Source organism: Megascapheus bottae, chromosome 33, assembly GCF_031878675.1.
Source record: "Megascapheus bottae isolate mThoBot1 chromosome 33, mThoBot2.hap1, whole genome shotgun sequence".
Taxonomy (NCBI): Eukaryota; Metazoa; Chordata; class Mammalia; order Rodentia; family Geomyidae; genus Megascapheus; species Megascapheus bottae.
This window is the reverse complement of record NC_143541.1, coordinates 3,663,011-3,735,099: the sequence shown is the minus strand read 5'-3', so window position 1 is coordinate 3,735,099 and position 72,089 is coordinate 3,663,011.

Genomic DNA, 72,089 nt, shown 5'->3' with positions numbered 1-72,089 from the left:
CTCAGTGAAACTAAATATTCATCCTAAGTCTGTGCATTAGCAGGCACACAGAATAATTAAGCCCAAATTAATTCTTTGGTTAATACATGCCACGGAATTAAATGAAACCTCAACAGAAAACAGGGCAGATTGTACCTATTAATCCTTCCTGTAAGGAACAATAATTATTATTTCATTTGAATATCATAATACTACATCACACACTTTCACATAGCACAGGGGATTCTCTCTGTTTGGCTAAACAGAAAATTAAGAGGTACAAGTCCAGATAGTGTGTCAGCAGAAATATCCACAGACCAAGTTCAGGAGCAAACTGTTAAACACTTGGGGCAGCCAGGTTCATTAAGTTCAATGCTGTAATTCACGACAGAATCCAATAATTACAAATGGATCTGTGGACTTCACAAGCAGTTTTAGAATGGAGCATACCAGCAAATTGCATATGAAATAGTTTAAAATTAATGTTTACAATTCTATGTGATTATTTTCTGATAAATCACAGTTTTCTATGTATAAAATAATGTTTATCAAATGCAGTGATTTTTTCCCAATAAATCCTTACCAGAGATATGCGCTTAGAACTATGCCAACTTCTGAAGCAACAGCATTCAAAAGCAAGGAACTGTGCCTTTCCTACTAAATCATATTTCCAGTGGAAGAATCATAGCTGCATCTATAAGTAATCTCAGGGAACAAAATAGAGCTCTGGGAAATTAACAGTTGGCTTTTCACTCACTGGGTTCTTAAATAATGGACAAATTCATTCAACCTCTAAATCTTAGTCTTCATCTGGGCAGACTAATGTGAAATCCAGATTAATTCCTGTAATCCTCAGTATTCTGGAGCCTAAGATTGAGGGATGGTAGTTCTAAATCAGGCCAGACAGAAACCCATCACCAAAATAATTAGCAAAAAGTGGGACTGGGGACATGGCTCAAGTTGTAGAGCACCAGATGAGTAAAATGGCCCTAGGTTTAAAAAAAAGTCAAACCCTGGCTCAGTGGCTCATGCCTGTAATCTGAGGATATACTGTTACCCTCTCCAGGTAAGTAACTAATTCAGAGTAGATGCCAGCACATCTCTCCCTCTGTATAATCAGCAATGAGAATCTTCAATGAGAAACTGAATTCTTGCTCTCAGCTAAACAAGTGATATTTCATGCTTTAAACTGGTGGTTCCACTATGACAGTAAATAAATAAAAAGTAAATAAATGAAGAGCATATCGAAGCTCTTAGCAACAAAAATGTTTTCTCTGGTGAGTGCAGTTCTACAGCTTTTATTCAAACATATGCTATTTCTAGGAGAAACATATGTGAACTCCAGCACAGAGCTGTTTATTGGCAACTGATTAATATTCCTTGGCTGTGAGTTTAATGGGAAGTTGAGAGTTCTTATAAATAGAAATTGAAAGATTGTCAACCTCACACCATCCAATTAACAACTTTTCTTAAGGCAATTGAAAAATCGTGTAAGTAAGTGGTTTAGGGCTAGAAATAATAGTAAATAAAAAATGTTCCATTTATAGGAAATTCTACCAAATATTATTTCTTTTTCAAGAAATGATGAAATAACTTCAATAAACAACCAAAACAATGGATACAGAAAAGGAATGTTTTAAACAAATTCCATTGATCTCTGCTGAAGAAGCTTGATACATCTAAGCTTCCAGGAAACATTTAGATCCTAACACACAAGTGGAAAATATAGCCATTAAACAGTGGGATTGATATGACATTATGGATTATTTGTAAATGCAATGGATCCATTTCTGTCTTGGCAAATGAAAAATAGTTAACCTTCTGGTGGTATGTATCCCATCTGCTTCTTTGGCAGATCTTTTTCTTATAAACCAGTTTGGGTCTTCCTGTAGCTGCTTCTCAGTCATCCATAACCTGGCTACCTTCTCAGTAGCTTCACCGAGCCGCAATCAACAAGGCTACAAGTAAGAAAATCCTTGTTCCTGCAGCAGACATAACACAGGGAAGATATGATTCCCATTCTACCGAACAGCAGTAGGTATTCTGTCAGGAATTTCCTTTCTTTTTTTTGTTTTTGGAGGACAGAGTCCTGCTACATAGGCTGGTCTGGTCTCGAACGAGCAGTCTTTCTGCCTCAGCCTCCTGTGCTGGAATTATGGTCATATAACTACCATTACGCTTGGCTTGGTTATCCTCATGGAGAAAACTGAAAGTAGATCCTTTTATTTTACCTTGCACCAGTGTCATTTCTAAAGAGATCAAAGACCTCAATGTAAGAGCAGGAACCATGTACATATTCCAGGAAGGAGTAAAGGAAACACTAGGCCTCATAAGCAAAGGTTGGAACCTTTTGATTTGTTGTTGTTGTTCTGATGGTTCAGAATCACAACAAATCATAGACTTTATAATTGGAATTGCATCCAACTTAAATGTTCCTGTATGACAAAGGACATGGCTAATAAGCTAAAAAGAAAGCTCACTGAATGGGAGAAGACTTTTCTCCACTACACACAGACAAGGGCCAAATATCCAAAACATAGTTAGAGCTCAAAAACTTAAGCCTCCCCAAAAATAAATCCTTAAAGAAATGACAACCCAACTAATAAATGGGCTCGTGACTTAAGGAGAGACTTCTCAGAAATAAAAACGGCCATGAAGTGACAGTAAATATCTCTGGCCATAAAGAAATGCAAATCTAAACAACACCGAAATTCAACCACAACCCATTTAGAATGGCCACTATCAAGAAAATGGTATTTTTTTTCCTTTGCTTCATAGTTCTATGAATACTGGCAGAAGGGAATTTTCATGCATGCTCATGTACAAAGAACGCAAGTGTTCCCAGGACCTACAGACAATTGTATAGGCATTCTTTTCTGTTCTTTTCTTTCTCCTCCACAACTAGGTTTCTGGTATGGATGGCACTTGGGCTCACTCCACTCAACATTCTTCGTACGCCGATTCCATTTGGTCCATGAGCTGTTTTGAATATACACTTGATTTTCAAAGAACAATATATAAAATATGCTTTATGAATATCCTTTCTGCCAACACACACTAACCACAGCAAACCGTTCTCTGAGTTGGAAAGGTGAAAGGGCTCACCAGAAAACTTGAGGCCATTTTGTCCGTGTTAGAAAAATGATAACTAGACACCTCAGAACAAGGGCACATCCACCTTGGCCTATGGCTCTTTCTTCTACTCTGGGGAGAAGCCTTCTTTCATAGGTTCCTTGGAAATATGAAGCTGAGCAGGTTCACACCATCTATCTCTATCCAATACTATTCCCTTAGCTACTTCTGTCCAAAAAGGGAGTTCCATGAGGGCAGGGGCTGAGCTTTTAACTCTAGGACCTTGACACTGGATAGAGTACTTGACAGGGGGTTGTAGAAATAGTTATATAATGAAGGCATGAAAGCATGGCTTTATTCCAGGACATGAACTTCATTCACTTGGCAGAAGAGAGAGAGAGCAAGAGCATGTCTCTTGTGGGGAAGAGAAACCCTGACACTAGCACATTTAGAAGTTCCAGAAAAGAGGAGGACTGGAGTTCTCCTTTGAAGGACAGCTATTATCACCTGGCCTTTAAGGGAGCTTTGAGTAGAACTATACAAGGCATGGCATATTTTCTTGGGGAAAGGGCCCAGGGTGGTGCTAGAGCAGTAATGTCAGTAAGGAAAGCAAATGTATGAGCTACTTGGACCTATTAAAGGTAAGTTATTTCAGGCTCATTCATATTAAGTATAGGAGGGGAAATGAATCTATCCCTTGGTGTAATTATTTCTGACTATGAGTCAGAGAACTAAGGATGGCTGGATTTCTCAGATAAGACCCCATAGGCATTTCAGCCACCAGTTGACAATGTTTGTACTAGAGGAGGAACTGACATTTCTATATACAAAATATGCTGTCTTTCCACTTTTCTGAATTATGTAAAAGCCTACACATCCTTAGCAAGGTCTGGTATCAGGTAGACATTCTATTAATCGGAGAGTCTATCAAACGCAGCCTCTATCTACTTGCCAGGAATAAAGGGACGAAGGGAAAGAGAGAAGGGAGAAGAAAGGAATGAGAGAATGATGGAAAGAAAAGGAAAAAAGTGAGGCAGGGAGGAGAAGACAAGAATAGGTTTGCTTTGAAGATTCAAGAAAAATATTTTGGAAGTTCTGCCAAAGGGAAAGTAAGAAGTGAAACCAACAAAATGGATTCTAAAAGCATTCAATAATTTGAGATGCTGTTATTAAATTAAAACTAATGAAACTGACACAGATTGAAGAGGGGAAGATAAATGGTGATGGGACTTAATCATTTTATTGTCCTACACCATGAATATTTTTGCTCCGATATTCAGATACTTGAAATGGTCTGAACTACAGCAAGAACAGAAGGAGGGAGCAGACAGTGGAGCAAAGCACCAGACTGGAAAGCCATTATACTAAAGGTAGCTCACTCAACACTCTTGTCTTCAGATCCAGGGAAATAAGGAATCAGAACAAGGTTATTCATGCCACAAAACAAGGATTTTCTCAGAGGGATGCTGTAAAAACCTTTGATCCAGGCTTCCCGCAGTCATATAAAAAACTACTATTTAACATCATGTTCTTTATTAACTATATATAGGAATTTTCCCTTTATTCTAAATCATGTTACATTGTTGATGGATGTATGATATAAATTCAATAGTTAATTTCCAGTGTAAACTGTATTTATTGTTGGCAAAAATAATCCCTCTTAAATGTGCTTCTTCAAGAGGGTTGATAGCACAGTCCCACTCTGATAAGTTCAAGTGTCTCATTTTTGTTCATTAGAAGACAGCAAAAGTGACACATGTCTTTTCTAGGCCAAAGCATTAAAGAAGGCTATAGGTATCATGTTTCTTTCCCACCAACACAGTTCAATGATGGCTACTTCATTAACTTATATCCTATGGTACACAGGACAGGAAACCTCATCTGACTCAAACAGCCTGGATTGTCTTTGTTTCAATCAGCTACTGTGTTGGTATGGAGGAATAACTTACCCTACTCTATGACAGAACACCCAAATGAATAAAACAATGCAAGGGCCAACTGTATGAGTGCATTCCTTTGTCTAACAAATGATGATTAAATGCATATTATGTTCTAGGATATAATTATGGAAAAAGAGTTTTCCCTCAAGGACAAATAGGAGAGGTACAGAAAATCACAAATAATATCAGCATAGGTCTGAGAATTCTGGAAGAAGGTCATATGAGGACCATATTAGACAGGTTAGTTTGGAGAAGATAGTTTTAATACAATGTGTAGACTCACAGGAGCAGAGGGATAACTAAAGACAAAAATCTACACAGGAAAAGAATAGAAAGTCACGATTGAGCTGTGGCAAAGAATTCTTACTAACAAAGAATGAACAGGAGAAAAATGGGAATTTAGAAAGTTATTGTGTAACTTTAATGAAGTCAAGTTTTTTTAACATGCTTTGAAAGAGATAAAAGACACAAATAACTATATTGGGGTTAATCACCATGAAACTGGAGCCAAGTCCAACATTTTGTTTCTTAATTGCCATGATTATATCAGAATTTCTGATGTCGCCTATTTAAAGTCCCAGTGTCATCTTGTTAACATGTTATACAGATGTCCCAGATTTTCATGCTCACATTCCATAACCACTATTAATTTGTGCTGTATGAAAAGCCACAAGCAGATCACAATGCCTGTCACAGACACACAGTGTATGCTCCCTGATAGCAAAAATAAAAAGAGCACACAGAAATTTAAAATGATCATCACTAGTGCTAAGACTTAGATAATTATAGTTTATTATGTTTTGAACTTAATCTTCTTAAAACTTAATTCTTTTATCGTGACCTTAAAGATAAAAGTTTTGGGTTGAATGCATGATTGGCTGGCTTGTATACAGAGCAGAATGAAAAGATAGTATTATTAAAAAGTCACTGAGGGCTGGGAGGGTAGTCTAGTGGTAGAGTGCTTTCTTAGCATGCATAAAGCCCAGGGTTCAATTCCTCAGTAACACATACACAAAAACAAGCCAGAAGTGGCCCTGTGGCTTAATCGCAGAGCACGAGGCTTGAGCAAAAAATAACCAAGGACAGTGCCCAGGCCCTGAATTCAAGCCCTGGGTTGGGTAAAAAAAAAAAAAAGATCAGTGACTGGAAGAGACATAACAAAGTACCAATTTCATTTTCCTTTTCCAAAGTCAATGGACCACTTCTCAGCCTCCATTGAAGTAGGTTGAGGTTATGTGACTGAGGCACATTCACAAAGAAAATGGCAATGTGGAATGTCTAATTCTCTTAGTTTACTTATTTGCTCATTTGATTTACTATACAGGAAACACCTATCCTTTTTTGTTTTTGTGATTTTTTAGTTAGTGTACATTAATTGAACAAAATGAATGATTTCATTGTGATATTTTAATACATATATGTAATATATTTAGATTATATTCCATAAGGCCAATATTTAGTACTCAGGAGATATTCTATTACTGAAAGAATATACTCCCTGAAATAGAAATCTCTTAGACCTACTACTCGGCAGCTCTAATTCTTAGAAAAAAACTACTGGCAATAGATAGAAAAGTATTGGAAATATTTGATACCCTGAAAGTAACTAAAGGAAAGGCAAAGCAAAGGAAAAGCCATTTTGAACAGCAATATAATCAATTATCAACCTAAACAACACACTTATTTCAATTATGCTGTCTAAGCATATGGCCTAATTCAAAAAATATTATTTCATGCTCATAAAATAAACACAAGTAAGCTAATTTTCAGTAAATACATTTCTAAACTGTAATGAAATCTTTTAATTAATAAAAATGTTTGCAGATTCCTGAATCTCCAGAAGTACCAAGTACTTCTAAAATGTAAATATCAAGTACTACCTAAAATGTACTAATGGTTCCCTTCTTATCGTCATAATAATCTTAGCTGACAGGATGGCATACTGGCATTTCAATTTTATTAAAAAGGGAGTTTTTTAGAGAGGTAGAGTAACTGTCAAGGTGAGTATTTGTAACCTGAAAATCTCAAATCTAAAATATACAGACTGAAATACTTCTGGTCACAAACATTTCCCAAAGTCCAGGCAACTGGGAAAAACGTAGTGAATGGATTGCAACTCAGCTCATTTGATTCCAAAATGGACACACTACCGTCTGCAGTGCCAAGCTGCATTTCAAGGTTAGCTAACTCCAACAATCTATTTTATTTAAAAAGAAAGTCATTACTTCTCAAGTTATTTTTTTGTATAGGGTAAGTTTTCAATATACTATGATAAATGGGATTTATAGCCTCTAATTCCATAAGTATAATTTTCTGACTATTTAGAACTTTCCATCTCATTACTTTACTACAAGGAATGTATCACAGAGTCACTCAGGGACATTAAACATGTTTGTGTGTAAAATATATTGGTGGTAATTATATATACACATATATATCTATCTATATATATGTGTGTATATATATAGATATATACACATATATGTGCAGGCCCAGGAACCAGGTAAACACAAAGAAGCAACAAAAGCAGTAGACATCAGATAGTTCTAGAGAGGGGAACAAAAAGGAGAAAATTTTTTAGTGTCTTGTAAATATACTATTCCCACAATCCCTATTTAGGATTAAAGAGGAAAACATGGGAACCATAAATTAGTGGACTATCAAAAATTTTCAAGTAGCCATAACCTAAATTGAGATGAATCCTTGTAAAAGAGCAGGTAGTTTATATACAATCTTTTTTCTGAGTTCATTTTCAGTAGTATCAGAATACTATTCAAACCCCTGGTGGCCAGAGTCCCAGGACTTACTTTATGAAGAACTAGCAGAAAAAGAAGCCTGTATTTTGAGTTGCTTGCTTCTGCTGGTGACGCTATACCTTTAATTGTGCTGAATCTGATCCCAACATCATGCCTTGTTAAAGGTAAGACTTTTTTGTGACAAACACTCTGTGGAACTTTAAAGTTCTAACACTCATGCATAACAGTATCAACACTGGAATTTTAGAGCAATACAAAGCATAAATTATGAGTAGCTTCCTCTGAAAGCAAAGGTTTTTTTTCCTAGATCAAAATATATAATGGCTCAAAGAATCACTTCACAGAAACTCACATTTTAATGAGCATTTAGGCTAGTAATAAACTGTCTTTTAATCTCATCCATTCTCTAAGGATAACCGAATTTTCCTTTTATGGATTCAGGAATGAAGAAGGCATTGGATTCTTTAAAATAATCTCAATGGACCATCAATTCATGAAGTGATAGACCAAATATTAAACATACACAGTGAGTCCCGTAATTATTTCTAGGGCTTATCCAGTAGAATTTGTAACAAGCAAAGGCAGGATTTCTGTGAAATATGAGAACAGAGTGACATGGTGGCTGAACAGATCAGCAAGGACACACCTGATCAGAATCAGTATGTGTTCACACGTGATAGCATACAAGCCTGGCAATATCTCACAGCTTGATTCAATGGAATGCCCAGAAGTCACTTTTAGTGGGGAAAAAGTACACCAAAGCAACGTTTTATTGAATGCAAGATATTCTGTTGTGTCTGATTTGTTATGATTTAGAAAATCAGAATAAAATTGGGAGTACTTCTGTAGCAACATCCTGGATGTAGCTTAAATAGATGACATCACCCACTGGCTCACAGGATGCCAGCCCTGGTTGTATTCTCATGATGCCAGTTTAGGAGGTGCTAAAAAACTTCCAGTGGTGGAACCTAGAGGAGAGAAGTAGGCCACATGGGTGGCTATATCATCCCTTGGCCTCTTCCTCCTGTCCTTCCTCTTTCTTCCTTTGCCCCTTGCCTCTCTGCCACCTGGTCACAGAGGCCAGCAACTCTTCATTCTGCCACATGCTTCTACCATAATAACTTTCTTCATTAAAGTTCTAAAGCTACAGAATCAAGCATCAACTGCCAACTCTGAAAGCATGAATGCAAATCAATCTTCTTCCTTTCTAGTGTTTTCTTTAAATATTTGTCACAGTGACAAAATGTTAACTTTTTTATTGTACTTAAGATTTTTTTGAATGGAGGGGGAAAAAAGAAGAACCATTCTAACTTGGTATGCCCACAAGAATAATATCCTTTACATATCCAGTTGTGAAAACTACATACTTAACATCATCAGGTAAAATGCTTAAGAATTATCAGAGGGAAGACACAAGTGATAAAAATCATGGCCTGTAAGTTTCTGAATCTGAGGAGCAGTGGTATTTTTCCTCACAGCCATGCCCAGTGTGATCTTATCAACATCCTTTATCAAACTAGTTATTTGGATTATGATTAGCAAACTGTGTCCAAAAGGCAATCCAAGACAATTGCTTGTTTTTACAAATATCATCTATCTCACTGGGAGATAGCCACACAGGAATTCATTTACAAATGTTCTATGGATACTTTAGAGCCATAATGGCAGAGTAGAGTAACTGCAACAGAGACCTAACTGGACCACGAATCCTAAAATACCTGCTATAGAGCCCTTGGCAAGAGAAAATAATCTGCTGACCCTGGGTTAGACTATGACATTCATCAGAGGCTAATCAGGTATCAAATATCCACATTTCTTCTCACATTATCCAAAAATCATTCTGGATGATCTTTGTATTTTCTTATTTACTTTGTGTTTTATTTATCACTGAATGAAAAAAAAAAACATACAACAGCAAGTTCTGTGTTGGCTTCAGTAAGACCACAGTTATTACTACAGATGACTTGTTAAATTTACCCTGAAAAGAAAGAAAATTAGGAAACAGAATGTAAACAATTCCTCCCAGCCACACATTCATAAGTCCTATCCCATTTTAAATGCTTAAAGGGCATGAATTCTCCAGTAATAATAGCAAAGCAGTTTGTAGCAAAAAGGTGGGGGGGGTAGGGGGGTTGGAAACTTCAGAGACAATTTAGCAAATGTGATAGAACTGAAAAGCTATAGTACACTGGCTTCCCAGCTGGCAACAACATGTCATTGAGTCACAACAATGGTGACTGCAACCCGAGCTACAGAAAATCCTACCGCCATGCAAGGTGTAGCATTAAGATATTGTAGGACAAGAAGCATCCACTAAACAGCACAACTGGCCTCGCTACTGGCACTATTGAGAACGTCTTCATTAGTGACCAGGAATCTATGAACAAAGACTGGCCCACTTGGGTCTTCCTCTCATCAACAAGCTGAGTGGAAAAAGGAAAAAGAGACTTTTGTGGGGAAGTACATCAGCCATTGGCAGACCACTTTCCAACTCCTTTCCTCAGATTCTGCCCTGCAGTTCTAACTAGGGAGATTTCTGGTCATCTATAAAGATGATGTACTCTCTGCATCTTTTCTGCCAGCGTGATACCTGAAGTTTGAGGAAAAGACAACTGAGTAGATCTAGAGATAACCTAAGACTGTTTTGGGTCTTTAACAAAACTACCAAATAAATAATAAAAGTGTGCTAAATGACAATAGTCACTGAAATCCCCAATCACACTAATGCAATATTAGAGATGATGATATAAAACCAGCTGCCTGCGATACTCAGTTATTACACCCAAAGCAGTTGTAATTTGATCCCAAGCATCAGGCGTCTATTGTATTTTATAGTGCTGTGTACATGAGGTATAGAAACTACTGCTGAGACTTCCAATTCCCTGAGCTCCGAGTATATCAGTCACATCAAAGTGCTCTCTCCCCATACCAAAAGAGTAGATATGCTACAAAGTAACAACTACTATATACTGCTTTCAAAGCCCTGGTTTCTCTTCCAGGTGTCTCAGAGCAATGATTAACTTAGCAGTGATGAAAAAGAGTTGCATTCTCGCCTTTTGTGTATGTTCTAGTTCATTGTCTACTCAGCCTTTTAAAACTAATAATACACACAAATAACTAGTGGGAAAAAATGAGATGAAAAAGATGCACAAAGTACATTCAAAGCTAGGTGGGGATTTTTTATGTTCAAGTCTAGAAATGTAAAAATGGCTTTTAAAACACTCAGAATTTTGAGGCATTCTGCAATGCTGTATTTGCACACCGTTGGCCAGCCTCGAACTTGTCCTTTGCATCTTGTATATCAAGAGGGACCAGAGAGGGGACTTCCTGGGCTATGATGGTGCCCTGAGAGATCCAAACAAACCAGTGATTCTCTACCTCATCCAGTCGCAAAGCACAAAGCAGTATTTGGAATTCGTTCCCCATCTTAACCAGCTCATACCAAGAAAGAATACGGAGAATGCTTTAGGTTTAATTCTATATATTATACGCTTCAGGATGAAGGGCAGTTATTTGACCCCAGTGAGGCAATCAGAAATAGAAAGGCAACTGGAATAAAAACCCACGTGGTGAGAAACCACCTTTCTAGTCCGTGCCCAGGCTGGCAGGTTCCAAGTCGCAGCATATCTATGCTTAGATCCCATGCAAAAGCAGAAAGCAAGTCCCTCCCACTGCCACCTACGATGGGAAGAGTCCAACCAGACAAAAACATGTCCAATCAGCATAGCCTTCAACAGTGAGTGACAAATCAAACCAAGGACTCATCCTCCAAGAGAGAGTGAATTTAGGACCAAATACCTAGTGGGCCCAGAGGAAGAAGCCTCAGGCTTTCTCTCCTATGGTGACAGGAAGCCCCCAGCCCCAGTGGATCTGCTAATGCTTCCTACTTCCTTCTGTAGTTCTCTTTTCACCTTCAAGTAAATTTACCATGTTTATTTGAAGCATTGTCCTGCCTTTTCATTCTTTAAGGGACAGAGAAAAGGACCCAAATGACCTCTAGATGTCAAGATAGTATCCAGAAACAAGGCTATCCTAAACCTTCCAGCACAACTATGTTTATTGCAGCTTAATTCACCATAGCTAAGATATGGAACCAACCCAGATGACCCTCAGTAGATGACTGGATCATGAAGGTAAGGTATTTATACACAATGGAATTCTATGCTGCCATCACAAAGAGCGACATCACCCCATTTGTAAGGAAATGGAAAGACTTGGAAAAAAATCACATTAAGTGAAGTAAGCCAGACCGGAAGAAACATAGGCCCCATGGTTTCTCTCATCTGTAACAATTAGTATATGTTTAGGATTCACGTAACAGAGGATCATAAAAGCTCATAAGCTATGTATATATATTCACATAGGAGGAGGCTAAGTGAAATGAACTCCAGTAAACAAGAGGTTTATCCTTAGGATTGTTGTACTTAATGTACTATGTGAAGCTCTTTCTTTTTTCTTCTTTTCCCCTTATGGTTTATCTCATGTTGTTACTGTATCTGATCTTGGTACCTGGTATATTGTATATACATTTATTTGTGTACTTGGAAATAAGCTCTGTCAACCAAAAAAGAAAAAGAAAGAAAAAAAGAAAGAAAGAAAGAAAGAAAGAGACAGAGAGCAAGAAAGAAAAGAAAGGAAGGAAGGAAGGAAGGAAGGAAGGAAGGAAGGAAGGAAGGAAAGAAAGAAAGAAAGAAAGAAAGAAAGAAAGAAAGGGAAGGTAATGGAAAAACAAGATGATTGGGAGTGGGTGGAGGGAAGGAAAGTGGGAGAAAACCATGGGGGAAGGGGTAACAATGTTCAAGAAGTAATGTACCCACTACCTGATGAATGTAATTGAAACCTCTCTGTACATCCCCCTAACAATAGCAATTTATTAAAGATAATATTCACTCAGCATGTGGTTATTACCTATCTGCACTACAGTTTTCAAATGTACAAATGAAAGGCCAGAATAAGTAGGAAAAGGCAAAAGAGAAAGACCGTACATGCAGGCAAAGGGAATGCTACAAGAAATCAAGTCATGTGTGGAATTAGGATTTCACTGCCAAGCAGGCTGTGAGACAAGCGTAGCCCTTGGCCCCACAACAATCCCTGCAGGTCTGACCCAAAAGGAGCCAGCCTCTGGGAAAGCCAGCAGTGTGCAATGAAGGCATGGAGGACAGCGTGGCACAGCTCACCATCTCCCAAAATGTGACCCCCTTCCTTAGGGAACACTGATAAGTGGCAAAAAGTTAAAAAGCCTTTCCACAACAACAAGGTATTAATCTTCACACATTTGAGACAAAAGTTCATCATCTTTCTTATCAGGGTCTTCAGCCCCACAAAATCTCAGCTCCCAGTCCTTTCGGGTAATCTAATTTACATAACTGAAAATACAGAATTGAGAGCTTTCAGAAGAATTTCCAACGGGAACCCCAAGGCACTCAATTCTAGGCCTGAACATGTACTACAAAATTAGCTGAATGGGAGACAGTAGAAAAGATGCCACTAAGAACCCACTGTCCATATGTCCTAATGTCACCAGGCAAGTTACCAATACGTTTATGTCATTTTAAACAAAGTGGCATCTTGATTTCATTCCTAATTCTTATTGCTTACAGCAATAGCAAGAGTAACAGAGAATTAAGGGTACAATGTGATCAATGCAGGCTTCCCGAGTTGTGCCCAGAAAAGACAATCTCCTATGCTCATTCATCAGGATTCAAAAGAAGGTTCTAGGGGGTAGTCAAAGAAAAGGAGCTTTCATGTTCTTTTCCAAGCAGAAAATCTGAACACTGTTAAGTCACTATTGAAGATAGACTGCCATTCAAAGAACCGGGATTCTTTTTTCTATGAGTTAATAATTAATGTCACTGAGGGAAGTATGTTAATAGATCATCTCTAACATTGTAGACATTACTCCTGGGTTTGCAAGTGGAGGGAATCAGGAATTCACGTGGCCAACAGACACCACCCAGATGCTTTTCTACTTCATGTTCGAGCATGTACCACTAATTCCTGTTGTCATGTGAATGCACAAAATGACATCTCTGTGGGAAATGGAATTGGAAGGTTCTTAATTATTCATAAGCCAAGTCACAAAAATACTTCTGTATTACAGCCTGGCACAAACACACAGGAAGCGTAGTGATCTATTTCTACTTCTCAGGGTCTGCCCATATCCACAGATCATTCTGCAGCCCATCTTCACTGGACCAGCCTTACCTGCTTATTATTTATATAATCTAACATATATATCTATATCCATATCTATATTTACATGTGTGCACAATCTATATGTGTAGCCAATAGGACTACTGTCAACTTGTAAATTCTTGGGGAATATTAGTTGCTTCACATTAATAATCTTGGTATCCAGCATTTAATGTGACCCATTCCTTTTTTTTTTCTGGCTTGCTGGTTTGTCTGGTCATTCCTTCCTTACATAGCCTAAATATCAGCCAGATTGTGTAATTACTCTACCTCCCGCTCTCCTCCTGGTCCAGCCTCTCACTGCTTGGTTCTTCCTGCTTAGCCTATTGAAATTTATACACTGCAGTTTGGAAACTTATAAAAACTCACCCATCTATTTTTAAGCTAACTTAAGCATTATGACTTTACTAGGATGGTTTTCCTGTTCCCTCAGTCAAGTTATAATGTTTCTCCCAACATAGAGCATCAGCTGAAGAATATTGAATGTGCTAACTCTGACTCACTGGCCCTAGCATCATAGCGACCCTAGGGAGAAAGAATCAGAAGTCAGCACAAACTAAGAAATTTTAAGCATTGGGATGGGTTAGTGATGTCTGTCCTGGGGGAAAAAAACGCAAAACCCATCACCATTCAACTGTTGTTTGATATTCATCTTTGTCTCAGCTCTATTTTACTTAAAATTGTATCGTTCCTTACGTAATGCAATGTCTCCCATCTTACTTGACCTCATAGTTTATTGACTTACTTAGAATACTTCCCCCTCCCCGCAAATCAAAATTCTTTCTCTTCTCTAAATAAATTCATTTTTTTCCCGTCTTCTGATAGATTTATATTTGTGTCTGGGAAGTTTGACCCAGGAGACCATGGGAAGCTCAGGTACCCTATCAGCTATCTGCGTAGACCTGAATCACCAAGTACTGAGCCTCTAATTGATTCTGACAAAAACTCCTAAAATCCACATTCACTCACCATGTCTTTCTGCCCCACGTCTACTTTCCTTGCAATTCTTCTGGCTTCTTTAACTATGTTGTCTCATGTTTTGTAGTGCTCCCCAGTGCCTGCTAAAGGGAAAGGAGGCCCACTTCTGACCGAGCCAATCCTGAGTGCCTGCGAGCGACTCATCCAGAACTTGTTATATGCAGAACCAAGTCAGTGCCTTTATTCCGAAGTACTTCCTCAATCTGGTTCTGAAATTCTAGGGGATATCATTCTTCTGTGCTAATCATTTCTGAGCCAGGTCCTAGACAACTAGAGTTTGCTTCCTGTACCATAGCAACTGCTGAGATCATCAACCTCACCGATTCTGAGCTTGTTTGCCTTGCCCACCTGTTCTTGAGAACCACAAGAAAGGCTCCTGCCTGTATATTCCCCATATTCTGTTGTCTCCAGACCAACTGCAGTGCTGTTCCATGTGTCTATGTGTAGTGTGCTGTGACCCTCCATCAGAGAACTGTGAATAATAAACTCTTTCTCCTAATCTCACTCTACCACTGATAATAAAGCCTGTATTTTAAAGCAACCTTGCATTCTGTATTCATTGATTTTCTTTTCTTCACCTAGCCTTCCATTCTTCTTTTTTCCCCCCGAACACATAAGAGAATCATTATGTGCCTTGAATGACTGATTTTTAAAACCTTTTCCTCCATTAGTTTGAAGATAACCATATGCATTTTCCTCACTAAATCACCTTAAAGGACTCTCTCAGCAGGAGCCCTGCTCTGCTTTATTACCCCTTAGGATAATGCCATTAGAGATAATCTCATTTTACAGATACTACCTCCAAAGAACAATTGCCTTGAGAGTCCCCATTGAAGTATTTTTCATTTATAACAAGATCTTATGATAGTTGAAAATAAATACAGCACAGAAAACGAATTCTCCCAATGTCTAAAGCTGAGAGCTCTTGTCCTGATCATCACCCATCATCACACTGTGGGAAAGCTTCCTGAAGATGAACGACTGCAGGATTCTCTCCTTAACAAACCATAATTCTACTAATCAGATAGTTTAAGTTATTGTGTATGGGTAACCATAGTAATCTTTTAAAAAATAGGAATCTTTTAAAAAATCAGTAGGATGAAAGTTTGAAATGAAAGGAAAAATCAGTAGAAAGTAATCACATATGATACTGGTTGATTCCATTCAACCAGTTTTTGCCCTTCTCGCTCCCTTACCAAGTTATGACTGGTTCTTCTGATACAGAACACACCATCATATTGAACATGGCTATTTTTAAATAGTTTTTCATTGAAATATTACATATGCAATTCATGACACTATTATGGTATGTAAAATGACAATGTGTAACTCCCTTAGGGGCAATGTCTCAATCCTGTCTTTGAAACATCATAATCATCAACAAATCATTCTTTTGTTTATTATATATATATTAATATTGTCCATTGCTAGCCAGGAGTTGTGGAACATCATTAAGCTTTCATCTCATTGATGTTTTGATTTGCTCATGTTCCTATCTATACTGAAGAAATATTTAAAGAATAGCAGTGATGCTATTCTTTTTGCTATATTCTTCTTGCATATAAAAGGTTCTCCATATATGATTCCTCATGATAGAATTTCAGATTGAGAACATTCGTGTGGTTTCTAAGGATTGCTATATTTAACTAATTCCTAAGTGATTTTATGTTCATGTACACATCTGTACTAGCTGCTTTCTTTTACTTTTCTTTTTCCTTCCTTCCTTCCTTTTCTTGAACTCAGGGCCTGGGCACTGACCCTGAGCCCATTTTGCTCAAGGCTATTCCTCTAGCACTTTGAGCCACAGTTCATTTCTGGTATCTTGGTGGTTAATTGAACATAAGCATCTCACAGATTTTCCTTCCCTGGCTGTTTTGGAACTGCAATCCTCAGATCTCAGTCTTCTAAATAGCTAGGATTACAGGTATGAGCAACAGTACCTGGCTCATCTTGTCGTTTTTAAAAGGAAAAATTACCCACTGAACTTAGGCCAGCCATTTACCAACTTTCTCACTCCTTAAATAATTTTTGTAGGTTCATAGTTTTTTATTACTTTTATGTTTAAGTAGTTGTATACAGGAGCTGTCATTTAACAAAACAGTATATAAATATGGTGAATCTTAACCCATGTCACCTCAGCCACCCCTTCCCTCATTCGTCTTAATTTCATAGGTTATGATTGATGAGCTTTTCAAAAAAACATTAAGAAGTAACTACTTACTGAGTATTTTCCTCTGGTTAACTTTTTCATGTGCTCCAACCACTACACTAATATATGCAGACTCTCCATTATATAGATGACCACACGAAATAGACATGAGAGATATCTGATCACTTGTCCAACGTAGTTAAGGCCAAATTTTATTTAAGCTCCAGAGTCAATGTCATCTCTAACATACTTCTGTTCAAGCAATAAGATGCTGCTATATGCTTTCAGTCATCAATTACAGTCACACGTGCATGCTGCACGTATCCAATGAAGTACGTACGTTCAGTCAAACATTGCCTTTCTAGCTGAGGAATCGAGCAACGAAGCAAATACTTATCCAATAGTATGGTATATACTTCCATGTAAGTGCATGTGGTAGGAGGAGAGCTGGGGTGGGAAGAGTCAGTTTCACCATCAATAAATTGTTAACAGTGAGAAAAATAACTTCAGGTAGATATTTGCTCCTCATTATAGGGCTTCCCAGAATTTTTCTTTTCTCTGTACTAGGGTTTGAACTAAAGGGCCTGCTGCTTGCTAAGCAGGTGCTCTAACTCTAAGCCATTCTTCCAGTTCTTTGGGGGGGAGGGGACAGTTGTTCTTTGTGTGATAGATTATCACTTCCTATAGGATGAGTCCATGCCAGAATAAGCCAGGGGAACAGGGCAACGTAAGTATAAAAAGCAAGTTGCATTGTGGGTACCTGAATGCCAACAAGGCTGATCTTAGCCACTGAAAGGCACTCAATAGGAACTGCTACGTAGGAAAAAAAAATGAGGTGGTAGCACTTACAAAGGATGATTGCATAGAATTAAGATCAACCTGTCTACAGACAAGCTTCAGAGAACAAATGACATCTAGGCTGAGGAAATGGAAAGGAGGGAGACCAGGATGTGGAGGAGAAATGAATAGGCATGAAGAAGCAATGGCACAGGAGTGGTCAGACAAGGATTTGGATCTGGCATCACTAAGCTGTGTGTCCTGGCCTGGACACTCCATAGCTTTCCTCCACCCAATAGCTTTTCCCATCACGTGTCTATTACTTCCAGGACTCCAATCTCTACTTGCAGAAGATGCAAATGAAAGAATTTGCTTGGTGACAGTCTTGGCTGCCCTCCCCACACTCCCAAGCAAGACCTCCTGAAATATTTCCTAAAATTTACATATACTAGGTTGGAGAAATTCTTTCCTCATGGAAAATACTCATATGCAAAATAAAAACTCTCAGACAATCGAAAGTCTTAACTGAATCTGTGGGTTAGTTTTAGGGTTTAGGGCACTTGTGTCCCTGTTTCTCTTGTGGTCTGGTGAGTTGCTCCTAAATCATTCTTCCTATGCAAAATAATAACCCTTTGCTTACTGAACACTTGGCACTTGAAATCAAACTCAAAATAGTGAATAAAAGCCAGGTGCCAATGGATCTTACCTGTAATCCTAGCTACTCAGGAGGCTGAGAGCTGAAGATGGCAATTTGAAGGTGGCTCAGATAGGAAAGACCATGAGACTATCTCCAACAAACTATCCAGAAAAGCCACAGTGGTGCTGTGGCTCAAGTGGCAGTGTGCTAGCCTTGAGCAAAAGAAGCTCAGGGACTGCTCCCAAGACTAGAGTTCAAGCCCCAGGCCTGGTGATAACAACAGCAACAACAACAACAACACAATAATAATAATAATAATAATGCATAAACTTATTGATGCTACCTGCCTCAAATATAACATGGTACACATTCCCCCCCCCCATGCCTTAAATCATGACAGGGGTTATAATCATCTTCACATATCCATTTTTTTCTCCTGCCTATATCAGATGAATTAGAAACTTGAATCCAAGTCATTTAAAGATTAAGCAATTCTTGTATAAAGTTAAAGGTTCTAAGCAACTTGGGACAATGATCTGTTTTAAGTTCTTCAATCTGTCTCTATGCTATTGAGTTAGGGAAATCAATTGGAATTATGACAGTTATTTTAGGGTCTATATACTTTATCTTCCCATGAACATGAATCTAACCCTAACCCCCTATGGGAGATGGATTTAAAATGGAAATTAATGAACCAAGCATTTCATGAGGATCATACTTTGTAACATAGGAAAATCATCTTTGATACTCATATCTACATTTTTTATTATCATAGAAGTCCTGGCTATTTTAATTCATATCTACATTTAAAGAAGACAACCTCTTTCACTTGATGTATTCATACACACAAAAAATTAAATAGTTGCTGAGATATTTTTCACACCTATAGTAAAAATTTGGGCCAAATAGGTAGATAGCAAAAGTACAGTCTAAATCCGTCTCAATCAACTATTAAGCCTCCTTTCTCTTTTGTTAATTTACATGCTTGCACAGGCAAAGAAATTATGAAATATTATTTGAATTGCTAATACAGTCCAAGTAATTTTACTAAAAAGAACAAACCCAGCCTGATGGCAATTATCCATGTGAAAAATTAGTTTTCTTAGGAGGCTGCATTGTGCAATTTGGCTTCTAATTGGTGTATGACACCAATTAATGTCTAACAATGAATCTAGCAAATGAAAGAAAATTTATTGAAAGTAAGTATAATGTCATGCTTTAGTAGAACAGAATAATGACAATGTTAGTCTCTTGCTCTTTAAAAAAATATAATATCTTCTTGGTGGGGAGAAGCTGCTTGACTCATTTGCATTTTCTTCTGGACTTATGTAATCCAGCAGCCTAAATTGGTTTTCCAGCTTGAGTCAATTGATCACCGATAGGCACACTCCTTCAGGTTTTCCAAGGTGCAGCACTCTGTGATACACATTCTGCTTGCAAAAAGATTAGATCAATGTTTGATCTGGTTGTGATGTTTCCAGATTCAACCGTGAGGTCTCTTTTTTTCTGATGCTTTTCCTGTCTGACACCCAAAAGTTATTGCAGCTCCATAGCAACTTGCGTTATTTACATGTGTGGTGATTGTGATGTGGTGGCAGAGGTTAGCATGTGCCCGTCAAAGGGTTATTATGGGCAAGTTATTTCTTTCACAAGTTCGCCTACACTAACATCTTAATTCATCCTAAATTCATAATCTTATTTTTTTTACATCCTAACTTCATATAATAGAAAGCTATGGCATGGGAAGGGAAAGAATGCCCCCAAACTAATGCAGTTAACAGATACCACAGTCACTCTTTCAGGTCAGTCTTCTTCCCAACATCTCTGTGCTCTTGGCCATGACTTCACCCCACCACCTGGATGATTCTATGGAGAAACTAAAGACGGAGTCCAAACTAACATAAACACTGCTTTAGAAAAGAAAAAAAAAGAAACAACCAAAATTATGCTATAAAATTAAAGTAACAGAAGTAGCAGTGATGTGACATCCCAACCAGTAGACTCAGAATAAAACAAGCAATTGAACCTATTTGTATTTCAATCTGAAATTCTGTGAAGATACAGACATAGACGTACCTTAAAATATGCAGACATATGCACGTTATATGTATATTTAATTATAGATCTATGGATCTATTCCTCAGGCAAAATTTAATTAAATGCCTAGAATACTCATTCTACTTTTTCCAGGTAGGCAGTGTTAATACCACTGTCACACCATCTGTGATTTGTGTCATTGTACCAAGAGATTCTAAGGTGCCCATGTTGTACCCTGTCTAGCAAGACTTTTATACATATATGATTGGCATCAGAGCCTTTCAATGGATAAGTGTAAGGGCAGCCTGCTTGTAATGTGGTAGAGAAAGTAGCATCCCATGGAGATAGAGCATAGAAAGTGTAGGCAGTTGAGCATAGAAAATGTAAGTTTTTGGAGAGGAAAATGAGAACCTGGCAATGACTCATTTGGGCTAAGGGCTCCTTCCTGTCCTGGTCATTCAGCTTAGATCCATACTTCTGTCCCATGATTCTCAGAGCCATTCGTAGGCTCATCACTAAATAGAAACATTTGACCTCTCATCTAGTCCTGGTCCCTTCTTAGAGAATAAGCCAGTAGTGGGGTGAAGCCAGGTCATACAAACTCGGGAGTGCTGAACTTACTAAATTAAATCCTTGGGATTTTCACAAGCTAGTGTTTAAAGGCAGTAATTCTGCAAAATTGTTACATCACTTCACATGATGTTTTTCAAGGCCATTTTGCTACAAATGAAAGGATTTTTATCCTTCTGGATGACTAATAGTGTGTGTGTGTGTGTGTGTGTGTGTGTGTGTGTGTGTGTGTGTGTGTGAGAGAGAGAGAGAGAGAGAGAGAGAGAGAGAGAGAGAGAGAGAGAGAGAGAGAGAGAGAGAGGTCTTCTTTACTTATTTATCTATGAGTCACTTAGATCTAACTCTGTCTCATGACTATTACGAGTAATGTTTAGAACCTGTATGTTATCAGCCCACTCCGTATGCATGTGTTGAATCATCACACTGTGCCCCATCAATCTACGTAATGATTCCTTGTTAACCAAGAAATGTCAAAGTAATACAGTGTCATAAAAATGTACAATTGCATACTATTAATAAATAGTCACACCACTCCTTATTGCACTATTACTTATGTTCTTGGAATTACCTATTTCTAATGGCGCAGATCCTGTGTAGCCACAGCAGAGGTCTTCTACATAATAAATATTATACCCAGTGGAGTACTTATTTCTTTCTTTTTTATTGTCTCTTTATTTTAGAGAGCCAGTTGTTAAGCATCTGCCGCAACTTAACCTGCAGTTACACAGACTATAGAATTTTAACTTAGGAACTTATAAGAAATACATTCAGAAGGAACACAATTCTAACTTTAGGTGAAGTTGTAGATTTTCTGAGCTAAGGCTATTTAAATTTTCTTCACATGTATTCAAAAGAATGTACCACAGCAAATGGATTCCTGAGGGTGAGCTTTCATCATTTTTTTCAAGAAGAAAGCAAATAAATATGAAATGGAACTGAAAAAAAATGAAGTTTCATTCAGTTTCAACATTGAGTGACATAAACTGAAGTGCAGATTTGTTCTGGCTTATACAGTTAAATAGCTATAGAGAGAATGTCATCAAACAGAACAAAAGAAAAATAAAAACAGTCCATAATCAATAGAAAAAGGATGATCGAAATTTATAGTTCCCCCAAACATTGTACTTTCCTCGTTTCTTTCATTTGGTCTTTTTGTCTACACTGATGTTGGAGTAAAGACTTTTGGAGGAAAAGAAAATCAATATCCCTTTTGGACACCTCATTTATTTTAGCTCTATCTTCTTATGCCTTCACTTGGACAACTTATGTGTCAAGTTAGAGAATAAATAAAAACTGTGTTGTCTGGACTGTCTGTCCAATGCCTCAGAACAAAAGTAACCCAACTGTTTCTAAATAGAAACACTTGCTTTGGAATTCAAAATAAATACTTCACAGATGGAAATGTGTGACAAGTGCTTTACATTTTATTTTCTTCAAGAGGAAGCTGAGTCACTGCCACAGTGATTCCCAGACTTTGGTTTGTAACACCTCTGTAATGTTCCATGAAATTTTCCAAATAAAAATTCATTTCATCTCCATTATAAAAAATACAGCACTCAAAGGGCAAATGTGATTGGTGAAAATAAAATCCTATTATGTTTGAATGGAGAATTTGAAATAGCCCATGAATCACTTCTGTGCTGAATAGCTTTCCTTTGTCCCTGAATTAAGGTTGACAAGAACAGCTCATGGATGCCCTCTGATTTTTCTCTACTTATCTCTGACTTCCCACTGGACCTCCGCTTCCCCTCTGGTTGATTGCAGATTTAATGTGTTCTCCGGAGCAATTGTAGTTTTTAATGGTGGTCCTGAGACTAAATGCATGAGCTGAGCACCCATTTAAAATGCAGACACTTATCCTTGACCTCTGACCAACTGGATCAGAATTTCTGGGGGCGAAACGTAGCAATACATAGTGGAAACAGCCTCCAGGCTAGGCTAGTGAAAGACAGAAAATGAGAACCACTAGGCCCACTCATTATTTCAAACTAAGAAATGATCTTGGAGCTGAGAATTTCCTGAGAATGGTCTATTACATAGAAAAGAGGTCTAAAATAATACAGGTATGTGTGTGTGTGTGTTTCACATATCCAGAAAAACAGTACAACATGCTTTCATTTGTGTTTCCAAATATGCAAGTGATTTTCTTTCAGTGATAGTTTGATATTCATGACCCATTTGTTTTATATTTTTTTTTATTTTAAATAAAGTTTCTGACTTTTTTTGGCCCAGAAAGCCTCAGACCCTCATTAGTCTTCTTGACCTCTACCTTGTAACTAAAATGATTTTCCATGTGTATTGCCTCCTCTGAACTTTCTAAGTATTGTTGACTAGATAATGCAGACAACTGGACAACCACAAGTACTTTTCACCTTAATAGAGAGACATCATATAAATTACAAATCACTTCCTGGTACCTGATTCACCATGACAGTCAGCTCCACGAGTACCAGTCATTTTCTCCACATCTACCTGACCAGAGCTTGTTCTTTGCTCTCTCAATATGAGCTACCATATACAAAAATCCTTGATTACTGGAGAATTGGTGGGTCTCTGGGTAGGTGTCAGGCTGTTTGTTCCCCATGAATTGACTTCTTTCAGATACCCATAAATCTTCCTCTCCTGATTCCCATTATATAAGTGGGTGATTCCCAGAATCATTCGTTATTAAATATGCCCTTATATTTGGTTACTTTTCCACATATGATTCCGTATACTGCAAGATTCTGTCTAGGAAGAGCTACTACATAATATTAATTTTATGTTCTTAGACATATTCAAGACTTAATGTCTTTAATTACAGATTTGTGTAGCCATTTCCAGGCTACATTTGCAGTGCTATGGCAGGGTTCTTGTTTGTTTGGCTTTTTGGAGGGAACAGTGGTAGGATTTGAACTCAGAGACTTATATTTGCTATACAGGAACTCTACTGCTCAGCTTAATCTCTAGCCAGAGATTTTAATATTTAAAATAATCCATCATTATTGGATATATTTAATAGCAATGAAATGGATCTTGTGAACTTTTTTTTCTGTTTGGGTTTTCCACAAATCCACTCTTTGGTGTCAACTATTCCAAGATCTTAATTCCTCTGCAAACAGAATGCAAAACCCCTTGTAAGAATAAGAAAGCCTCTTCCTCCCCCTGGAATTTGCCTACTCTGTTCATCTTCACCCTTCATTTCTAATGCCCAACTAGTTGGCCTTTTCTCGATTTCTCAAACAGATTTTCTCTTTCATTCTGCAGAATCCATGCACATGCTTCTCTCTCTCTATGTGAAATAACTAAGAAATTATTCTACGAATTCCTTTTCTTCAGAATACAAGCTTCATGGAAGGAGACTCGTATTTAATTTTCTTCATTAAGTATTATCAGCACCTACCATGGTATATAACATACTTCAAGATTTAATTGAACTGATCTGAGGATCAGATCAGTTCAAAGCCAGCTTGAGTAGGAAAGTCCATGAGACTCTGATCTCCAATTAAACAGCAAAAAGAGCTAGAGTGACATCTAAAACACTACTCCTGTCATATCTGTCTCTTCTACCATGTTCTAACAACATGAGAAGAAAGGTTAACGAGGAAAGCCTAAGTGAAAGGCACAAAGTGTATTTTATGTTCAGTATGATCTCAGATGCTCAAAGACGTGGATGTATAGCAGAATGGAGATTTCTGCCTCTCTACCACTTGATCTCCTCATTCATCACTGTCAATTCTATATGGGAGGGAGAGCTGGAAACAAATGTGCATTCAAATTGTTATGAAAGACAACCAATGGTAGCTGACACAATAACGGTAGGCCCTCGCCTACAATGTGCCAGGTACTATTCTGTATGTTTTACAATTAACCTGTGAGATATTGTCCTTGCTTGTTAATGGTACAAATGCCCCGAAACTGTAAGTACAGATTGGAGTCCTTTCAAGAGGAGATAATTCTAGACATGGATATGGAAATGGAGGAAAGAGCACAGGGATCTGAGATTCCAAGTATGATTTGATGGGGTGCAGATGATAAGAATTAGAAAAGAAGCAGGTGCCTAATCAAAGGCCCTGAATATCAATGGATAATATTCCAGGAGGCGAGAGTAAAGAAAAACTTTTGTGCCATTCTTTGAATTTTAAGGGAGTTAGTTATCAGTCTCTGGGTGAGTAAGAATCATTCTCATAATAAATTGTGCCAATATTATTTTTCAGATGTTGGGGAACCAGAAATAAAACACACACACACACACACACACACACACACACACACACACACACACACACACACAGAATATACGTAATTAAGAACTCTAGGAAAGCGAACTAATATAGACATACTGTTTATATCTTGCAGTTTCTAAATGACTATTACCTTCCTTTTGATATCAATTTGTATACATTAAAAAAAACTGCTAATGGAGTAAATTCAAGTGTCCTCCACTATAAAAATGTTTTTACATAAAATTGACAAATAGTAGTTGTCTGTATTCATGAGGTCCAATACACAATGACAATCCAGATTAGGATTGTTGGCATGTCTAGCAATCTAAATCTTGGTCACCCCTTTGTGTTGAATATACACCACTATTTAGTTTGCCCATGTCAATAATTTACATTTTTTCCATGTTGGACTGTTCATTCCTTGGGTCCAAGGGCTCCTGAGGGTGTGAATATTCTACAGACATAGCCTGAACATAGCTGATTACAAAAGGATCGTGTTGATTCATTAAATCTATGCTTAGTGGGAAGTGAAGTCTAGGTCATACTTGAATAGTAGCACAGGCAAGGGAAGTTCAGAAAATGGAAATTCATTTAAATAATGCTGCACTTGAGGAAAAGGCAAAGATTATTTTAGCTGATTTTGGGGTTCCTTTTTATCCATGCACTCACGCAGTCAACAAATTCACAGAATGCCAGCACGGTTAAGAACTACGGGGTAAAACCCAGCTAGAGTTAGGTGGACTTAGAGAAGGCATTATTTGTGTTCAACATCTGCTGTTCAGCCGACTCTGAATTTTTCCTCCTTCACACAATTGAATGAGATATTACAAAAAAAAATGAAAGGCTTCCAGCCCACCTTCATGCTCATTCCAGCTGCTATCAGGACTGAACTTTCTCCAGGGAAAATCACATGACCTAAATTTTGCAAAGAAAAATAAATACTTCATTATCAACATTCACACACCAGAAAACATTTGGTTTCTAACATTTGAGATCTCAACCAGTCCATGAAGAGTGTTTCCCAGATGTAATAGATGATGTAATAATAATTGCTCTGCACAATGGAATTTTATTCATCCACGAGGCAGTATCTATCATGTGGTCATCAACATGTAAGGATGGGTTGGTGTGTGAGACTCATCAATGCCAGGCTGGCACCTGGAGTCTTCTCTATGGGTCCAGAAAAGAGAAGTGATTTTGAAACACAGCTATCCTGTATTCAACACAGAGATTTTTCTAGACGTATTGGGAAATGGATGTATCATTTGGAATATCAAGTTAGAGACTACCTCCAAAGATTCGGGGAGCCAGCCAGGATTGCTACCTTGGGGGAAAAGAACTATCTCAGGCTTGAGATCATATATCCTTAGAAAGGTCTGCTTGCATGACTGGCACTTTGCACTTGCAGAATATCTCAGAATAGACTGCAGAGGTTCCCCCACCTGCACAGCAGGCTGGCTCAAGGTCCCCAAGCAGTGGCTACACACACTCAGTTCGTGTTCCACGTCTCCTTTGCTCTAGGATGTTGGTCCGCCACTAGGCAGAGACTGTTCACCAAGGCATCAAGTCTCAGTTTCTCTGATAGCATTTTATATGTACTGGCCTAACTGCTTCCTGAGGTAAGTACAAGTTGTCCAGGTGACTGTACTGGACAAAGACACTGGGCTGGGATTTTCCCTTTGTGAGTATTGCCATGCATCATTTCACCATCTTTTGTCAGGCCATGAGGACAGCTGCATGCTGAGTTATGTGAATCCTCTTAGCAGATCATCCAGTCTGGGGTGGTCTTAGAAGGCACTGGCTAAGGAAGGGAAAACCCTTCCTGAGATCAAAGCTAAGGCAGAGGAAAACCGTGGAGAAGCATATTTCTGATGGCATTGTTGGGTGATCCAGATCAATCACTAACTGAAGCCAAATTTATGTGAAATTTTCAGTTGTCTGAGACAAAAATTATGTGATTGTGCTTGTATCAGTTTGCATGAGGCTTTGCTTGTAATTATAAACAAGATAAAGTTGTATAGCTTTGATCTAGTATAACACTTAACATTTAAAATGTGATTAATTACTAAGTAGACATAGATTCAAAGACCCTAGAACTAAGAAATTAATTTTAATTAAAATAAAAATGAATTAAGGAGCCAGGTGCGGATGGCTCACGCCTGTAATCCTGATTACTCAGGAAGCTGAGATCTGAGGACTGAAGTTCAAAGCCAGCCCTGACAAGAAAGTCTATAAGACTCTTATCAACAATTTACCACCAAAAACCTGAAAGTGGGGCTGTTGCCCAAAGTGGTAGAGTGCTAGATGCAGGATAATAACGAAGATGATCAACAGAAGTTGCTGAAAAATTCCAAGAAAGGAAATAAAGAACATCTCAAATGAAATCATGGGGGAAAAAAAATCAAACAGGAGCTACCCGAAGGGAACTTGAGCATAGAGTGCCAAGTATATAATTCCCACTCAAACTCTCTGAGTAGGGAAATATATTTACGGAAAAGTAAAGCCCCATGAAGACAGAAATTCCTGTCGGTTTTAGCAGTAACTCTAGACTCACTACCTAAAATAGTGCCAGCATTCACAACCATTTCTTAAATGAATAAAAGAAGCAGAATTTTGTAGGAAATATTTTCAGCTACTTTAAAATTGGGAAATGACAGCTACTGTATTCAATTAATAATTTAATTTCTTCAGTGGTGAATGAGCATGTCAGACAATGTCTAAATGACAAAAATGGCATTGGATAATGAAACTGCATTATTTGGAAAATTTCACATTCTTGTAGAAATAACTGGTAAGGAACAAAGTGAGCACAACATGGGTAGAAATAATACAGGGCATTTGTGAAATCTGCTCCGATTCCAAGAGGCATCCATGAAAAACTTGAAGGCAGCAACAAATCCAGAAATCATCTAATGCCACAATTCCAAAACTCTTCTGCAAAGAACACCACTCTAGGACCATTAAAAAATACAGATTCCTGGGGCCTCTTTAGCGCTAGCACATGAAGATCTTAGAATAAGCCACTGGAAGAGAGAATATAAGGCTAAGAAAAAAATATCGCATCTGCAAATAGCTCCTGAACATGACCCTGAAAATGACCTAGTTTGAGGAACTCTAATTTTTCCTGAATCCCTTACTCTCAAAATGAAGAAAAACAACAAGGTAAAAATTTTCTTGTTCTAGAAAGGAAAGGCTCAGAGTTATCTAAGCCTTTTCCCCACTATCCTTATCCCCAAACTCAGGCTTAGTATTCCCAAACATTCTGACTACATATATACATACATATATTGTTGGTTGTGGGGTTTGAAATTGAGACCTGGATGCTGCCCCTGAGCTCTTTTTCTCAAGGCGAATGCTCTACCATTTTGAGCCACAGCATTACTTCCAGTTTTCTGGTGGTTCATTAGACATAGAATTGCATGAGCTTTCTTGCCAGGGCTGGCTTTTAACTGCTACCCTCAGACCTCAGCCTCCTGAGAGCCACCAGCACCTAGCCAGACCCTTTAGTTCCAATCCATGAGAGGTTGACATGATTCCTTCTATGGGTTTAATACATTCAACCTCTAGAGTTCAGACTATAATGAGGATTGGACATCACCAGAAGGAGGCAAGGTGAATTGAACAGGTAAATGAAAATGAGTACAATAGAAATATTTCATACACAAGTGTGGAAACAACAAAGAAACATGTTGAAATTGTTTAAAGCAGTTGGGGATGGACAGAGAGAGCCAGAGTCAGAGACTGAGACAGGTTGGTGAAGTTGATGGGATACATTGTATGCATAGATGGAGAAATGCCACAATGAAATCTCCCAGTGCAGCTAATTGATATTAATTAAAAAACTAAGTCAAGAAATACAAATGTGAGAGATACCCATCCTCTCAGATGCTCTCTTGTGAATTCAAGACTCTTAATTTCTGTTAGCACTATTTAAATTGGGGCCATCCCCTCTAAGTGGAAAGTGGGCCCAGACCACAGAATGGAGAAAGCTCAAGTCACCAATGTTGCCTAATGTCTCTCTCTCCTTTCTCTCTCTCTCTCTGTCTCTCTCTCTCTCTGTCTCTCTCTCTCTCTGTCTCTGTCTCTCTCTCTCTCTCTCTGTCTCTCTCTCTCTGTCTCTCTGTCTCTGTCTCTGTCTCTCTCTCTCTCTCTCTCTCTCTCTCTCTCACACACACACACACACACACACACACACACACACACTCTAATGTATACTTACAGACATAGGGAATGTGTGATCTGTTGACATTATCGTGAACCTGTCATGATCTTAATGCCCAAAATACCAAAGCCCCTCTTCTCACTTACTATCCTCAGACTTTTACCTTGTTGCCCCTGCCTGAGTGCCTTCATAGTAGGTAAAACTAAAGTGAAGTGTAGGGAGTAAAAGCACCCTTGAGAATCATGGAACATAAAATTTCAGGTCATAGGAGTGTGTAAGTCAAACACCCTGAAACTATGAAAGCCCAGGAGGAACTTAAAGTATCTACTTCCTGTTAAAATCTGCAGAACCAGGACTGTTCACCACTGTGACCATGACAACCACAAAAATAGATTACTTTTTTCTCAATTAAGAAAGCCAAAGAAAGGCCCAACTGCTCAGTGGCCTTTTATTTTGAGACTCTAAAGGCAAAAATATGGGCTCAATTCCTTTGTAAAACAAATTCAAAATGAACATATGGGTAGTAGCCTCTTTAAAGATTACTTGTTCAGTTTTTCTGGCATACTATTAATTTTACTGTGTAGCTAGCCATGGGAGAATTAAACGCGTATCTGAATTTCCTGAGAAAGGTTATTTATTCTAAGAGGAGGGAAAGAAAGCTTACCATCAAAGCACTAAATTAAGTGCTTACAGTTCAATAGCAAAAACAAAAGCAGGCAAGATTGTGACTTTGTAATTGCCTTATTCTTATGAAATTAGCATTTAACATGAAAACCATCAGATGTGCCATAGCTAATTCCATGTAGGTATTTAATTCTCCATCGTGAGTTATCTCACCAGAGGCTATTCTGGTATTTCTTGTCACATTTTAACTGCTGTGATATGCAGTTCTCTCTTTTGTTCCTGATTTACAGCCTGACTTACTTCCCATAAAAACACATGTGTTCATGCATTTATTGTCATGGGTAGGAGCCTTGGAACCATTTGTCTGAGTATATAGTCCCTTCTTTGTAATTCAGAAAGCCCTTGGATAAATTAAGGGACACTTCACGCTTCCCAATAGTATTTAGGAACCAAATCAGAAACACCAGACCAAGCAGTAATGCTTTCCCTATCTGTTTTCCTCTTCCTCTAAGATTCCCACATGATTTCTGCTTCATTATTGATCATCTGTAAAATACAAGGAAGATATTACCTTGTACCTTGTGCTCTATTGAAGAATTCTCTAATTGTCTTGCATCTGCTGCTTATTTTTTTATTTTTTTTATTTAAAACTCCTTGAGGACAAGAGCTATTTCTTCAGCTCCTTTTCCACACTCGACCTAGGCCAACCTTGCCCGTCATTTATTAACTGAGTTCAAGGATTGACTGTTGATTTAGTTATCCACTCACTACACAGGACTCTACCAAGACACAGAACCTTTTAGACCACTGCTTCTCAAATATCAATATCACCTTTACTCACTGGCTAAATTTTGTTAAAATAAAAATATGGAAACGGAAAATTTGGATTTAGAGCCTCTGAGGTAACATTTTCAGCATTCCGACACCAAGAAATCTTTTTCAGTAGAGGTTGGTTGACATTTCCTGCTATGAGACAAATAATATTTTAGACAAAATGAATAGTGGGTTGTATAGTTTCTATTACTTTAAATAGCATTGCCTTTGTAGCCTAAAGCAGCCATATATTATAATTAGACATAGCTATGTTCACTAAAACATTGTTAATAGACACAGGAGCCTGTCCAGATGTAGCTATTGGGTTGCATTTTGCCTGCCTTTGGCTGTCCTCAACCCTGGACTAGCTGAGCATTTATATATAGTCTCCCACATTCTCAAGTGTTAGTAAAATGAGATAACAATTTTTCTAGGTGCCAGAATATCTTAATCTTGTTAGGAAATTAGTAATCTGATCTTGCGAAATTATTTCCCTTATGTAAACTGGCATGGATTGGTCTATCTTGGGTTCTGACATCCTATGAAAATAGGAATTGGGCCTGGTACCAATGCATGCTCGTGTCTGTAATCCTAGCTACTCGGGAAGCTGAGACCTGAGGATCGTAGTTCAAAGCCAAACGCAGGCAGGAAAGTAACTTATATTCAATGACACAACAGAAAATAATCTGGAAATGGAGCTGTGCCTCAAGTGTAGAGAGATAGCTTTGAGCAAAAAAAAAAAGCCACACGAAGCACCCAGGCCCTGTGTTCAAGCCCCAGTACTGGAACCAAATAAATAAGTAACTGAATAAATAAATAAATAAATAGATAGATAGATAGATAGATAGATAGATAAATAAATAAATACATTTTTTTAAAAAAAGGGAATTCAAGTGTCCAACCCAAACCTAGGGCAGAGTGTCCTAAGGTTAAAGGTCAGTTTAAGCACAGATTTCACCTGTGATGTTAATATCTTTCATTCTGCTCTGTTCTCTGTTATCTTTTTGATAGGGCTTTGGTAAGGTTAAATCAATCAATTTGGAAGGTCCACGTGAAGCATAGGGGTGAACAGTTATGGATCAGCTTCTTGTAAACCTGTTTGTCTCTGGGAGAATCACTTGTTCTTTTCCTTGAGAACCTCAGTGCCTGGCAGGTTCCCATCTCTCCTTCCCTGGTGAAGATAAGAATGCGACATATGTTACCCAAGGGTGTGATTCCACCATACTTCCTTTGAAAATTCAGGTCAAACTGCCCATCAAAGCCAATTCTGGCCTTTTTTTTCCTTTAATCACAAGAAAGTTGTATCTGTAACTAAGTGTAAATCAAAACCAGGAAGTTCAAGTTGTGACAGGCATTCTGGCATCCTTCCATCTGGTACCCAGTGGCGATTGAGATAGACCTGAGCCTTTGCAATTTCATTTGAGCCTTTCTTCCACTGATCCCATCTTCCAGTGCTAGGTGTGGATTGTTAGCTATAGGAGTAATCAAACACAGACTTCTATGCATACTCTTATTGGACTTGAAAGAATTGCAGCTGATCCAAATGTCTGGCAAATAATACTTACTGCATTTTTTTTGCTGTGATAGCTACAGAATTAATTGGCATCTTCCAGGTCTTTACTTTCATTTGAAATCACCTCTATGCAAATATCCTGAAGAAAATCTATTATTTCTGAGGATCACAATAGAAAATATTCATATCTCTTCTCTGTGATACCCACTGGTATTCATAGGCATAGGAAAAGAAAAGGAAAAGAAAAATTATTGATTCTTTCTCTCCTGAAACATGTAGAAGGCAAATTTGTCTTAGCAGATTCAACATTACAAAAGGTGTAATGAGATAACTCTCCTTTCTGGAAATGTCAAAAGGGGAAGATTCATCCAGCTACAAACTCTTAAATGAAAACAATGCTTATTAATTGGATTATTGATTTGTGCCTTGTCAGCATCTGAGTCTTCTCAGGAAATTGAGAGGGCCATTCATGATAAGTTTCCTGCAAAATAAAGGCATCCAAATCCTTGATGTTATACCCAATATTGCAAAGTCTCAGGATTCAAAAAGAAATTTTAAAAGAAATGGCAATTCCTTTGTACAACTATTGAAAGGTAATTTTAAAAAGAAACTTTAAGGTATACTTTACCAGTGGATTGGTTTGCTATTTTTCTGGCTAATCTTTTATTTCTTTGTTCATGCCAGAATTTGGGCTTGAACTCAGGGCCTGAACACTGTCCCTAATCAATTTTTGCTCAAGACTGGTACGCTAGCACTTGAGACTCACCTCAATTCCTGGCTTTTTGCTGGTTAATTAAAGAATCTCATGGACTTTTCTGCCCAGATCTGATTCCAACTGTGATCCTTAAATCTTAGCCTCTTGAGTAGCTGACTGAATTTTTGTTCTTGATTTATTTTACCAAGGTTCTAATTGTATATCATGTAATTCCTTTTCATTTATTTTTAAGGAGAAAAAATTATTTCTTATTTTTATTGTAAAAGTGATGTACAGAGGAGTCACAGGTACATAAATCAGGTAATAAGTACATTTCTTTTGAAACAGTCTCATCTCTTCTCTCATTTTCTCCCAGTTCCCCACCACCACCACAAATTGTATAGTTCATTTTCAACAGTGTCTAATATCACTGCTAAATTGATTCAAGTTTTATCCCACCATTTTTGTGCTCTCCCTTGCCCTCTCCAAAACAACTAAATTTACATACAAGATAAAAAGCACAGAAGTCAAAACAGTGACAAAAAAGGTAAAAAAAAAAAACACACAAAAAGTAAAATAGCAAAAACCTCCTATTTCCAATTCTTGGAGTTCATTTTGATAAGCATCATTTTATACAATCATATACACATAACTATTGAACCTTTTTGATCCTCTCCTAAGAATATACTCCTTTTGTCTTACTGTGTGAATGTTTAGAGTCCTGTATAATTTATCATGTCCAAGTATAATTTGTAGCATTTTATCATCCATGGTGTTTACTTATAGATTTATAGGTACATTCTAATTTCTATAAATAAGAGAAAACAAGCAACCTATGTTTCTTTGGGTCTAGCTTACTTCACTTAATATAATTTTTCCAAGTCTTTCCTTTTTCTTACAAATGGGGTAATATAACATTGAAGTTTAACAAAGGCAATTTTTAGAAAGTAACAAAGGTGACTTTTTAATAAAAGGATTAGAGAGGCCAAAGTAATGTAATGTATGAATGAGTGCTGGAGGAGTAGTGGGGAAAGTGGACTTCAAATACATTTTGCTGGAGGAATTTGTTAAACTGAGTCAACCAAAAAAATCACATTACTCACTGTTCAGTTATCAGATAATGCGTTAATGGATGTGAGGTAGTTAGACGTTCCCAGATGCTAAATCAGCCTGTTTCACTCTTAATATTAGATAGTGCAAGTTCCTTGGGTAACATTTTTACTACACACCATAATTTGTGTCATGGAAGGTTCTGTTTATGATGAAATATAAGCTAGTAATTTCTTTCAACTTGAGACAGGGCTCAGGAAATCTCAGTATAGAAGAAGGATAGAATGCAATACCCTTTGCTTTCTCATAAGTCAAGCTGTGTTCCCCCAGCATTCAGAGTGACAGCAGGTGGGAAAGCTGATAGCCATGCTCTAGCAGACACAATGGCCTTGGTAACAGAGTTCAGATTTACAACAGGGGATGACTCTGGATTCTCCTCCAGACGTGGCCTCAAAATAAAGTCATCTTGTGCAGGAAAACACACTTGCAGGCATGGGGGAAGGAGAGTCAGGTAATCCCCTCAGGACTGCCCCCAAGTTTCTAGCAGGTCTAGTTTTCAATTCACTGAGACATGCTGATTTCAGAACAGGTATATCAGAAGCAGTTGAAGAAATGGAAAGGTGGCATTTCTTGGGATGTCTCTACATTGAGAAACTTGTGTGTGATTTTTAATTATTCAACTAATTGTGAATCTCAAAAAGTTAATATTTCTTTGTCAGCAACTATGTGGTGTGTGTGTGTGTGTGTGTGTGTGTGTGTGTGTGTGTGTGTGTGTGTATACATCCAAACAAAAATGAAATTCACTTAAGTATGACAAACTGAAGAACTGAAGAGAAATTGCATCTGGGGGATAAAGTCTTGCATCTAAATATTTTCAAATGAAAGACTTTTATAAATCTAGGAAAATACGCTATGATTGGAAAATATACTGTTTGCTTTATTATGTAATTCTTAGTCTTCCTGAGCTCAGCAAACCAAAAAGAAAATCTTGTCTTCTATGTGAAATTAATAGAATTTCAACTTACTAGATAATCTACTCAAAGATAATTTGGGAATCATTTTATGCATTATTCAGCACATCAGGAGCTTCAACTCTAGCTTCTTCAGAAAATATCTGATACATTTTAGTTGAAACACAAATTGGGCCTAAATACTGCAATTTTGAGAGGGAAAATAGAAGTACAGAATTAATTGTCTTTATGGTTGTAAGATGATTTAAAATCCTTTTAATGTAGATCCCTGAAATAATTTAATCAAATAAAAACATCTAAAAGTGAGCACTGGAAGTTATTTAACTATATATAGTTGAATACCCACATAAATAGAATTCAGGGTTTTACATCTGTAGTGGATCAAAGTGCATAAATGTGATATAGTCTCCTAAGCATCTTAGCCAGTAAAATGCATTATTTAAATATAGTGTTGGCTCTGAAGTTTTAAAAGGATTATTAACATTTCATGTTATTCATTGTGGGCTATAGTACCAGACCAAGTATGTATATGAGACAAATGCCTTATTGTGATTCATGTTTGGAGTGACTGCTTTAGAAATGTGGTAAAGATATAACATTAGTTTAGTCTTATTTCACACCAGGGCTCAGATATGAATTACGATGGTCAAGAATGGAAACTTTTTTTGTGCAAACTGTGGCAGGTTTTCCCAGCCCACTTGGAAAGCAATGAGGGAAATGGATTGTTAATATTCTGCAGTGCTAAGGCTTTGCCCATAAGTGCCAAGTAGCCAAAAGCGAACCCTTTGCAGATGTATGGTGAGCAGCAGAGAGTGACAAGGGCCACATACGAATTTGTGACCCATCCAGGAAATGGCATCAATAAGGTAGATTGTATTTTTTCATTTTGCAGACGCTGAGGTCACTATTGTTCATAGTGGTCAGCTCCGAACTGTCCCTCAATTACCTGAAAATGAATTTTCTACTTGGAAAGCAATATAACATCCAAGTAAGAGCTCGGATCTAGTCTCAAACCAACCTCAGCTTCACCCAAAAGTACTCCATCTGTGGGAGCCCAATGCTGGTAGCTCACACCTGGAATTCTGGCTACTCAGGAAGCTGAGATCTGAAGATCATTGTTCAAAGCTAGCCCTGTGAGATACCCCTATCTAATTAACTACCATAAAGACATAGTTGAAGGGATAGAATGCCAGCCTTGGGTGAAAAAGCTGAAATGGTACCCAGGCCCTGAATTCAATTCCAGTACTGGCATAAGAGAAAGGGTTGGGGGAGAGTGAAGGAAGGAAGGGGGAGGGGGGTGGGCTACACTTGGGAAGGATGCTGGGTACCTTAACGTTAATTTCATGATCTATAAAATGGGAATTAAAATGATGATTTAGCTAAACCCTGGTAGCCCACAACTATAATCCTAGCTACTTAAAAGGCTGAAATCCAATGATCAAGACTTGAAGTCAGCCCCAGACAACTCAAGACTTTTACTCCAATTAACCAGCAAAAAGCAGGAAATGGATATGTGGCTTAGGTGGTAAAGCACCAGCCTTGAGTGAAAAAAGTCAAGCAAGAGCAGAATGTTCTGAGTTCAAGCCTAGTACTGGCACCAAAATAAAAGTCAGTCTCATAAGATAGTTTTGAACATTAAATACAAGTGAAAGTATTCAATTCTCTTCTTAGATACTTAAAATATATGAGTATATATATATATATAAAGTCTAAAGAAATTCACTCAACTTCATTTAACCTAATGTTTAAGTGATGAATATTCTGAAGAATCATTTTAAAACATTATTAAACATGTTGTACCAGAAAAGATATTAATAGAGCATTAATCACCAGCTGATTAAACTTTAGAAAATGTTTAACAATAGAATATAGTCTCTTTTCTCATGAATAGCATATATTTCTTTTTATATGACATCTTTTAGTTTAAAAAAATACTAAAACAATTCTGAGGCATAAAGAAAAATTGAAATCAGCTAAAATCCCATGGTTCAAAGACATCTGTTACCCACAATTCTTGGACATCCCAACTCTATGTATAGGCAATTGTAAATACTGTCATAAGTAAAATATCCTAGGGTGACTTATGGCTTCTTCTTTTACTGTCATTCTCCAGCTCCTCCTGTAGTAAGTATGCATCCCTAAGACAATGATACCAAAATTTGGTGCCCAACTTTCCATGATGAGAGAGATTTTTATTGGTGCTGATAATACATATATATATATGTATATATATATGATGATACATATATATATGTACATACTCTAATCTACACCTTCATTTCATTATTTTATAACAAAAACAATAACTCTAAGATGACTGGTATTAAAAAATTACAAGGCAAAAAATATCAGCTTATAGAACTGACTCATTCAGAACCTGATACAGTTTCAGGTATGGCTGGTTGCAGGAGGTACAAACAATATCTATCTATCCCTTACAGAAAAAAATGAATTCACATCTTGATCCCCAAATTCTCTATATTTTCCTCTGCCTTTCACTCTGATCCCCTGCCTACCCCTCAGCTAACCAGCTAAAGGTAGGATTATGCTAATATGCTTTGCCCTTTGCCCTGGAAAAAACCTCTCCAGATCTGGGTGGGTGAAATGAAGGGGTTAAATCACTACCTTGAAGAAGGGGAATGCCAAGAGTTGGGTCAAAGGACATGAGCTGCCAAGAATAACTAGTAATAATGGTAGGCTAAAATATGAAAATCGAGATACAAACATACAATATTCTGCTAGACACCAAGATGATATAGCACACCAAAATTTCTTGTTGTAGAATATGTGTTAAAGTGAAACGCTGAAACCAAACAAAACTTTTTGATAAATTCTATCTCCACAGATAGAATTTGTTCAATTATCATGTGGCTGCAAATCTCTGCAGCATCTTAAGTTACTGGAAGATCACATTAGAGATAAAAGAACCAAACAATGGGAAATCATATCAGGTAGAGCTGTATTTCACATGGGAACTCATGTTTGTCAAGACTACCTAAGGTTTTATATAGTCTCCTGTCTGGATATAATCTCTTTATATTCTTTTCTTTATTTTTTAAAAGATATAAAAGACTTGCTTTCTGTTTTTTTAAAAAAACAAAAGTGTCTAGGAAGGATATGGAGGCTCATTTTTATCACCTCAGCTGCTTAGAAGGCTGAGATAAGGAGTGTCATAGTTCTAGGGTACCTAAGTTAGTAAGACTCCATTTCAACCAGTAAGTTTGATGTCATGGTATGTGCATGCACTCCCACGTTAACAGGAGAAATAGATAAGAGGATCAAAGTCTAGACTGGCACAGACAAAAAACATGAGATAATATCAGGAAAAATAAATAAGCTGGGCACTGGTAGCTCATATCCATAATTCTAGCTACTCAGGAGGGTGAGATCTGAGGATCAAGGTTCAAAGCCAGCCTAAGGCAGAAGAGACTCTTTTCTCCAATTCACCACCCAAACATTGATAGTGGAGCAGTGGCTCAAAGTGGTAAAGCACTAGTCTTGAGCAAAAGACCTTAAAGAGAATGTCCAGAGTTCAAGCCCTACAACTGACAAATGACAACAATAGCAATAATAATAATAATAATAATAATAATAATAACTAAAGCAAAAGATGTTTCATGGTATCACTCAAGGGATAAAATGCCCATCTAGCCTGTGAGGCCTTGAATTCAAATCTCAGCGACATCAAAAATCTTAAAAATAAGTGTTTATCTTCTACTACCTTTTGTTTGATTTGCCACTGTTCTTAAGTTCCTGAAAACTCACAGCTACTTATGTGAAAAAAAGAGCTTTATCAGTGGCTTGGAAAACAAATCCCATCACATTTGTCCCATCTCCTTGAGATCTTACAGAATCTGGAAGATGATATTTGATTATGTCCATGTATTTCTTAATTCCAAATTTTTAATGGAGGGAACTAGGAGGTGACAGTGTATTTCCAGTCCATGTTTTATGCACTGCAATAAGCTCTGATGAAATAGTCAGTTCCCACAGGAAGATAGATTAGATAACTTAGAAGACAAATCTTATAGGGCCCATGGTAGAACCTCCTTTCATCCTCAGACCCCATCCTGAGGCTTCCTCATGCCACCTGAGGTCTAAGGGAAGAATGTTTTAAGACTGGAAAATATTGTCTATCACCCATGTGACTTCAGGACATTTTCTTCATAATACTTGGTAGCCACAAAACATTTAGATGAACATCCATGGTTTTAAATTAAAATGGCAGCTTTGTAAGCTCTGGGACAAAGTGACAATGTCAGACAAGGACTGCCTCAGTGTCATGAAGGAAACAAGCTGGTGAGACGAGTACGAGATCAGGTCTCAATCAGCAGCAAGACAGAGCCCGGAGACTAAACCTGATATTGAGGGGAAAGCCCCATGGTCTTCATATCTAGGGGCCCTTGGCCAAACTGGCAAGTAACACTTTTTGCCCTAGGGAGACCCACACCTGTCCATCCTGGATTGGTTCCGTTCAAAGTTCTCCCAGACAAGTGATGAGACTTTTCTTGGATCCACTTTATAGAGGAAAGGAAATTGACCCATTGAATAGTATTGGGTGAGGGAAGCCTCGCATGGAAAACCCTCATTAAGTTTGGAAGCAGTAGGGAAGAAAGCCAATTACAGTAGCCCAGAGTCCCTGGGCAGGTGCTGGCATCAGGGCTGCCAGCCACTTGTGCCTCAGGGCACCGGATAATAACTGCACAATCAGAACCGGGACAGCCAGCCAGCCTCAGTTTCAGTTTCACAGCACATGGACATGAAAGGTTAGACTTTTCTGAACAGTAAAATTGTCCTGAAGTAGCAAGGAGATGGGTGTATTTAATTGCTATGACATCCCGCTGGTTGGATCTCAAGGAAATGGTCTCTGGTTGCCCATTACATATTACTAAGGTATAAAGATGGCACCAAAGGCCAAAGTAAAATTCAAATACTATCTTACGCTCAGAAGTGAGTGGGCTTTGTGAAAATCAACTCCATTTATTCAGTGTGACTCACATTCAGTATTCTGAGTATAGCACAATTGGAAGTTAAATTACAAACATAGCCTTGTAATAAGTGTATATATAACTATATATGAATACGTTTTATATTATATACATACATTTAAATATGTATATATGTGCATGTATGCATATGTGTGTAGATATAGAGACAGAGATGAGAGAGACATAAGAACATTTCCCTTTTTGTTCATTGCAAACCTAAACTCTTGATGGATTTCCTGCTTCCCCAGAAAGAAGGAGGGCTTACAAAAAGGCCTTGAGCTGTCAAGTTGTGGGAATGATTCAGCAATTACTACTGTACCTGAGAAATAATTATTCACAAAGGTGAACAAAAACAATATATTTGTTCACATGTATAAGAATTACAACACGAACAATTTACAAATATTTCTTTACCCATTATACAGCCTAAAAGGGGACATGAGCTTTCCTTTTAAAGGGTCCCATGTGTCTTTCTTTTGTTCCTTCTAGATTTTGTTAGTTTTAAATTATCACATACTGATAGCTCGTAAATAACATTTTCATTCTAACTGGGCATTGGTGGTTCATGCTTGTAATTCTTGCTCTTTAAGAAGCTGAGAACTTGAGGATTTATGTTTGAATCCAGCCTGGGCAGAAAAGTGTGCAACATTTCATCTCCAGTGAAGCAGTAAAATGACAGACTGGAGGCATGGCTCAAGTGACAGAGCACCTGACTCAAACAAAATAGCCAACTATTGGTCCTAGGTGCAAGCCTGAGTATTAAAAAAAACTACTTAAATGTGCCTAGCACTATTGATATCAACCTTTACCAGGTTTGCCAGGTTTCTTCTCTGCTCATGTTTCTCCCTTTCTTTACTGTTTCCCTGAAGAATCATGAAATAAAATCCACACTTAATGCATAGGGAAATACATTGTAGCTCATGGAAGAGGAAATGCATACCTAAGTTATTGGGAATTTTTCTACTTTATTATTTATGTGTTTATTCAAATGTGTATGGGTTTCTGTTTGGACCCTTATGGGATTGTTGTTGTTGTTGTTGTTGTTGTTGTTATTCAATGGTTATTTTGCTTTGTTGTTCCAATTGTTCCAGCTTTGGCCAATGGGAATTCTTTGAAAGAGTTTTTAATTTTGTTAAATTGGTTGGGGACTCTTGTTATCTCCTTAGGGTTTCCTTTGCAAATTGAAATCCCTACTCTCAGAATTAGCTTGGCTAATTTTCCTATTGGATTGTACTTATCTGATGGATTCCTTATTCTTTGATTATGCTGGATATTTTCTTTCACTGAGTTTCCTAAGATTCCAGAGGTTTCAACCTTGTGGACATACTACCATCTTGAGTATAACTGCCATGATTGTATTCCACTAACCTCAGTAATACTTTCCCACACACTTTCCGTGTGTGCCCTAAATAAGCAAAACCATCTGAGAGGGACCGGGAGTTTGGCCTAGTGGTTAAAGTGTTTGCCTAGCATGCATGAAGACCCGGGTTCGATTCCTCGGTACCACATACATAGAAAAAAGCCAGAAGTGGTGCTGAGGCTCAAGTGGTAGAGCTCTAGCCTTGAGAAAGTCCAAGGACAGTGCTCAGACCCTGAGCTCAAGCCCAGGACTGGCAAAAAAAAAAATTAAAAAAAAAAACCATCTGAGAGACTCATAGGGCTTTTCACTTGGATCAGAAAGCTGTCAACAACAGAAATGTGACTAGTATCTTTGAGGTTAGCTGGAAAAAAAAAGTACAATCCAACTCAGATAAATCCATTTTTATCTACATTGATATGGATTTTCTGATTTCATAGGGATCCATTCTTTCTGAAAGTCATGATGACACTTCCCTTGGTAAGTCTTCAGTAAATTATACTCTGTGCAATCCTGCCCTGGGAAGCTCATAACAACTTGAAACATACAAAACAAAACATGGAGCTTTCCTATGATCCAGCAATCCCACTTCAAGGCATTTATCTCACAGACCTCAAACAAGGTCACACTAAAGCTACCAGTACAACCATGTTCATTGCAGCTTTGTTTACCAGAGCTAAGATATAGGGGGAAAAAGTCAGATGCCCCTCAATGGACAAATGGATCAAGAAAATGTGAGTGGGTGTAGATCCACAATGGGATTCTAGACTTCCATCGGAAAGAATGATATTGCACCATCCATAAAGAAATGACTTGGGGCCGGGAGTTTGGCCTAGTGGTAGAGTGCTTGCCTAGCATGCACGAAGACCCAGGTTCAATTCCTTGGTACCACATACTTAGAAAAAGCCAGAAGTGGTGCTAAGGCTCAAGTGGTAGAGCTCTAGCCTTGAGAAAAATCCAAGGGCAGTGTTCAGGCCCTGAGCTTAAGCCCAGGACTAGCAAAAAAGAAAGCAAGCAAGCAAGCAAGCAAGCAAGCAAGCAAGCAAGCAAGCAAGCAAGAAAGAAAGAAAGAAAGAAAGAAAGAAAGAAAGAAAGAAAGAGAAAGAAAGAAAGAAAGAAAGAAAGAAAGAAAGAAAGAAAGAAAGAAAGAAAAGAAATGACTTGGAAAAATTGTATTACGCAAACTAAGCCAGACCCAAAGAAATATAAGACTCATGATTTCCCTCATTTGTCATCCCTAAAGTGTGCCTAGAAATCTACAAGTGAACACACTGGATGGTAAAAGACAAAAGAAATACATTTGCACATGATCAATTATACAGGACTATAAACATTCACACAGTGACAACCAAAGGAGTATATTTTCCAGAGACAATCACAAAGGGTCAATAGCTATGTGCACGAGATCATATAAAATGATATTTATAGAAATGAACTCCAAGAAATGGAAACAAAAGGATTTTTTCCTTTGTTGCTGTTCTTCTTCTCTGAACCTTTCATCTTATTTGTAAATTTATGTTTGGGGAAGGGGAGGGTGAAGATACAAAGTGTAAACAAATGTAGCAGTGCTTCTTCCTAGACAATACTGTTGAAAAGGAACTATACAATTTGTAATGGAGAAGGGAGTAAAAAACCAGGACACTATTCAAAAGGAAATGTACTCATTACCTCACTTGTGTCACTGTAACCCCTCAGTACATCACCTTTACACAAAAAATAAAAATTTCCCATGGGACCTGAGCTCTTTATTTCCATGGCATATCTCTGTATGAAATAAAATGTGAAGTTTTGATGTAGATCGCTGAATTTTTCTCCAAAATAATCAATACTTAACATTGTGTATTTTTGCACACAAGAAAAACTGCAGTATTGGAATTCTGAACTGTTTTAATAGAAGCTCATGAGGTTTAGAGATGCAAATTTGAGGGACATGCAAACTGGATGCTAGAGATGAGAACATTTACAGATATGAAGAAGGATAGAGAACAAAGATTAGGCCTTCCAAGGAGATTCCTGTCTTATACCTAATTGATAAGTCCCTATTTCCAACTCTATCCATCCAACATTCTATTGGTATTAGGTGGCAGAATGATGAAGCCATTGTCTGAAATCTACTAAAAGATAAAAGTCAATGTCTCATTCATCCTTGAGCCCCTAGTTTCTTAGCTTCATCCCTGAGCCCCCAGTTTCTAAAATGGAGCTTTGCATGAATACCCAATGCAGCTGAGATCCCAATGAGAACCATTTGAATATTTTTACTTGGGAAAGGCCATTTATCTGCACATTCCTGAGGCTGATTCAACACTGAAAACAGTTATTTCTGCCTGGGCTCTTGTACTCCCTACTAGATATCAAAAAGGTTCCTATTTAGATTTACTCATATACACCTCCAGAAGAAGTTGATGAAATTAAGTCATCTGGGTATTGAAACATGTCAGAGGGTGGTGTGTTTGTACACTCTACGCAAACATCAAAAACACTTTGGTCAGAATATCAAATATCAAATTACCCACTGGTTACTTGTCTTACAGAATTAATTTTCCACAAATAAATCCTCATTTAATCACCAGGTAATTGAAGCCTGGGGCTAACTTACCAACACCGATCTTAGTTTGATTAGCAATAAAAAAAAACTCCTGGACTTTTCTTCCCAGGCTAACTTCAAATCATGATCCCCAGAGTTCAGCCTTCTTGAGTAAATAGATTTATACGTGTGAACCACTGGTGCCTGGCCATAGACAGAACAGCATAGATAGATAGCTCATTTGATTTTCTGATGAATACCATGACATCTAGAATAGGAGTGTTCAAGGACTTATACACATTATACTATATGTTTCATTAAGACAACAAAGTTTTTGAGAAAAAGAAAAACACATTCATATGTGATACATTAGCCATGGTTGTAACCAACTGACTAATAGAGACAACTTAAGGGAAGAGGGATTTATTCTGGCTCACAATATGAGAGTTCAGCCCATGATATTTACATCGGTGTTATTGGTGAGGCATAAAATCTTGATGACAGAGCCTGTGGAAAAGGAGATGGCATGTGTGCCCCATGAAGAGAGAAACAGGAAGGGGCCAGGACATGTCACGTGGGCAAAGGCTCACCCACATTGATCTCTACTCTCTATCTGGATCCCAGCCCCCAGTCTGAAACGCCTCACCAAATACTCCCATCCGAATCTGTGTTGAATATTTCATATTCAAACACTAACAAAATACAATTTGGCTGGTTGATGAACCAAGTAGAGAATTCTAATACTAACATATACACTGCCCCCTAGGAAATGCTTAATGAATGAATCTCCAATTGATCTTAACATCTTGCTTGCACTGGTCCTTCCTCAACAGTGATGGAGTGAATATTATAATTAGCCACATCTCACTAAAGAGCCAAGCTTCAATTCTCAGGGATTATACACTGTAAAATGATCATTTTAAAAACTCTTCTTGTATGGGTAATATGGTTCTGTTTTTTGTTTCTGGTGTCAGCATTCAAATCACTGGGTGAATAGCTTGCAGAATATAATGTGTATAATCTGATAAATTTTCTTCCTGTCCCATAGTTTTTAAGAGCAAAGGAAAGGGAATATTAGCACAGGCATCTAGCTACCTGCTTCAAAAATCAGTATCAATGCAATAGAGTGTGGATAATCAGTTTTTGGTTTGCATGATGACTGCATTTCAAGTGACAATATGTTAATCTATGTCTTTTGCTGCAGCTGTTATGATCCTCAGTTTTGCTTTCTGAAACTGTAGCATAAAATTTAATAATCTCCAATATGAAAGGAAGAAATCTAATAATCTTGCAAGATCTATTCATAATCTCCAGATTTGATTTTTTTCCAATTATTGAATAAATTGATGATAGCCTAAGTCTTACATTCTCCAGTGTATGTGTACTGTATTATATAAGACCACAAACAGGGAACCAAGATACTGTTGCTCATTTGACAACTAGAAAGAAACCATAGATGATAGATAGATAGATAGATAGATAGATAGATAGATAGATAGATAGATAGATTTAATGTATTTTAATGAACCTCATTATTTTTAATTGTATCTTATTGTTGGGGTAATGTATAGAGGAGTTTCACTTACATTTGTCAGGTAGTGGGTAAATTAGTTCTTGAACATTGACACCCCTTCCCATGTTTTTCTCCCATTCCTCCCCCACCCTCTCCCAATCATCTTTTTTTTCAGTCATGAAATGTCCATCTCAAAGCAATTTGTTTCAACCACTTTACAAGTAGAAGAAAAAAGCTATCTAGCCTCCATTTCTCTCTTCTTACACATTGCTTACTGGATAGGAAAGAAGAGGTAGGACCCACGTTTAAAAGGATCCCCTAAGAAAGAGAGGGAACTCCTCAGCCTACTTCAGCCTGGATGTGTAAACAAGTGGATTCAGATAATACATGCAATTCTTATTTTTAGAGTGGACTAGACTTCTCAAATCCTAAAAATGAGCTTACATGCAAATACCCTATGTGTCTAGAGGAGCCATATCTCTCCAGATTTAATTTTACCAGATTAATGTTACCATGTCTCTCAAGATTTAATGTTACACACACACACACACACACACACACACACACACATACACACACACACACACACACCAGAAAACACATGAAACCATGGGCATAAAAGAGGAAATGTACAACTGTCTGCATCTGTGGCATCCAATCCATTCCCACATTGGTCTCATATTTATTCATAATTGTAAATGGATGTGGGAAATAAATATCCTACCATGAAGCAATGACAAGAGCACTTGAGATGGTTTGGGGAAAAGCAAGACTCAAATGAGGAAGTGTCTCTAGACTTAATACATAAAGAATGTGTGAAACTTACCCATGAAGAGGAAGAACGGGACAAGAAAAATTGGTCTTCATGTAAGAATAAGATGTGTAAAGAAAAGTGGTAAACAGGAGACTGGCAAGTAGTCAGTGGAAAGCAGGTGACTAGTACAGCTAATGTGAGAAGCTAAGAGAGGCAAAAGGTAACACATGAGGATCAACACAGAAAAGGCGAAAGCCTCTCTCCTGTCTTTAATCCTCACACATGGATGAATGAAAAGTACAGCGAGGGCTGAGATTGGAGATCCAGCTCTGTTCAATAGGACTGGATTGTTGCAATTCTGGAAAGGCTTTTTGTACAAAATTCTAAGCCATTCACTTTTTCACCTGTACCAAGGTACAAATTACCCTCTCATGTTTCAGAGAGTATTAACGTTTCTATTTACTTGCCCATTTTTCCAACATGGTGATTTACCCTTAGTGACAAGAAAGATGTCCTCTGTTTACATATTCCTTTCTCTTTAGCACAGAATCAAATTCATGGAGTCCATGAATAGTGAGAAAAGATGGGTGAATCTGCACGTGCCTACATATACACATAGCAACTGTGCCATCTTGAAATAAAAATTTACTCATCCGGTTATAATGACTCATGCTGCATCGCAAACATGCATGATTAAAAGCACAGCAAAACAGATGGCTGGCTGAATTTCAGGAGAACTGGCTCTAACCCTGGCTCTTAATCACAAATACCTGTGATTCAAGCGAATTTCCTTAAATTTAAACTAAAATCACAGCATAATTCATCTCTTCAAAAGCCCTCCTTGTTTGAACCTTTTATTGTTCTGCAGTTTAAGAGCCATTCTTGCCTGTTCCCTGTACATTCACAGCAATGCCTATTGTCCAGCCTACTCAGTAGACAGGCAGGGGTCATCTGAATAGATTTCATCTCCACTGGTGGAAGTGATATATATATTATTTCCCATTGTCTCTTTCTATACCCCAGTAATCAACGAGGAGGCGTATTGAAATTGCAGGGCTGTGAGAAGATTTCTTCTTCCTTTGCACCTGATTAGAGTAGAACTTCCCTGGAAAGGATTCCCATTAGATTGAAAATAAATAAATGGGAAAATGCAGGCAAGAATTCATTGTAGATATCCCACAATTGAAAACTATAAGGGAAGGAGGGGTGAAGACACTGAAGAGATGTCACAGATCAAGATGCACTGTACATACAAACTGCTTTGTTTAAGGGCAAAAATAAATATATAACCTAAAATTAACATATGTAAGAGGCATGCTGTTATCCTAGGTAGTGAGGAGACTGAGATCTGAGGAACAAGGTTCAAAGCCAGCCTGGCCACAAAAGGAGCTGAGATTCTTTTCTCTAACTAACCTCTAGAAAATGGGAAATGGGGCTTGGCTCAAGAGTAGGGCAGTAGCCTTGAGCTGAAGAGCTCAGGGACAGCTCCCATGCCGAGTTCAAGCCCCATGACCCACACATACACACACAAAAAAGTTAAGTAAGAGGCAGAGTGGGTTGGGAGGGAGGGGTGAGAATTTTGATCAAGATTGATCAAGATGTACTGTATTCATAAGCCACTTTGATGAATGGCAACCCCTTGTACAACTACTTAAATATTAAGATATTCAAAATAAATAAATAAACAAGCAAAAAGAGATTCTGCGCCTTCCCTCCAAGCCCTTGTTGAGAAATACAGAGAAGATGGTAAATAAGCATTCATTTCTTAAAAAAAAAAATCAATGATCAAGTACTTCCACTTCTATCATTATAGCTACTTTTCCTAATTGTACAAAAACAAGCCAAATTATCCCTTGCCCACTAATCAATTGGCCTCCTATTTCATACAGCACAGAGTTTCCTGATCAGCTCATTCTCACTGGCCAGAAGATGTCCACATGAAATCATTCCCCTATTTGCCATGCCCTCACTACTGGGTGAATACCCTGGGATGTGAAGTAAACATTGACTGAAAACTTAGGAGACAGAGTCCTTTTGGGAGCAACGTAGCAATGATTTGGAGGTTTCAAGCTGAGAAGCCATTGGAGCATCTGTTTCACAAGTCTGTTTCGCATCATACATATCGAAAACACAGAAAACGAGAGTCTTCACCCGCTCATCATAGAGTTCAAATGCATGTCTCTGTCCCTAGCAATTAGAGCCTTGCTAGTTTTTGCCTCCAGATGATCCCTGAGAGGCTGGAGCTCTTTACAGACAGTTCGTCAATGTTCAGGAGAAAAAGTATGAATCAGTGTGGCAGATTGTAATGACTCAGGTGAATGAGTAGGTCAGACCAAATCCATATGCTGTATGTCACGGATCTTTCTCCAACCTGTTTGTTTCAAGGAAGCTTGTAGGCCATTCTTTCTTTCAGGCTGTCATGCAAGCTTCAATGACAATACTACACAGAGAAAGAAATCCTAATGCTATACACAGAGAAAAATCTGAATTAGCTTAAATATACCCTCACTTCTGTGGCGTAGCCACCACTATAACACTATATCACTTAATGAGAGCTTACTTCCTTCTAGATACTTTTTGTCTATTCTATTGATATGCATATATAAGCCTCATAAATCAAATCTAAATCTGAAGAACCAGAATGTCAGGGGCTCTCCTCCCACCAAAAAAAAAAAAAAGCTAACAAAAAAAATACAACTAGCAATTTAAAAACACATCAGAGAACTATAAGCTGTACTGAAAAGACCAATCTTTATCTGGTCAGAATTGTCAATATAAGAGATTTAAATGATATTAACTCAAATCCAGTAGCTATACCCTGACATCCTGGTTTGTAGAGAGAATTTCTCAAAACTGGCTCTATTATAGTCAGTTCTGAAAATGTAGAATCTATGAGCCAAATGGCATAAACCACAGTTTTCCATCAGAAATGTTGTTCCAAACACTGTTTATCACTTGAAGTCTAAAAATTTCCTTTGGAAATATATTTCTCTTCTATCCCAAATATTCCCGACTGCTTGCCTGCCCAAACAAATTCCTAACTAGTGTACCCAAGAGATGTGCTTTGAGATAGAAAACCTTGATTCTATTGGAGGTTTTCTTTAAAAAACATCTAATCACAACTTGTCATGCCATTTTTATTGATTTGTCACTGGTCATTGTTCATTAAAATGCCAGAGAGCAGAGAATTCATTTTTTAGTGCTCTCTTGCAGCTACCAGATTTTTATCTCCTAACAGTATAATTCAAGGTCAAGGGTGTTTATTGGATTTAGACAGAAAAGTAATCAAAGTAGTTTGGGTTTTAAAACACAGAGGGAAAGGAAGTTTGCAGTTTTGCTTACCCCAAGGATTGCCGTTTTGATCACAATACAGGATCTGATGTATCTCTGGATATATGCTGAGGTTTCGAGGTTAGAGTGAGAGCTCTCTGTCTTTCTCTGTCTCTCTCTGCCTCTCTCTTTCTTTTTTTTATTTCATTAGTAGCAGAGACAGTATGATGGTAATTATTATTTTTTTATTCCCAAGCACTTTTGCTTGCTTTCTGAGTGACTGTGTTCTTTAAATCGGTGATCTATCTCCAAGGTAATCAAAGTCAACAGACTGCTTAATTCACCACTTTCTGGGGCAGAGGGAAGAGTTTAGTGATGCCAATAGCCAGTTTCTCACTGGATCTTAAAATTCTTAAGAAATAACCTGCATTGAATTTCTGTATAAGTTCAGTCCCTGTGAGCTCTGGTGTCCCTTAAAATACATCAGAAGTGAAAAGGAGACAAATAGATGCCAGTATTCTTTTAAAGTGACTTAGACTACTGAACTCCCTGAGCAGAAGCAAATAAAATCTTACTTGTAGCCATGTGCAAGTGTCATTCTCCCCAGGAACTGATAAACATTAAGGACTTGTCCTAGGTAGGACAGAAATGTAAACTAAAAATGAGATAGCATGGCCCCTCAGAATGGTGATGCTTACAGAAATAATACTCCATTTGGAGTATTACTGGAGTTAAAGGAAAATACCATGGTACATACATGATATTGCATTGTAAGAGAGCCAAGATGAAACCTCCTACTCAGTGCAAATTAATATACGCCAATAAAAATGAAACTTCTGTTAAACACCAGGACAGGCAGGATTTCTTCATCTCTATACTAATTCACTATGAGAATTAATGTGAAAGAAGGCAGCTCCTTCTATCCTCTAGCTTCAAAACACATGGAGGAATCTGATAGCCTGTAGTAGAACCTGAAGAGCTGAACTCAACTCAGGCAAGGGCCCTTGTCATACAGACAGCTCACTGTTCTTGTCCCAAGAGCATGTGTTGCCAATGTGGTAGTATTAATTGGTGTGCCCATTTATTTGGTGGGATGCTTTATTAATAAATAGGAAATCAAAGAGTCCTTTCATGAGTGAGCTAAGTTCCTCTTCTAAAAGAGCTTGATAAGTTTAACCGAGTTTGCCTTTCTACCTTCTTCATATGAATGCACAATACCTCCTACTTTCCACAGGATACATACTTCAAGGTTAGTTTCTCATCAGACATTAAACCTATTATATCATCTGTAAGAAGTAAACTTGTCATTACAAATTACCTCATATGTGTTATTCTCTTACTGCAGTATAAACAGATTACTGCTAATTGTATGGAAGAAGTTGGGTAGTTTAAATTAACTCAGTCATCCCAGGATGCAAAATTACCAGTGCTCCTGACCTTCTTTAAAAGTTACAAATGATAATTTGTTAAATATATATGTATATATGGCTATTTTAGGATTCTTTTAAAGAAAGCTTTCATGTATGCAGAGCAAATATTGGCTCACAATTTCAGAAAACAGGGTCATGCATATAAAATGTGTTAAACACACTAAGACTGTCACCATCCTCCTTATACCAAAATCTCACTCTGTGATAATTAAGACCTTGGGGATCCATCATTGTACATTTTAATTTTCATAGCATCCAATTTCTGTTCTTATCGGAAATGAGGGTTTGTCTGTTTCAGCCAACTTAGACTTTCTGGAAAGAAATCACAAATGAATGAGCAATACAATAGAAAATTGACAGCCCTTCTCTCTATGTACTTATGACTATTACATCTCTTAAATTCTAACCAGCTCAGGTCAGAGCTTCAGGGGACAGTGGACTTGTTTTGGAATCAGTTAAATGCAGAATTGATTACAAAGATTGTAAATTGCAAAATGCTTAGACCAGACATAGTCTCATAAATTAGAATGTATGTGACAGAAAAATCTGACTAGCTCTATCTCAAATACAATACACTAGAGTTATATAGTGGGGAATAAAGAGATTGGGATCACTTTAAGGAAGGTTTTAGTCTAGTCTGATAGGCTTTTCCTGTTTTGTTTTGTTTTGGGTTTTTTTTTATCTTCCTAGGAGTTAATTTTGTTCTTAGAAACATTTATTTACTGCTGAAAGTCTGGACTAGTGCTCACTGAAATTCAAATCTAGGAAAATGATGAGCTATCTTTTGTTTCCAATATCTCTGGCATAAGATATTGTTAGCTCTAATTTTATTGCTTATCCAGCAGCTGTAACCATGTAGTCCAGGGAACAGTCTTCAACGCTCAACCAGCCCTGGATTAAGAATACGTTGCTATCATTAGGAAACTCTAAACCTATGGCTCTAGGTCTTCTCAAAACCATCTATAATACTGATTTAAAGGATAATATTCAAAAGTATCACAAGACCTCAAAGGCTACATGATAACTTGATTTCTAAGCCTCTTCTTATTGAACACTTCCCAGTTGTCTGCTCTCTCATTTTTCCCACTCCCGACATTCTCCAGCTTCCTACGCTTTTCAGAATTCCAAGGTGAGAGAAATAGATGGGCCATTCCAGTCTGATACGCTTTGCTCAAACCTCATAGGTCATTAATAAAAGAGTCCTTATAACCCAATGTGCAATCTGATCTTCTTATAGTCATCTGGGTAACTTAGGATAGAGAGCAGCAAAACACAGCTTGTGGGGAAAACCCAGCCTGCCACCTGGATACAAATGGATGATGATTTAAGAATGGTTTTCACATCTTACATGGCTTTGAAAATCACCTGTTTTTCTAATGTGTTATGAAAAAAGGTATATGACTCTCAAGCATCTGTGTCCATCCATAAATGAATTCTTACTGCAACACCATTCCATTAATCCATTTACATGTTTTTTATGTTCAGTTTTGTGCTATGGTGATAAAGTTGAACAGTTGTGACAGTGAGCAGTCAGCTAGCAAAGATGAACATGTTTATTATCAGAAAAATTGAGCCTTTCTTATCAAATACTCTGTAAGAGGATCTTGACAGTACACACTGGAATCTGTCTTTAACACAGCATTTGTGCCAGAAGGCAACTTACGGGAACAGACGTTATGAAGACAAAAATAAAAGCCAAAGGTTATTTTCATTTTAATAACAGCCACCCCTCCAGGGGAGTAGGAATTCATTGGCTTCTTTCCTGTTTCATTCAGAGTTATTAGGAATGAGACCCAGACAGGCTGTGGTTTTCAGAATCAATCTTTTACACTCCTTAGGAGCCAAAGGTTAAATGGAGACAAGAGACGACACATTGACCACAAACTAAAGACAGAACTGAAGGCAAAACACGTCATCGAGACAAAGGATAAGAATCCTTCGAATGACCTTGATTGAGAAACATGTTGAGTAAGAAACCAGAAAGTCAACAGCCGCTTGGAATAGAAGTTGGCCATGGATGGTTTAAAAGACAGGTATTACTGGTGAGATACAGACCTTAAGTCTCAGAAACCAGAGTTCAAGAAGTAGATTTGGAAACTAGACATACCAGCCAACGACACAGTTATTTGTTCTTAGGCAACAGAAGAGCTTAACTAGATCTTTGATTTCATACTTCTTCTCATTCAGCAGGCACTGCAGTACCAAGTGCCAATTCCTAAGACTCAGAATTGAATTAGACAAACACGTAGCTAGCAGTGAGCTCATCCAGCTACAAGAACAAACAGCCAATGAGATGCCTTATCCATGCAACACTTCACCAGTGCTGAAACCAGCAGCAACAAATTTCCAGGAGCACTTGGCAGAAATGTAAACTCCCAGATCAGGAAGCACAACTCCGAAACCCCAGTGGGGGAAGGGGCAGAGCGAAGGGCCAACTTCTGGGCTTGGATGAGATGATTATGAGGCAGACATCAATGTTCCGCTTCTTAGTTGCCTCACTTATAAAATTAAGCATTTTTACATATCCACAGATAGATCCACCTGACGTTAAATTGAATATGGACATTGTACAATCGTTAACATCACAAGATGTCTCTGACTAAAGCTGGAAGAAGGCCAGCTAATGGAATCATCACAACTCCCCAAAGCTGACCAGAATGGGCGACCCTTTTCACTTCTCCTTGTGTTCAAAGGCTGATCTCTACCTCAGATGTCCAATCCAGTGTCCCAACTAAATGGAGCTCACAGTTGCAGAGCAGATCCATTCCCCTCCGGAGAAGGGGGAAGGGAGAGAAAAAGGGAGGAAAGATGTGAGGGAAGGAGAATGAGACAGACAGACAGATAGACAGATAGACAGACAGACAGACAGACAGAGAGGATGCAGAGACACGGTACTGTGGCCTTACAATGCCAGTTTCCTAGTAAAGAGATGGAACTAAAGCCCTCTCTTCCATGAATTCCTCCCATAAGGTAGATGCTGTGGAGCACAGTAGTGTCTTCAGAGTGGTCTTCATTCCCTCACTGCACAAGCTAGAAGGAAGGTACTGGGGGACTGGATCACAGACTCCACCCAGCAGACCTAGTGTTGCATTCTACGAAGCTGTGGTACAGTTCCATGGGTAAGTATGCGGTCTGTAACTTTTCTGACAGACTGACTCATTACCAGAACATCCTATGGTTCTACAAACCTGAGACAGATACTGCCGGTGAGCATCTTGTATCCACCAGGAGACCTCTGGGTCTCCTTTTGACAAGTAACAAACCCCAGACACCTGCCCTCCACATCAGCCTCTCTGAGTTTCTACCTGGGAGTTGTCTGAGAAGTTACACAGTTTGCCAGTAGGCACATTTACAGAACTTCAGATTTAACACCCCAAGAATGTCTTGATCCATACAGAACAGAGCACCATGGGTATATACTCCAGCTTTCCCATTCCTGGCTGGGGCAATTCAAGCACATTCTACAGGAAACTTTAGAATCAGTGTAGAGGAAGCTTTGGTGGTCTAGCCATTCAGCACTCCTTTCTTGGCCTTTTACCCTTTCCTCAGCTACATTTCTGTCTCACCACCTGTAACTGAATCTCTGTCTGAAGGAAAGGTTGAATAGCTAGAGCACAGCGGAGCTACATAGAACCCAGACCTCTAAAGTCTACGGTATGCATGCTCTATTCTGTCCACTCAACACCTTCTCAAGTCTACTGCAAAGTCAAGTAATGTAGTCCCTAAAGTTTCAGAAAATATATAAGAAGATATTAGGGGGGAAAGTGAGCATTTACTCCATCACTAAAAGAGAAATCACATTTTTTAAATTTATAAAACTTCTAAGATGCTTCCAACATAAGAACTTCTCAATCACCATTAAACCAGCAAACCCATGAGAGCACTGTTTGATGAGCATCTCTCTGGAACACATAAAACACTGTAAATGCATGTTCACTTTTCAAAGATATTCAAAGTAACAAAGAAACATTCAATATTTCTACTTATTGCGATGTGGTTGATGTAGTGAACACATTTCTGCATTTCAGAGACAGCCATTTAAAAAGCCAAGTTGACCTACTCTTATTTTTATAGAGCTGGCACTTCAGCTCATTGCAGCAATTTTGTTGTATGAAACCATTAAGATAGTAACAGAGTTTAGTAAGATAATCCCAGGGTGGGAGAATGTCAAGATACAATAAAGCGCTCGGCCTTTCTCAAAGCCAACTAATGGAGAGATTAAAACATCTTTTGAGAACCCTGCCATCTCACTGGTCCTATGATCAAAACAGGAGTCCAAAGCGAACCACTGTACCCATCCATTAGCCCTATTTGAATCTCTTTTCATCAGAAATATTCACTCTGAGACTTAATGAACACCCACAGTCTACAGTAACAGATTTGGCTTGAAGTTGAAAATAGCACACAGAGAAATAGATAATGCAGATTTGCTCCTTTAAATATTTGCTAATTATCATTTATAGCACCGTAATTATTAAAATGGCTTAGCTACCACATCAATTTTTCTACATTAACTCAAATCTGACAGAGAGATACCATTAACAAGAGTAGGAAGAAGTCACTTAAGTTTTTAGGTGATAGTTACCTCCCTTAAGTTGAGAAGGATCCAGGGTGATTACACAGTATTTGGGAAATTAGGCAACGAGCTTGTTGCCTTCGTTGCGTCATTGTCGATAACATTGGTTGAACACCTGACCTACTAGAAAATTTACTAATAATTTAGTCATCTAATGGCTTTAACAGCCATATTTCTTATCATTTTAATCTCCAGACTCCTCAAACCTGAGTCTCCTGTAAACTAGTGTGAAATGTGGGAATGTCATATGTGCACATCGGGGTTGCCTTCTCCAAGTCTGCAGAATGTTCTAGAATTCCCATTTTCTTTTTACCTCCTCTGCACTTAATTTTCACCATCATCAATTTCTTCTCTAAGAAAACATTTCATCTCTCCTCTCGGAAAGCTAAGCACCTTTCTTAAAGGTGGGAAAAAGAAACAAAGATGTTGTTGCCTTACAATCTACTATGACCACTCATATTTACTAATAACAGCCGATTAAAAACATGCCTCATATCTATCATTTATCATAGTGGGCCAATAGGAACTAGATAAAGATGAATCATTTGTCAATCACTAAGAAAAAATATTTCCCAGGCCATTTTGCTCATTCTAACCTAAAGCTTACAGAAACGGATGAAAACTTCCTGGCAGTGAATGAAATACTGCAAGGAAGATCCTGAGCTAGAATTGGATCACAGATTGTCTAACTTTATTTTAGTCGTATTTACTCACCTCTAAGTTTGATCATGGATAATGGATAATCATGATAATGTCTTACTGATCAATAAATACTAAGCACCTGCTTAGCTTATATAGTCTTCTAGTCTCCGAAGGCAAACTGAAGAAAACAATTCTGCCTGCATTGTGTAATGGCAAAGATAACACATGAGACTTTTTACAAATAAACAGCAAATTCTAATCAAAAAGCTACCAGGAATTGGACTACAAGAATACATTTCCAACCAGAGAGAATTTATATATTAGAAATCTGGAATGATTTTGTAAGCAGAACCTACAGGGACAGGGGAAATTTTCACTTCTCACCTATCAGAGAATATTAAATCCCTCAAAATCATTGAGTACTTAATGGGACATGTTGGCATCTCACAGCTTTCTTCAACCTATCTTCCTGTAGTGTTAATTTTGTATGGCCCACAAGGGACATTATCAATATACAGTGGCCCTTAGCAGAAAAAGAAAAAGAATCCCCACCTCTGCTGACTCAATCTAAACAAAATTGATCTTTCAATTGGGCCAAATTCACAAAAGAGATCTCTAGTGAGAGCCTCAATAATGCTAAAATGAGTCCACTATGGACGTAAGAGCAACCCAGATTAAAGTCAGTCTTACTCATTTCTGAGATTTATAAAATAAAATTGTGATTGAAAATGTTTCCAACATAGTTTACTCTAACATTAAAATACATGAAGGATGTCATGTTGAGTTGCAGATCTCTGTTCTATTATAAAGTTGCGTTCCTTTCTCTATTAGTTATTTTCTCTATTAGTTTTTTAAAAATCACTATTCTGCTTTAGGTTCATCAGGTTGTTTTGTGAGGTTTTTGCAATGGCCCTTCTCACCAGATGAACTTCCAAGATTGAATGACATTGGAAGTGGACTCCTTTATTTTAAAAGTTGAATCATGCATCTGGGTCAAGCAACAGCTCTAGTACCATATGCTAAGGGAACAATAAGCTGGAAAAATTAACATGTGACATCACACAATGTGGGAAAAATAACAGGACTTTTCCAAGAATAGCCTAGAGACAGCCAGACTCTGTGTCTGTTAAATGCATATCCAAGGAGCAAATCATATTCTGTTCATGCAAATTCCATCTAATGAGAGGATTAGATTGGAATTATTTTTTGTAACACTCTGTCTTTTGTATTTGCTTGATTACAGAGCAATTTCAAAGAAGCCAAAGATAATTAATTGCCCTGAGTGGGGTGTACTGTGTATAAGTGAAGTCTATCTATAAAAATATCAGAAGTGCAAATCAAGATTGGAAGAAGGAAGCCTTAGTCCCCTCAGTGACATTGGGAGTATTCACAGATATAAAATAAAGGATAAGGGACACGTGTTACCGTGCTCATACTAATATTGTCAACAACTAACACACCAAAGCCTCTTTACACTAAAAATTTAGGCAAGAGATCGAATCTTTATCAACAAATAAGCTCAATTCATGGAAGAAGTAGTTCATGGTAAATGAGATAAATGTATTTAAATGTCCTCTGAAGAATTTGGACTCCCCATTGCAAAAATAGACCCTTGTCTGAATTCTAGCCTGGTGGCCTGTTGTAGACATAAGATCTGCAAGGTCTTTCTACAATTGTGTGGCGTGTGTGTGTGTTGTATTCACCATACACAAAGAACTAGTAAAAAGCAGATACCGATATGTGATTCAGATATAGATAATACCGTGATATAAATTAGATAAGGATAGATTAGATATATAAAGGCATAGATTAGAGATAGCTACAATTTGGATATATAGCAGAGAGAGATGGAGATAGAGAAGGAGAGGTGAAGACAGAAAGAGTGATGATAGAAATGGATGGATGGATAGAGATAGATAGATAGATAGATAGATAGATAGATAGATAGATAGATAGATAGATCTGACCAATTTTATTTCTCTGGAGAAACTTGATTATCACTAGAATACCTATTCCTAGAACAAGACTCCAAACCTGACTGGAATAAAACTTAACTTGAGTGCAAGTGCTTTATTAGTTGCCATAAAGACAGATAGCAGGCTAGGGTTTTCTATGTGGATTCTAGGTAAGTTGATCCTCGAGGAAAAATCAAGGTGAATTTAGTGAAATACCTTCATAACTCCTTTTCTACATCAAATCATCCCCTTTTGGTCCACAGTTGCTCAGGGTCCTCCGGTGGCTCTCTTACAAGTCTATAACGGCAACCTAAGGCAAAGCTTTCTTGATTCTCAGTGTCAATTCCACGCCTCACAATGAGGATTCAACACAGGATTTTATTCGCCATTTAAGGATAACTCATCTCCCAACTGCCCAGCACAGAACGAGCACTCAAGCAAAACCAGTGGTCACCCCCAGCCACCAGCCCTCCATCACTGTAGCTGCCCCCCACCAGGTGCCTTTGCTTGCACAATTCCTTCAAGGCCTTGCTTTCCACTGCCACTTTCTCTACTAATCTGCATCCTACGGAACCCAGCATACTCTGACTTCATCTTTGCAGTCAGACTGATTGAACCTATCAGGGATCATTATTATAGCTCTTACTTTGGGGAACAAACCATGTCTTACTTAAGAAATAATAAGAACTTAGCTTGCGACTGCCATAAGCGTTCTATATGCACATACACCCGCAATTGATCCTTACATTACTGTGATGGTTTCGTCTTAGGAAACTGAAACTCAGGGAAGTTAACTGGTTCAAAGTCTTCAAGACAGCATGGCAATGACTATCCATGGAATACTATACTGGGTACCTTTTTCCAATTCTTTGGTGGCATTTTATTGATTGATTGATTGATTGATTGATTGATTGTGGGTCATGAGGCTTGAATTCAGCCTGGGCGTAGTTCCTGAGCTCTTCATCTCAAGGCTACCGCCCTACCCTTGATCCAACCCCCACTTCCCATTTTCTAGAAGTTAATTGGAGAGAAGAGTCTCAGATTCTTTTGTGCCCAGGGTGGCTCTGAACCTTGATCCTCAGATCTCAGCCTCCTGAGTAGTTAGGATGACAGGCATCACTGCACCTAGGTATTTTTTAACTTGGTGTAGGAAGATGTAAAAGCATGAATCTAGATGAACTGCCTGTATAGGCTGAAAGCTTTGGGAACTTAAGAGAACTGGGAGTGTATACAAGTGGGAACAGAGATGGGCAGATCTTTCTGCAAACTCAAGCTGTTCCAGCCTTCACATGAGAGGCTATGGGCCTTCGTTTCTTTTGCTCCCCTGTATGCTAAAAAGCTGCTCTTCTGACATGCTGAATTGTTGATGTTTGTGCTCCGATGCACCATTTGTGCTTTACTTGTTCTGTGTCTGCACAGAGAGAGAGCCTCATTCTTAAAGAAGTTACAACAATCAGATTATGAAACACTCCAAGAAGAAGAAGCTCACTTGTGCCAGCAAATGTTTCATTGCAATTTTGTATAGAAAAGTAGTCAATGATCAGTTTGAATCTTTGACAGAATTAATCAAGGACACTGACTCTTCAACTTCAAATACTTTAGAATTTCCTTGGAAGTGCAAGAAAGGTTGTAATCAGAATCACTGGAGTGGTACTCAAGTACCAGATTCTTACAAAAGCTTCCTAGGTGATTATAATGTGAAGGCACATGTGAGAATGTCTGACTCAAGGTAATAGTTACAACTTCGATTGTGATATTTAGGACAGAACAGTGTATTAAGAACTTCTGTCCTCCGTGGAATTCATTTTCTAACTATAAAAATAATTTTAAAACATAGACACCAGCTATGGATATAAAATTTACTATCAAGGGACAATGCTGTTTTCATATAATCCAATGAGGAAAAATTCACTGATAAAACACTGAAGTGTTAATCTCAGTGAAAACAGTTTCTCCTTGCCAGCTGCAGACATAGTATCAGAGGAAAACCACTTAGTTCCAATGAGATGAAAGATAGTCACGCTAATAATTCTCTCTATTGTGTGCTGATTGCAAATCAGAGAAGAGCTTCTCTCAGGAAAACAACTTAAAAGCGTACATGAATTCTACATTTGTATACGTTTTATGCATCCTATTTTCCTAACATAAAACACAATAGGGCTGATGGAAATGTCATTTGTGTTTCTCAAATAACTCTGAAAGATTCCAATTTCTATTAGTAAAAGTGCTGCCTTTCAGAGGAAAAGTGCCTTGTGACATTTTTCCTTCCCTTAACTTGACATCATCCTCAAAAAAAATTAGTGAGGAATTTAAGAAGTTGCTGTCTGATGGTCAGAGTGGGTGGGCACCCCAATTCTCTGTTTTATCCCCAGTTGGCTTTGCAAACCATGTGAGTGCAGCAGACAAGATGTTTCTCTAGTCTAACCTGGGTTATGACTTTCAACCCCTCCGAAGCAAGCACTAAGAAAAGAAGCAATGGCCCAGTTTTCAAGCCTATAAATAAATGTGGTTCTTACAAAATGGATGCAGGTTTCTTTTTTTCTATTTTTATAATTTTTATTACTTTTAGTCTATTTTTCCATATATTTTTATTGTAATTAATAGAAGGGTTACATTATATTCACCAGATAGAAAGTGCATTACTTCACAAACATCGATACCTTTCTCATGTCTTAGTCCCCTTTTCTCTCCCCATACCCCCACCCCTCATCTTGTTTTCCCCCCTTCCCTATCCTATTTCAAATAACCAAATACACATATATCCAACATATCAGATAACAAGGTGAAATATTGTAACACTATGAGATAACCAAGGGACAGCAAAAGAGATGAGAGATAATATAGTACATTAAGAACAACAATCACTCATTATATGGCTTTTATTTCTAGATCCTAGAGATCCTTTCATTTAGCATCATACTATATGGCCTTATGTATCTAGGTTTTGTTCTATTATAAATCTCTGCTAGGAAAGCCCAAGGTTTCTACTGATTATGACAAATGAAGGAAACCACTGAGCCTATGTTCCTTTGAGTCCGGCTTACTTCACTTAATATGATTTTTCTAAGTCTTTCCATTTCCTTATAAATGGGACCATATCATTCTTTCTGACAGCAGCATAGAATTCCATTGTGTACAAATACCACATCTTGTTGATCCACTCATCAACTGAGGAATATCTGGGTTGGTTCCATATCTTTACTATAGTAAATAGTGCTGCAATGAACATCGTTGTGCTAGTGGATTTAGTATGTGCTTGTTTCTGGATGATTGGGCAAATGCCAAGTAGTGGAATTGCTGGGTCATAGGGGAGTTCTTAGCAGAAAGAACAGCACAGGAGGAATTTCAATACCAAATGTTAGACTCTATTATAGAGCTATAGTGACCAAAACATTCAAACTAAAGTTGGATCCTTCTTTGTCACGCTGCACCAGGATTAACTCCAAATGGATCAAAGACTTCAAGGTAAAAGCAGATACACTGAAAACTTTACAAGAAGGAATAGGAGATACACTAGGCCTCCTTGGCACAGGTGGAAACTTTCTTAATAAGGACCAAAAAACACAACAAATCAGAGAAAGTCTGTATAAGTAGGACTACATGAAACTGCAGAGCTTCTGTATGGCAAAGGACATAGCTAGCAAATTAATTAGGAAGCCTACAGAGTGGGAGAAGATCTTCACCAACCATACAACAGACAAAGGCCTCATATCTAAAATATATCAACAGCTCAAAAAATTGAGTCACTCCAAAACTAATCTAAAGAAATAACCATCCCATTAAAAGATGGGCCAAGGACTTAAAGAGAGTCTTCTCTGAAGAAGAAACAAAAATGGCCTATAGACACATGAAGAAAAGCTCTACATCTCTGGCCATAAAAGAAATGCAAATCAAAAGAACTCCAAGATTCCACCTCACTCCAGTTAGAATGGCCAGGATCAAGAAAACTAATAACAACAGATGCTGGAGGGGATGTGGCCAGGAGGGATCACTACTACACTGTTGGTGGGAGTGCAAACTGGTTCAACCACTATGGAAAGCAGTATGGCAGTTCCTCAAAAGACTAAATGCAGGTTTCTTTTTAGTGTGTTAAAGTGAGACAAGGTGGGTTAAAATTGACAGAGAAATAAAAAGAGAAACAATGACCTTGATAGAAATACCATTTACGTTTCTCATCCAAACATCTAAGTTACACTCACTGATCAATCAAATAAAGACCAATAGATTCCCCAAAGACATATGAGGCGTTCAAATACATGGTCTTTTTTTGTCTCATTTTCTTGATCAAATTGCCATGGAACAAGCTCTATTCTGATCAACTTTACTCATATACAAAAAAATACCCTCTTTCAGTTATGTTAATAACAAATTAATGAAGTGAAGAATCTCTTGTGATAAATAGCTCTCCCAGACCAGTCTTGTGGGCTAGCTGCCACAGAAAAGGCAAAGCTGTCAATCAACCGGCCATTTCCACATTGGAGTAACAGTGAGTATATCTGCCATCTTTCTCTGCACCTTCAGGAAAGACAGAAGACTATGGAATACCTAAGATCAACATATATTTTTTTGTTTTTGTTTTGTTTTTTTAATTGTATTTTATTGTCAAGGGATTATAGTTACATTTGTCAGGTAGTAGGTGCATTACTTCTCCAACCTTGATACCCCTTCTCATGTTTTTGTTCCCCTTTCCCTGACCCCAACCCCTGTCAATCATCATATTTTCCCCCTTGCCTTCCCTATTTCAAATAAACACATATACAATATACCAGGGAACTAAGTCAGATAGATTAACCACATGCAATTAACCATACTAAGAGAAAAATATTAAGGAATTATTGAATGTAATAGCATAGAAGAATATTTACAAATTCTATGTTATTTTTGGAAATGAAAACCAGTCCAATTTTCTCAAAGCTGAGAATAAAGATTTCTGAACACAAGGAGAATAAATCTATGTAGCTTGCCCTGCAGAGGATAACGCCTTGGAAAGCTTTGACTTTCTCATTTTTATGCTTTTATCATTATAATCTCCATTCTGAGGAAGAGGACACAGGTCCCTGATTACTGTTGTCAATTCAAGTAAGCCTTGTATAGAAATTGGATATATAATGTGAAGGCATTCTGTCTATTCTTTGGTGAACTATACATTTTAATACATTAACCTTGAATATAACATCTGTCCTTTAGATAAAAGGCTTATTTTAATTCTGCTATAAGTTTGAATTGAATGAAAATATGATAGTATTGTAGATTATGTCAGAGATTACTTAAAATCATAAATTGCTCTTGGAGGGGGCTATGATTTTTTGAATAAAGAAAGTTTTAATTGAATTGAATGAAAATATAAGATAGTATTCTAGCTTATGTCAGAGATTACTTAAAATCATAAATTGCTCTTAAAGGGAGCTATGAATTTTTGAATAAAGAAAGTAATTATTTACCTTCCATTCAAAAGTTGTTAGTAGCTCAGAAATAACTGGTAATAGGAAATGAATGGCTTATGTGAACCCAGGGATTAGAAAGGGCTTTCTCAAAATATGGCACATAGACTTTTTTAATTAAACTGATTAACTGTCTCCTAAAAGTGAATCTGGCTAATGGAATAAATCTTAAGATACAATCACCAGATATTTTGTCAAAGAATAGGGGAAATTTGGAGTACTCATATCGTGAACTTGGCATTCTTATTCTGTGAGACCAATAATTCTCAACAACATAATCTCCACATTAATATGGGGAGATTTTTAAAGTTCTGGCCCTGAAGGTACCTGTCAAAGACTTACTGGATTGTTCTAGTTTCATCCAGTTATTAACATGTGTTTTTGTTTTGGTTTAATTTGGTTTGGTTTTAATTGGGTTTGTTTTTGTAATCCCTCCAGGAACCTCTGATGAAGAACGAGTGAAAAGAGAGTCTCCTGAAATCAATCGGGCCTCATATGTCATGTATCCAGGAAGCCACCCTAATTCCTTAAGAGCCCTAGGTAAAGGATGAAAAAGCTATTTCTACCAACTTTGCAAATGGTGCCTAATTCCTTCCCATATGTGTGATGTTAGAAATACTCTATAAAAATATACAACTGGTGAGCAGATGCTGGGTTCAAGGTCCCATCAAGATGTTTTTAAATGTTAATTTTTTTCATTTGTGTGCATCTTGATCAGTTCCGTGCCTTCACCATTCTCAGCACCCCTGAAGCTCATCTCTTCCTTTACTTTTCTCCACCTCATTCTCCTCTACATCTCCCCTCCATTCCACTACCCCTCTCTGCTCCCCTCATTCCACTACCCCTTTCTGCTTGGCCCCAGCCCCCCTCAAGGAAGTACACAGTTCCTGGTGCTTATTTTGTTGGGATTTTACTTTGCACTCCTACCAAATTATACTATTCATGCTCTCTATTGAGCCTACTATACCTCAGTTAATTTACTTATAATCACCCAATTGTGTTTACTTACAGGATTACAGACTCATTCTAGCCACTATGAATGAGGAAGACCAAGAAAGTTTTATCTCACTGGGTCTAACCAATGATTTAAATGTTATATACTTATTAATGTGAGTCATAAAAAGTGAGTTACAATTCTAAGTGCTGACTGCTTCCAAATGGTGGCAACAACTGAGTAGCTTGAAAGCAATCTATTTTTTTTAATCCACTCATTTAGCCTTTACCCGATCTAATTTATTCTTCTGGGAATGTCACATCTCCAAAATAGCTTCTAGACTGTATTGGAAAATTCTGAAATGACTTAAAAATAAATTTTCTCAGCTCATGTGCAAATTACATACTAAAATGGAAAAAGGGAAAGTCAGTTCTAAGAAATGCCTTGAGAGTCAATGAAACTATAGAAGAATTTCCCAAACCTTTATTTAGTCAGACAATAATGTTTACTATGGTTCAGTCTTTCCTCTTTCTAGAGTGATCTCTCCATTGGAATTCCTTGCAGAAGATTATACACGGGGTAAAAAGACTCTCCTCTGTCCTCAGAAACACTTACCATTGATACTAGTTTTGCACAGACTCATCTATCCTTAAAATCGTCATGGGTCCTTTTTGTGTTACTTTCCATTGTGCTTGACATAGAGATCTAAAGTGTAAAGTGAGGATCCACGGGTAGTTTATAATCCAGGCCTTAAACTCATGGTGCAAATGTCCATTGAACAAAGAAATACCTACCAAAAAATACCTACTTAGCTAGCTGGCATTGGCAAGTGATCGATATCTAAAATTACTCAGACCTGGGTGTAAAGCTGTAATGAGATTGCTTACAGTTGTTGACTTACAAATATTTAATGAAGATTTAAGGTAGACCTAGCTACTCAGGAGGCTGAGATCTGAGAATCAAGGTTCAAAGCCAGCCCAGGCACAAAAGGACCTGAGACTCTTATCTCCATTTAACCTCTAGAAAATGGGAAGTGGAGTTTGGCTCAAGGGTAGGACGGTAGCCTTGAGTGAAGAGCTCAGGGACAGAGCCCAGGCTGAGTTCAAGCCCCATGACCCACAAAAAAAAAAAAAAAGACATCAACTAGACAAAAAGAAATGTGTTCTGGGAGCTGGACATGATGTCTCCTCAGGAAAGAGGCAGAGATCAGGAGAATTACAGTTCAAGGCTGTCCTGAACAAAATGTTTATAAGATTCTACATCAACCAATAGCCCAAGAAATAGCATAAGAATGTTATTCGTCTACAAACATCCATAGGACTGATCCACAGTGTTAATTTTGCCTAGACTGTATCATGTGCTACCAGAGAGCAGTCCTTGTCATTAGTGTTGATTGACTGATAGCTTAGAAGATAATAAACTTGCCTTCATGCCAAATTAGTCATATTAAATTCCCATTTATTCTGACTTTCTGAATACCTACCATGTCGAAACGTGTTAATACCATGAATCTTTCATTACCTGTTTCTTATCTTTCCCCCTTTTTCATTAAAAACTCCTGCTATTTTCAGAACCAGATGAGAAATCCACTCTGGCCGTGTGGTTTCCCAGGAGATTGAAACATAAAAGTGTGGATGGTATTTACATGTATCCATGGATGTGGAGGTCATTTGTAGATTTGTTCCAGAACTTCTCCATCATGATATCAATAAGGACTGCGACCACAACGATAATATGGATAAGCCATAGACTGGTCTTCCAAAAGAACATGAAAAAAACACATATTCAGCTTTCTAATGCTACTGTTTGGTTCACACTTTTCCAACGTCATGCTGGTTTACATACAGCACTAGATAAGCTAGTTTACATAAGCACTAGGTAAGGCTGCTGCCACCGCTGAGAATAAGGAAGCTCTACATAGGACCACACAAAAGGGTAAGTCCTTCATTACATCTGCCTATATTACACAGCCCTCAGAACCAAGTGAGGCAAAGACAAAGCAGAGGCAACATCTGAAGACTAGTCTTTGAGTGTTTTCATCCCACAAGTAGCAAGGACTGAATGCCACTGACTTCAGTGACTAAAACTTAGTAAACACCATGACAGTTTTTTTGTGCACGGTAGCCCCGAATAAGGGATTGGTTTTTAAATCATTCATTCACTTAGTGTTGTCAAGGAACTATGTAATTCTGAAAAGTAGAAATTATGAACATATATGATTACATTTAAAACTCCACAGAAAAAGACTAGAATGTTGTTTTGTTTTTGCCATCCTGGGCTTGAGCTCAGGGCCTGAGCACTGTCCTTGGGCCTCAGCACTATTTCCAGCTTTTTTCTATGTATTTGGTACCTAGGAATTGAACTCAGGTCTTTGTGCATGCTAGGCAATCACTCTACCACTAGGCCAAACTTCCAGCCCCTAGAATTTTTTTTTTTACTCTTGTTACCACAAATCAGAGCTGATCTATAATCAATATGGATCTTTGAAAAACCGCATAATTTTTATTTGTCTTGTTTAGCATGACCTCTCATTTTAGATTGATATATGACAAATAATGGGTCAGTTAATAAAGTATAGGCTGGTTAATGAACAAATACTGCATGAATGAGTAAGTGAAGGAAGGTAAATACATTCTAATAAAGGGAAATGAATAATTTTCCTACTTAGTAGGTAAAATTAGCTGAGTCACTATTTTTTGCTTACGACAAATGAAGCCATATAAAACACATTGTGTGCTAATAAGTGTTTATAATATAGTGTTTCTATTCCAAAGCAATTAAGTTTTATATAGGTTGTTTTATTCTAAAGCAATTAACTTTTACATAGGTCTATAACAGAAAAACAAGAAATTTTCCAAGTAAAAGATTCTAATTATTTCCCCACTTGTACTAAGTTTAGAGCAAACATAGCATGCTTATATATTGCATTCCTATACATATGTATATATGCAAAATATATGTACATATTATATAAATAGATGTATATTCTAGATATATTAAAAATGAATATTTTACCATTCTTTTCACCTGGGTTTTAAGGAGAAAGTGCTTTCTCTGTTTCATTTAAATCAGTGTCAATTCAGTCCAAGGCATAAAATAAAACAACTGAGAGCATGAGCCAAAAATTTTGACCACTTACATAAATAGTCCAACAAGTAGCTAAGCAGTAGTTGTTCACACTCGTAATTCTAGCTACAGGAGATTTAGAAGACTGCAGTTCAAAGACAGTCTTCTTACAGAAAAGTCTGTTAGATTCTATCTCCAAAAATAACGTAGGGGAAAAAAATCAGGACTGACTATAAGCATGATTCAAGTAGCAGAGCACCAGCTGAACAGCAGGAAGCCCTGAATTGAGCCCTCATACCACTAAAAACATATAGATAAAAGAAGAAAAAAAGCAAGGGAGTAAAGGCCTTTGAGATTAAACCCTCGATGCCATCGAAAAGGGAGAGGCAGAGGAACATTTTGCGTGCTAGAATAAAATGAATCGAACATATTCAGGCTCCCCAAAGGCCTTTGTGAGGCTTCTTTATCTGATTCTTCGCCTCTAACCTAATGTACCATTCCCTATCCAGCTCCTCAACCTCTGGACTCCCTCAGCCCAAAGTTTCAGCTCCACAAGACTATTCTTCCAAGTAGATTCCAGCCTATTCTCCGACAGCTCACTCCACCTGGCATGAAGGAATGCATCCTATCATTTTCATTCTAAGATGTACTTAACGACTTGAAATACCCTTTAGGGACTCCTTGGTTGCCATTTCCAATAATGTTGCCCTGGCAGGCTTAACATTCTGCTCTTGCTGAGTTAAGTGCTTCATTGTTTTTACAAAAGAGGTCCGTTTTCATTTTTCTCAGAACCCCCTAAGTTACACAGTGCTCGCTGCCTATCTGTATCATCATACATTATGGATCACTGATATTTACCAAAGTGTCATTGCCTATTTATTTCTGTCTCATTCTGCTTTATCAGAAATTCTATGCATAGCAACTGGAATAAGTATGAATTTATTTAAAAAAAACAAACAACAAAAAAATACTAACAATGAGGAGAAAACAAGATAATTGGAATGGGGTAGGGGGAGGGAAATGGGGATAAAAACATGAGAAGGGGTATCAATGTGTAAGAAGTAATGTACCTGGAGAGTGTAACTATAACCCCTCTATATATTACCCAGACAATAAAAAATAAACATAAATAAACACTAGCAGCCAGACATCAGTTGCTCAGGCCTATCATCTGAGCTATTCAAGAGGCTGAGATCTGAAAATCCTGGTTCAAAGCCAACACAGCCTGGAAAGTCTCTGAGACTCTTAACTCCAACTAACCAGAAAAAAAAATGCTGGAAGTAGAACTGTGATTCAAGGGGTAGATCCTGAGGCTTGAACAAAATTGTTTAGAGACAGAGTACAAGCTCCAATATCAGTAGAGCAAACACACACACACACACACACACACACACACACACCGAAGAGAAATTCACTTTAGTTGCAATGTAATCCTCATCTCTTCACACCTAACAGTTCAGATTTTCACATAAAGAGAAAAGGACTGTGGTAAGTACTTACCATTGCTAAGTATTAGATTTCTGATGTTTCTCCTGGGTGAATTAAATGACACCAGATATCAAACTGCAGCAAGCAAAGCAGTTAAAAATGTCTTAAACCTTTTCTAGATTATATGTTGTGCTGAAGCAAGGCATAAGGTCAGCAATTCCAGACATCTGTTGCACTGAAAATATAGTTCATGAATTATTCAAGAAACGAAAGAGCCTAGAGTTTTCTACAATCACATAGCACTGTAATAGTACAGTGTTCAAGTGGGCCAGGCCACTCTAAAGTCAAAATAATCAAAAGTTAGTTGCTACCATTCCAGAAGTAAAAGAAATAAACTTATAAGAGCTAATAGTTGAATCAGTGAACAATCAACTTTATTTATTAATGTGTGAGGAATATTAATTTTCTGAGTGAAAAATGGTACTCTGTACTGCATATCATAGTAACTATGTATCATGATATTAAATATTCTTAGTCTACAAACTAATTATGGGATCTTTTAATCTGCTTAAGAAATATACTAATATACTTCTTTTTTTTTGGCAGTCCTGGGCTTGAGCTCAGGGCCTGAGCACTGTTCTTGGACTTTCTCAAGGCTAGAGCTCTACCACTTGAGCCTCAGCATCACTTCCAGCCTTCCGTCTTTTTCGTATGTATGTGGTACTGAGGAATCTAACCCAGGTCTTCGTGCATGCTAGACAAGCACTCTAGTGCTAGACCAAACTCCCAGCACCAAGAAATATACTTCTTAATGCTAAAGTATTTAATGACTGCATACCTTACACTGAAATTATGAATAGCATTATACTTTTTCAAGACTTTAATTTTTCCCCTTTTATTTCAGACTATGACTTGGTTTTCAATTTCACTCTAGGACAAGTACCACAATGAATTGATACCCTAACTTAGCTTTTTCCTTCATGCAGATATTTATGCAAGTAGTATATCAACCATAGAGTCTTATTTTTTCCCTAGCCCATTTGATTGACATTGCATATAAAAGCCACAATGAAAGAATAATCACACCTGGATACTATGGGCCTAACCTGTGTGTCTGTCCCCAGAAACAAGCAAGAGAAAGGGATTCACAAAAAAGTCAGAGTGGTGTGGTTACCTCGAGTCAAACCTGAGATACTGCAGTCTTTACATCAATAGATCTTTCTGTGAGGCTAAATACCAGCCAACCATAGTAACAAGAAATTTCCATTTCCACTGCTATTTTCTCACATTATACCTCCGTGCCTACTGTATTTGTGGTCTATCTATGTCCTATAGTATCAAGTACTTGATAGTTGACAATTTTATGACTACTATGTCTTTTTGCTTTTGTCTCTCTGGTAGAGCAATGACTGATAGATAGACTCGAGTTTATAAGTAAGCAGATGATAAAGGGATACTAGTGATATATGAAGTGGGGAGCTATATGATTTTGAGATAAAGCATTTCCAGAAATAAAGCATGTTTCATAATGATGAAAGGGTGGTTTCAGCTGGGCGCAGTGGCTTATGCCTGTAATCCTAGCTACTCAGGAGGCTGAGATCTGAGGATCTCAGTTCAAAGGCAGCCAGGACACTAAAGTCCTTGAGACTCTTGAATCTACAATTAACTACCAGAAGACAAGAAGTGGCTCTGTAGTTCCAGGGATAGCCTTGAGCTGAAGAGGTCAGGGACAACGCCCAGGGCCAGAGGTAGGGCAGTAGCCTTGAGCTGAAGAACTCAGGCACACAGCTTCCGGGCCCAGAGTTCAAGCCCCAGCACCAACAAAAAAAGGGGGGGGGGTTTCACTAGGAAGATATACCAGTCCTAAATATTTTGCATGTAATAGTGTAGATACAAATACAAGAAGCAAAAATAGAGAGAAATAAACATATTGTTAACACAGCCATCTAAAATATTAATGATGATGTAGAAAATGCAGATTAAATGACCTCAATTGATATTTTAGAGCACTATGTTCAATAACTTCAGAATATAAATTCTAGACTAGTGCAAATAAAATGTTCACAAACACAAAGGGTGCTCCATAATTCAAGCCTCATAAATACTAATAATTGAAAATGTATAAACCATGATATATACCACAACAGATTCAATTAAGTCTGCAATGCAATAATATAAAAAGGAAGTAAATTAAATGACATTTTTAAATTTCTCACAAATCAACCAAAAAAGAATAAAAGGTAGATTATACTTTGATCTGAAAATAATTAAAATATAATACCCAAATTAATGCGCAGCACTGTTTGTTTTAGATGTAGAAACAACAGAGAATATCACGCTGTACACATACTGGAAAAACATAGAGCTATGCATAACCTTTTGAGAATTAAGGTTATAGGGTAAACAGGAGGCCAAGTTCTATAGCGTATCAAGTCTGAGAAGACAAGGACACACACACTGATGTTTCACAGAATGTAGAAGCAGAAGGCAGCCACCATAAAAGTGGGTAGCAAGGAAATAGAAACAATTTTAACAGCAACTGAGAACATGCTTCCTATTTCTAGCTGAAATGGTTACCCTGAAATATCTAGATGTAAATCAAACAAAAGGTATCCAAATCGCTTCACTGCAAAACCATAAAACATGGCTAAGAGAGTACTTAAAAATTCAGAATCAGCGAGACAATAGGTTTAAGATATATAATTTCCACAAATGACTTAATGTGTTCAATGTATTAACAATAAAAATCCTATAGGATCTTTTTTGTGGCCATAAGCAAAAGAGCAAAATGAAAGCTTGATCCCACATATTTCCAGCACAAAAGAAAAAAGAAAGAAGGAAGGAAGGAAAGAAAGAAGGAAAGAAGGAAGAAAGAAAGGAAGGAAGGAAGAAAGAAAGGAAGGAAGGAAGGAAGGAAGGAAGGAAGGAAGGAAACAAAACAAGAGAATAATTTCAGGTTATACAATTATTCCATAACACACATGGACTCAGGAAGATATACTTGTTTCCAAAGTAAATATTTGTAATGCTTTGGAATGTCTTAAATGACCCTGATGAAAGTTATTTTTCAGTAGTCCCTGTGCAAATGCACA